At 40.7% G+C, this 72,089-nt stretch overlaps 1 protein-coding gene across 1 annotated transcript; it reads right to left on the bottom strand.

Annotated features, from left to right (window-relative positions):
• Positions 1 to 18,948: 18,948 nt before the first annotated feature.
• Positions 18,949 to 47,939, bottom strand: TBX18 (T-box 18). The gene is made up of 8 exons (XM_027551460.1): positions 47,204 to 47,939; positions 45,854 to 46,058; positions 43,537 to 43,638; positions 40,258 to 40,429; positions 34,042 to 34,209; positions 29,311 to 29,375; positions 22,783 to 22,877; positions 18,949 to 21,187 (listed from the first exon to the last, which is right to left on the bottom strand). Exons 1-8 carry the CDS (start codon positions 47,508 to 47,510, stop codon positions 20,463 to 20,465), a joined length of 1,839 nt encoding a protein of 612 aa, XP_027407261.1. The 5' UTR covers positions 47,511 to 47,939; the 3' UTR covers positions 18,949 to 20,462.
• Positions 47,940 to 72,089: the final 24,150 nt, after the last annotated feature.

The following is a 72,089-nucleotide window of genomic DNA, read 5'->3' as shown; positions in this document are numbered from 1 at the left end:
TGCCTTGAGTATATACTAGCCGTGTACCTTTGGTAAATTATTTATTTGGCTGAGTCTTAGTTTCTTCATCTGTAAAATCAGGGTAATAAAATTACCTGTCTCCTAGCACAGTTACATAGATTATATAATATAAATTAGGTGAAGGGCTTAATAGAGTATCTGAAACATAGAAAGTACACAAGTAAGAGCAGCTATGACTGTTACCACTAGCTGCCCCTTAATCACCGAGGACTGTGGGAAAGGAATCACCTCTATAAGAAAGAAGGAAGAGAAAAGAAACCTCCCAGCTCTCTGCCTTTCTTCCCTTCAGAGGACTGATGCTGAAGCTGAAGCTCCAATATTTTGGCCACCTGATGGGAAGAGCCGACTCACTGGATAAGACCCTGATGCTGGGAAAGATTAGGGCAAGAAAAGGGGGTGACAGAGGATGAGATGGTTGGATGGCATCACCAATTCAATAAACATGAGTTTGAGCAAACTCTGGGAGATGGTGAAGGACAGGGAAGTCTAGGGTGCTGCAGTTCATGGGGTCACAAAGAGTCAGATACAACTTAGCAACCGAATAACAACAAAGCTTCTGAAAAAGCCTTCTCCTCATTCTTGATAGAAAAGAAGTGGGCTAAGGAAAAACCACAGGCTGTTTGCCCAGGAAAAGACTTACCTTTAATAGAATCAACATGAAAACCAAATTTCAAAGAACTTAGGAGGAAAATATTGTGTTTTTTTTAGGGGTCAATAATAGTTCTTCGTGCCTGAAACAAAAAAGGAAAAAAAAAAAAAAAACCCAAGCCAAATATGCCAACAGATCAGGAAAAATTAAAGAATGACTTTAATAGATTATCTTCACAAGCTATTACATTTGTTCCATTTTCAAAAACTGACACTCATCAGGGTAGAACCGTTCAAGTTCACGTTTCAAGGACTTACAGAATCATCCCAGTGTGGAAGCCCATAAATGAGTCACTTGGAGAAGAGCACATTTTTCTCTTCTTCTTCCAAATTCAGTAACAGCAGAAATCAAATCTCTAGAAGCCACAGTGATAATCTGCCTTATCCAGCCTATTTTCACTTCAGGAGGAAAGACGGTATGGGGACCCAGAAGATTTTTCTTGAAGTTTATGATGGGCTATCTAAACAAACATGAAGTCCACCTTCTTTTTTGATAACTGCCTTTATGAGTTTCGTGCCTAAGGATAAATAGGCTTGTTTCTGTTATTTTACTGATCAAGTTTTACATGGCTACTACAGTGGATATGAGGAAAGAAAGAATGTTGATGATTACTAGGTACATATTATGTGTCAGTTCCATTTTGTGACTTCAAGGATCTTACCTTCATATTGTTAATCTAAGGCTAACAAATTCATATTAATGGCTACCACTTTTTAAGCACTTGCAGTGATCCTGTGTTATGAGTTTCTCTTTCCAGTCTTTGTTGTTCAGTCACTAAGTTGTGTCCGACTCTTTGCAACCTTCACTGTCTCCCAGAGTTTGCTCAAGTTCATGTCCATTGAGTCGGTGATGCCATCCAGCCATCACATCCTCTGTCACTCCCTTTTGCCCTCAATCTTTCCCAGCATTAGGGTCTTTTCCAATGAGTTGGCTCTTTGCATCAGGTAGTCAAAGTATTAGAACTTCAGCATCAGTCCTTCCAATGAATATTCAGGATTGATTTCCTTTAGTAGTGACTGGCTTGACCTCCTTGCAGTCCAAGGGACTCTAAAGAGTCTTCTCCAGAACCACAGTTCAATCTTTACCTCCTAAAGAGAAGTCCCACTGAAGCCCTCCTGGGGATCACAATGCTCATACTTCTCATGTTTCCAATAACTCAGGTATAAGATTGCATATGTTCAAGTATTTAATAGCATGAAATTAACTTCCCAAATCACAGAGATCTGGCTCTCACTGAAGCTTGAGGATTATGCTGTCCAATATGGTAGCCACTAAATCCTTGTGGCCACTGAACACTTGAAATGTGGCTTATGAAACTACAGAACTAGATTTTACTCAATCTTAATTAATTTAAGCTTAAATTTTAAAACAGAAGCAATGTAAAATATCTTTCCATTAAACAAAACTTTAATTTTGGAAAGGTTACACTGAAAAATTAGCATCTAAATTGAGATGTGCTATTAGTGTAAAATAGATACTGGTATTTAAAGACTGACTAAAAAAATAATGGAAAATTTCCCATTAACCATTGTTATATTAATTACATTTTAAATGATAATGTTCAGGATTCATTGGATTAAATAGAATACTTAAGAAAATTAATTTCACCTGTTGATTTTTAGTGTGGTCATTAGGAAATGTAAATATACATATGTGGCTCATTTTATACTTCTGTTGGGCAGTGATGTTCTAGAAAAGAATTATAAAGAGAAAAGAAAGCATAGGTTCTACACTGAAATGCAGGGGGAGATGGATAGAGGAGGGAAAAATGAGAAACTATTAATTTAGCCTGTCTAACTATATGAAAAGGCTTCCCTGGCGGTTCAGACTGTAAATAATCTGCCTGCAATGCAGGAGACCCGAGTTTGATCCCTGGGTGAGGAAGATCCCCCAGAGACAGAAATGGCAACCTACTCCAGTATTCTTACCTGGAGAATTCCATGGACAGAGAAGCTTGGTGGCAGACAGTCCACAGGGTTGCAGAGTCGGACAAGACTGAACGACTAACACTTTCACTTTTCACACAACTATATGAAAGGAAAGTAATTTTATTTGAGACAAAACCGCTGGCTCATAATTCCCTTTAGGGTTAATTTTCCAGTCTGTGTTCCTAACCAAAATGCTGCACTAGCCACTTCTGGGTGCTGAGATTGTTGTGTGTGATGCCAACCGCTCAATGACTGGACAGGACACGTCCCTTTCCCCTTATCAAAGTGCTTCAAATGATACAATAAACACACAGCTTATAGCAATGGCGTTAAGTGTTCCCCTACATGGTATCTGTCTAGAGCTTGACTAGATGGAAGGATTACAGGAAAAGTTTGTGTCATAATGATTCTTTAAAGTAAAACCGTGGATCAAAGTTCACCACTGCCAAATACACAACTTGAGAACAAACTCAAGTGCTGCTATTAATCATGGTTTCTAGGGATTTGATGACACAGACTAAACTGCTGTAAAGAACACTGCTGTGCATCATGTTCTTGCAACTGTCATCAACACTTTTGCCAAGTGTTCATAGAGCAGGAAGGAAAGCTGTTCGGCCTTCGTTGTAGGTGCCTCTCTCACCGAGATTAGTCAAAAATCTGCAACAGGTTTAAGTTCATGACAACACCTCAAAGGTATCTGCAAAGCCTCTGTTTTCTTGTTGTTTAGTCACTAAGTTGCGTCTGCTTTCTTTGAAGGTGAGAAAAGTCTTGGAGAGATTGAGAGACAAAATGGAGGTGGAACATACGGGGTCAAGTAAAATGAGATCAGATTGACATTTAATTTCACTTCCATTGAACTTTCAGTCAGATATAAAATTTTCCATAAAGATTCTATGAAATAATTTTAAGTAATTTATAGTAAATCATGGGCTTCCCTGGTGGCTCAAATGGTAAAGAATCTGCCTGCAATGGGGGGGACCTGGGTTCAGTCCCTGGGTTGGGAGGGAAGATCCCTTAGAGGAAGGCATGGCAACCCCCTCCAGTATTCTTGCCTGGAGAATCCCCATGGACAGAGGAGCCTGGCGGTCTACCATCCATGGGGTCGCAAAGAGTCAGACATGACTGAGCAACTAAGCCCAGTGCTGCATAGTAAATCATATCACAAATATCCGAGGGTGTGGAGCTTTTTCTACATTTTTAACACCTTCCAAACAGAAATGCTTCTGAGACTTGATGGCATCTTATGGTCTCTGTGGCCAGGCAGCAGCTATGATGAAATCATTGTTGCCTGTATGCTGTGTGCCTTTTTTTGGTCTTATTTTAATCACTTTCTTTGAGTTCTTTGCACTGTTGGTACAAGAGTTGAGTTTAACTGCAAAATATAATGTCTCTAAGAGGATTACATCAGGATACAGTATTGAAAACAAAGGCTATTGCATTCATAAAAAGGCATGAGAGAGAGAGGAAGATGGGGCATAAATTGACATTAGTGAAGTTATCATTGGCAAGATGATGTCAATGCTACCTTTTCTTACAAAGTAACAGCCAAGTGCTCTAGTTCATTGGAGACATGTGCAAAAAGGTATCCTATTGCCTGCCAAACAATGCAATGGAAGGCAGAAGAAATAGGAAAGAAACAAGAAACTGGTGTGACTGATCAGGTGTTACACAGGATGATGGATAAGGCCTTGTATCAAGTTTAACTAGCATCATGTTTTCTTCTTAGTGGCTCAAAAAAAATGACAACACAGCTTATATTCCATAAAATTCAATGCATAAGTAAATATACAGAGAGTCTTAAAGAACTGTGCCCTCAGCCTAACTTTGGACCTCACTGATACACTCCTAAGAGACTTCTTTGTGTCTGGTAAACAATAAGTTGTTTCCTGTTCTCCCTTCTAACACAGGCAATGCTTGGTTAAAATTTATGTATTTACTTTTTAAAATGATTATTTAAAAACATGAATCACTTGAATTTTTCTTTAGTTAGTGAGCAACATTCAGCTATAAAAATGATAAAATTTCCCTGTGCCCTCCTGCTTGTGAATAAAATAAAATACATCTTCCCTACTTCTTTGCTAAAGATCTAATAGGAATGACCATAGAGATTTGCAAAATAATATTGATAGGCTGTTTTGATTGCTAGGAGGATAGAATGCTTCCTAGTTAGATGGAAGATGAGAATCAAACACATGCCATTTTCATTTGTGTATCAGGCACATTTGTGTTTCAGGTTTGTGTTTTCAATAGTGTACTCTGGCAGCTGCACAAGAAATATTCCCTTTTCTTCCTTAGTAAAGCAATTTCACAAACACACTTGACTCATGGAAATTAGGAACTTGGGAAACCAGTGCCACTCATGTTAAATGGTACAAGGGTATGCAGTTGTTTTAAACTTAAAATCAAGATCAAATATTCCTTTCTTCAATCATATCCTTCTTAGTCTATAATCTCATAGCACCATGGATGCTCTTTTCATGGAGAACATTTATGCCATAGAGCTTTTATATTTATTTGAGTCATTATTTGATTATGTCTCTTTCCTCTGTTAGATCGTACACTCTTATGTGTGAAAGGCAGCTCTGTGTCTTATTCTGATACTTAGACAGTATTCCAATGTCTAGAATGAGACCTGAGTCATAAATAATGCTCAATAAATATTTGTTAAGGATTGAAAGAATGAATACCCAAATGATTGTGAGATTTATTTTCTACTAGCTATGATGATGATTTTTAGTCTTTCTCACTAGAATTAGCACAGTGCCATAAATGTACTAACATTATGCTTTACACTTTTATTTTAGTAAAATATACATAACAAAATATACCATTTAACCATTTTAAAGAGTACAGTTCTGTAGTTGACATCATTGTGCAACTAACACCACCATGTATCTCCAGCACAATTTTGTTTTCCCAAACTGAAATTCTGTATCATTAAACACTTATTGGCTTTTCCTATCTCCCCCAGCTCCTGACAACCACCACTCAACTTTGTGTCTCTTTGAATTTGACTACCCTAGATATCTCATATAAGTGGAATCATGCAAGAATTGTCTTTTTGTGTCTGGCCTGCTTGGCATAATGGTTTCAAGGCTCATCCATGTTGTAGCATGGACCAGAATTTCATTCCTTCTAAGTCTTAAAAGTATTGCATTGTATACATAGGCCACACTTTATCTGCTTATTTGTCGACGGACATTTTGGATCACTTCTACCTTCTGGCTACTGTGAATAATGCTGCTGTGAATGTGGCTGCACAAATATTTGTTCAAGTCCCGGCTTTCAGTTCTTTTGGATATATGTCCAGAAGTGAGAAGCTGGGTTATATGGGAGTTCTATTAATCTTTTAAGAAGACACCATACCTTCTTCCACAGAGGCTGAACCATTGCAGCCTGCAATGCATAAGGATTCTAATATCCATTCTATAGTTTTATGAAGTGATAGCTCACTGTGATTTTCATTTGCATTTCCCATCACTTCATGGGAAATAGATGGGGAAACAGTGGAAACAGTGTCAGACTTTATTTTTTTGGTCTCCAAAATCACTGAAGATGGTGATTGCAGTCATGAAATTAAAAGACACTTACTCCTTGGAAGAAAAGTTATGACCAACATAGATAGCATATTCAAAAGGAGAGACATTACTTTGCCAACAAAGGTCCATCTAGTCAAGGCTATGGTTTTTCCAGTGGTCATGTATGGATGTGAGAGTTGGACTGTGAAGAAAGCTGAGCAATGAAGAATTGATGCTTTTGAACTGTGGTGTTGGAGAAGACTCTTGAGAGTCCCTCGGACTGCAAGGAGATCCAACCAGTCCATTCTGAAGGAGATCAGCCCTGGGATTTCTTTGGAAGGAATGAAGCTAAAGCTGAAACTCCAGTACTTTGGCCACCTCATGTGAAGAGTTGACTCATTGGAAAAGACTCTGATGCTGGGAGGGATCGGGGGCAGGAGGAGAAGGGGACGACAGAGGATGAGATGGCTGGATGGCATCACTGACTCGATGGACGTGAGTCTGAATGAACTCCAGGAGTTGGTGATGGACAGGGAGGCCTGGCGTGCTGTGATTCATGGGGTCGCAAAGAGTCAGACACGACTGAGGGACTGAACTGAACTGAACTGAATGCTTTGTGATGTTGAGCATCTTTTCATGTGGCTGTTGGACATTTGTATATGTGCTTTCAAGTCCCTTGCCCATTCTCTGGGCTTCCCTGGTGGCTCAGACTGTAAAGAATCTTCCAGCAATGCAGGAGACCCAGGCTGCTCATTCTTTAAGCAGGTTACCTTTTAAATTTGTTTTAATAGCCATTTCACACCATTATATATGACAGATAGTTATCTTCATGGATTTGCTTACTTTGTGCATTATATATTAAGCTAATTAATAAATAATATTAATGCCTTATCAGATATATGATATTTTCAAATATCAAATATTTGCAAGTATTTTCTCCTATTCCATAGGTTGTCTTTTCACTCTGTTGATAGACCACACAAATGTTTCAGTTTTGATGAAGTCCAATGTATCTATCTTTTGCCGCCTTGCATTATGTTTTGTAACACAGTTCAGTTCAGTTCAGTTGCTCAGTCATGTCCGACTCTTTGAGACCCCATGAATCATAGCACGCCAGGCTTCCCTGTCCATCACCAACTCCCGGAGTTCATTCAGACTCACATCCATCAAGTCGGTGATACCATCCAGCCATCTCATCCTCTGTCGTCCCCTTCTCCTCCTGCCCCCAGTCCCTCCCAGCATCAGGGTCTTTTCCAATGAGTCAACTCTTCACATGAGGTGGCCAAAGTACTGGAGTTTCAGCTTTAGCTTCATTCCTTCCAAAGAAATCCCAGGGCTGATCTCCTTCAGAATGGACTGGTTGGATCTCCTTGCAGTCCGAGGGACTCTCAAGAGTCTTCTCCAACACCACAGTTCAAAAGCATCAATTCTTCATTGCTCAGCTTTCTTCACAGTCCAACTCTTACATCCATACATGACCACTGGAAAAACCATAGCCTTGACTAGATGGACCTTTGTTGGCAAAGTAATGTCTCTCCTTTTGAATATGCTATCTATGTTGGTCATAACTTTTCTTCCAAGGAGTAAGCATCTTTTAATTCCATGGCTGCAGTCACCATCTTCAGTGATTTTGGAGCCCCAAAAAGCAAAGTCTGACACTGTTTGCACTGTTTCCCCATCTATTTCCCATGAAGTGATGAGACCAGATGCCATGATCTTCATTTTCTGAATGTTGAACTTTAAGCCAATTTTTTCACTCTCCTCTTTCACTTTCATCAAGAGGCTTTTTAGTTCCTCTTCACTTTCTGCCATAAGGGTGGTATCATCTGCATATCTGAGGAAATATCAGATCTTTGAAATATCTTTTCATTGGAAAAGACTCTGATGCTGGGAGGGATTAGAGGCAGGAGGAGAAGGGGACGACAGAGGATGAGATGGCTGGGTGGCATCACTGACTCAATGGACGTGTGTCTGAGTGAACTCCGGGAGTTGCTGATGGACAGGGAGGTCTGGCGTGCTGTGATTCATGGGGTCGCAAAGAGTTGGACATGACTGAGCAATTGAACTGAACTGAACTGAACTGAAATATATTTCTAGACTTCCCTGGTGGCTCAGTAAAGAATCTGCCTGCCAATGCAGGAAATGGGAGTTCGATCCTGGGGTCGGGAAGATCCCCTGGAGAAGGAAATGGCAAGCCACTCCAGTATTCTTGACTGGAGAATCCCATGGACAGAGGAACCTGGTGGGCTACAGTCCATGGGGTCGCAAAAGAGTCAGATTTGACTAAGCAACTGAACAACTACAACATCACATATTTCCAGGGGGATCATAAGAGGGAAAGCTGACCATTTCATTTTTCCTCTTCTCAATCCCTAATAGTAAACCCTGTTAAGTTAACTTTCGAGGCCATTAGACTGAGGTGGCTCTGAGGCCACCTATGTAAGCAACCCCTAATTTCAGCCTGCAGATGCTTCAAGTTTCCAAAATCAAAATCCTAAGGACAGCCCAACACAAACAGCCAACTAGGCTGGACCGTAAGCTACAGTCAAGCAGTAATTCCCTCCCTTTACTTTGGACTTTATAATAGACTAACCCTAAGCTCCTGTCTGTGGAGCTCTCCTAACCACTTAAAATTTAGCACTGCCATGTTAGAACCAATTTTTTGCTCAAATAAACTCTGAAAACATTTAACATGCCTCAGTTTATCTTTTAACAACTTTTAATATAACTAAGATTTTCCCACTGGCTTGGAGCTAGCTCTGAATGCCTCAGCTACCCACACAAGTTAGGGGCTGTTCCCAAGAAAGCAGGTAACAAGAGGAAGGGAAGCTGTACTGATAATTCTGGGAATTATTACTGCCAACCAATTGCTTTTCCTGGAAAGAGCTTCATGTTTTAGTCACACAGAATCAGCAAGGAGCACTTTCCTTCCCTTTTCTCTCTTCCCTTCTCTACCAGTTAGGATTTCCCCTCAACCATTATGACTGCCCCAATCACCTTCCTTCAGCACTATCAGACACTATGTAGGCATCAGGAAACAGGCTTTACCCCAGTTTGTCACCCAATGGCCCAGTGTTTGTGGGAAAGTCCTTAATTTTCATGAAACTCAATTTCCTCACCTATAAAGTGAGGATTAAAGCATCTCACACGAGTGTTGTAAGGACTAAATGGGATAATGTATGTGACTATGCAGTATGTTCTATAAAATGCTGTGCAAACACTAGTCATTTTTTAAATAGCTCACTTGAGGAACAGTCTGCATTAATTTTCTTCCATCTTCCCCTAGAATGAATAGTCTTCTTAATTCATTTAATGGAGCTAAGGCAAGAGAAGGAGGCATATTCTCTAGTAGTTACCTGGACTTTACCATGGTTTGACAAAGCAATACAATGACAACCTTTCATCCTGTTATTCGTCAGTGGGTACTGCAGGGAGAGGGTAGGAGCAGAGCAAGGAGAAGGGGCCTGAGGTATTTTAAGTCACCTCAGCCAGGAAGGAACCCACTAACACCAGAAAAAGTCCTTTTCGCTTCAGAATTAATAACCATTTCCCCCCAAAACAAGCCTTGTCAAAAGGAATTATAATGTGTAAAGACCCCTGAAAGAACTTCCTTGGTTTCTCCCTGATAGAAGAGAAATGACCTGAGGCGTGACTCATTGCTGGATGACTGTGTGACCAGCCCAGCTGTGTGGAGGACAGAGGAGAGCTGCACAGGTGCTCAGTAACGCACATGGACCCATTCATGTCATGGATGGGTTGCCAGGCAGAGTCTTGTAGCTTAGTCCGTTTTCAGTGACAGTAGAGTCACCACCTGCTGGTAATAACCCTCCGAAGCATCATCCACATAGTGGCTGAACCGTGTATTGAGGAAGTTTTATTCTCACTGTTGTCCATTCCACACTTCTCTTTCTGCTTCACAGAGCTTTCTGGAGCTTCAGTGTCCAGCGTGGTAGCCTCTAGCCAGGTGGTTTTATTTTTTACTTAAATTTGAAATAATTAATATTCAATGAAATAAAAAAGCCAGCTCCTAAATCACGCTAGCCTTATTTTGCAGTGCTCATTAGCCGTGTGTGGCTACGGTAATGGTTGGTGCAGATAGAGAATATTATCACTCTTGCACAAAGCTCTATTGGACTACTGGAGAATTCTGCCCCAGAATATTCATTCCCTACTCCCGCAAGCCTTCCTTGAACTTTATCAAATAGCATCTCATCTTCACAGCTTTACTTGACCCCTTCCTTGTCCCCTTCTAACCTCAGTCACATCCTCCAATGTTCCCACAGCTCTTGGTACTGCCTCTATTGTAACATTTACTACACTGTGTCGGGACTGTGTTTTTGCAACTTCCTCTCTGTTGGGACTCTGAGCACCCCTCAAAGAACATTTCCTTGTTCATCTCGACTCCAGCAACAGCAACTGGCATGCGGCAAGTGTTCAACACTAAATACAGGGATGAATAAGTGACTGAAGTGCATGTAAATAAGCAAACACGTGTATTAGGAGCTCAGGGTGTCCTTCACAGCCTTCTCTTTGGGGCTCTGACAGGTACATCACACACACATGCAGAAAACAGAAAAAACAGAAATGAAATACAGTCTTATCAATCTGAGCAGATATCTGGTACCCCCGCCAAAGTACAGCTACGGTTAAATTTACTTTGTGAAGGCGGAGGATGCTCACTTCTTTATGGATGCTCACTTGTTGTATGTCCATTTCACCCCCAATCTCTTAGGTGGATCTTATCACTAGAATCTGAAGAAAAGCCAAGCCAAATATTCTCCTACATATCAGAGAAAAGGGAACAGGCAGGTAGCAAGAAGAGGCTCCTTCTATGCCCCAATATGCAGTGCCTCACTCATCTAAGCTGCTCATCCTGAAGACAGCACCAGATGCTAGGTCAACAGCCATTGTTATGAGTTTCCTCATAGCAAAACAGATTTTCTCCAAGGAGTCTTGGGTCTCCACCAATGGAGAACATATTTTTTTCCTGACAGAGCACTCTTAAACCATGTGAGCTAGAAAGATCTCTAGGTCCTCTTCTGTAATTTTATTTTTTCATGTTGCAAAACAAGCACTTTTTCTAGATGAAATGATATTGCAATATCAACTCACTGGCACAAATGTATAATAATAACCTAGAAGTGACTATGTTAGTAACCTCATGTGTTATCTATGTTAGGAAGGAAGGAAAGAAGAAAGGGAGGAAGGAAGAAAGGAAGGGAAGGAAGGTGGAAGGGAAGAAGAAAGAAAGTCTTTCTTTTCCTGTCCTTCTATGAGAAGCTACTGATCTCTGTGTCTCTGCTAATAACAGCAAATTGGCAGCTCACCAAACAAAACCTCCAAACCTACCAAGTTTTAGATTCCTTTGCAAGTCTATAAAATTAATTTAAATTTTCATTAATTTATTCATATACTTATTCATGTATCCATTTCTTCATTAATCACTTTTTAAAACAAATTTCACCACACGCTGTACAAAAATAAATGAGACACAGCACCCTCCCTTGTGGACCTCCCATTGTGGCTGGGCTGGTCAACCTATAAGAAAGCATATATTGAGGTACTTTCTTTTAAGACAAGTACACATAGCGTACTGCGGTGACATTCTGAGGTGGGGGGGTTATTTCTGCTGGGGAAAGGAAGACAGAAAGAATGGGAATTAGAAAGGATTCACTGAGGAAAGAGAAAGCAATTCCTTGAAAAATGAGAATGTAGGCTTTAAGGACATTCGGGGCTGAGGGAAAAACATGAAGAAAGACAAGGAAGCTTGAAAGTGTTTAATGTCATCGATGGAGGCTATCCCTGAGTTTTTTGAATATCTTGTTTGAAGCTTGTAGACAGGTCAACATGGTTATTCCGAAGGCCCCTTGCTATTCCACATATTACTCTCCTACTTTACCCCTCAGGATCTTCTAGCTCTACTTTTTATATTTCTGTCTCCCCACCATGCCCTCCCAAGGTAAAATTGAGAGGACAGCAGACATTTAAACATATACAATTTCTATTTCCTCTCTTCTCTACACACCAAGTTCATCAAATTCAGAAAAATAAAGTAAGCGGAAGCTTCAAGGCACCCACCATGATATTCATTCATTCCTTAGTCCCTAAGGCAAAGGACTACTAGAACTTTGTGACACTCCTTTATAGAAATGACTTTTGAAATTGTCTTTATCATTGCTGAGTGAGAGCTTCTATTTTGTTGGGGAAAAAAAAAAAAAACAGTTCAAGTCATTTTCCCTTGAAATTCAATTAGGCAAATTAATAAGAAGAAATCTGCAAATTTCTGCAAAGCCATTTCACCAAACACCTTTAAGAAAAATGTGCAGGAGTTTTCCAAAACCCGAAACTAGTAAGTTTTCCCCTTCCAGTTATTAATAGAGAAATATCTTATTACAGTTCTGTAAACAGAGCCAAATTGAAGAAATTGCATTTAAATGATGTTAGGGTTTCCAAAGAAAACCACAAAACAAACTCAGAATTAAGGCGATAATGCATCCCTGTTGTACCTTGGCACAGGAGCAGGCATTTTGCAGTGACCATCTGGGATATGTAATATCATAATAAGGGCGAGGGCACCAACACACAGAGAAGCCAAGAGGCAACACTTTTTTCCTGCCAACTGTGATATGTTGCAGTATGAAGGCTTTTCCCTAGGAAACCAGCATTTCAACTTTTACAGGGCATTGAAGACACCCAACATTTTTTAACTGCAGTACCCCAAATGTCTAAAATAATGCCAATGTAGATGCTCAGTAAATACTTACTGATTGAATAAATATTGAAAGTGCCAACCTTTTTCTAGGGTAATAAAAGTGTCATGATGTTTTGGGATCCTTTCACTGTCCTTTTTTTTTTTTTTAAGCCACTGAAGGGTGTATAATTATTTTCATGTGCGCTGTCACTGAGTCGTGTCCGATTCTTTGTGACCACATGGATTATAGCCTGCCAAGCTCCTCTGTTCATGGAATTTTCCAGGCAAGAATATTGGAGTGGTTTGCCATTTCCTCTTCCAGGGGATCTTCCCAACCCAGGGATCAAACTTGTGTCTCCTGCATCTCCTGCACAGGCAGGCATTTTCTTTACCACTGAACAACCTGGGAAACCCATGTAATTATTTATCCAATGACAATATTTCAGGTGAGTTGGGAGGAGGGATAATTTATCAGACATATAAATTATATATATAATTTAGCAGATATATACACTCAAAAAGAACTTTAAAATGCACTTCTGTTACTACTACTTTTACTAAGAATGTGAAAAGGCAGATTTTTTAAAATTCATCCAGTGTCTTAGGCCTCATACCAAAGGTACAAGCAATGAAAGAAAAAAATAAGTAAATTAAATCTCTTCAAAATTAAAAACTTTTGTGAAGCAGAGGACATCAACTCAATAAACTCAAAACACAGCTCACCAAATGGAAGAAAATATTCGCAAACAATATATCTGATGAGATTTATATCTAGAATATATAAAGAAATCTTATACCTCAATAATTAAAAGACAACCCAATTAAAGATGGGTGAAGGATCTGAACAGACATTTCTCTAAAGATCTAAAAACGACCAATAAAGCACAGGAAAACACGCTCAATATCATCAGTCATCAGGGAATGAAAATCCAAACCACAATGAGATATCACTCACACCCACTAGGATGGCTATATACAAAAAGACTGATAATAACAACTGTTAGTGAGGATATGGAAAAATCAACCCTCACATGGTGCTGATAAGAATGTATAATGGTGCAACCACTTGGGAGACAGTCTGGAAGTTCCACAAAATATTACAACAGGATCCACAAAATATTATGACAGGATTCATTCTTAGGCATATACTCAACAGAAATGAAAACATATTCACACAAAAACATGTACACCAGTTTTTATCAGCATTATTCATAACAGCAAAGAATGAAAATAATCCAAATGTCCATCAATGAATGGATTAATAAAATGTAGTGTATACCTTCTGGAGAAGAAAATGGCAACCCACTCAAGTACTCTTGCCTGGAAAATTCCATGGACGGAGGAGCATGGTGGGCTACAGTCGCAAAGAGTCGGACACGACTGAGCAACTTCACTCACTTAGTGTACACCTACAATGTAATACTATTCAGCAAGAAAAAGGAATTGTGTACTGATACATGCCACAACTTGAATGAACCTTGAAAGCATTATGTTAAATGCAAGATGCCAGTCACAAAGGACCACATATCCTATTGTTCCACTGACAATGAGAAGTGGGCAAATCTATAGACTGAAAGTAGATTAGTGGTTGCCTAGGAGTTTGGGGTAAAAAAAGAGTAGAGGGAAAAGTGAGTGACATTTGATTGGTATGGAGCTTTTTGCAGGGTGATGAGAGTGTTCTAAAATTGTAGTGAGGGTGGCACAGTTATACCCAAAACTACTGAACTGTTCAGTTTATTTAGCCTGCATCAGTGCAGCTTGCAGGGATCTTAGTTCCCCAACCAGGGATCAAACTCGTGCCCCCTGTAGTGCAAGCTCAAGACTCCTAACCACTGGATTGCCAGAGAATTCCCTGAATTGTTCACTTTAAACAGGTGAATTGTATGGTTTGTGAATTATATCTCAATAAAGCTGTTATTGAGAAAAATATCTTTGCTGTATTATTAAGTTATTCTAGTGACTTAATATAATTTTTAAATTATGAAAACATACATTACCACATGTAAAATAGATAGCCAGTGAAAATTTGCTGTATGATTCAGGAAACTCAAACCAAGGTTCACTAATAATCTAGAGGGGTGGGATGGGGAGGCGGGTGGCAGGGATGTTGAAGTGCAAGAGTACATGGGTAAACCTACGACTGATTCGTGTTGACGTTTGATAGAAACCAATACAACCTGTAAAGCAATTATCCTTCAATTAAAAATAAATTAAAAAAATAAAAAATACTGTAATTTAAAAAATATTTAAAAACATAATTTTAAAGTTAATATAATTTTTCTAATGAACAAAGAGTAGGTATGTTGATCCCACCTTGTGTAAACTCAGTGAATTGCAGAGTAATCAGCTGTTTTGTATCTAATTCAGCATGAATAAAACCTTTCAAAATGACAAATTAAGATTTTTGCCAATGAAAATTTAATTTTTTAAATTTATCTTCACTTTCATTTAAATGAAAGTTTAATTTCATTAAATTTAAATGAACTTTGAATGACTTGGAATTCAAATTGGAATCATCTCTAAATGTTTTACTAGATGCAAATAGATGGGGAAACAGTGACAGACCTTATTTTGGGGGGCTCCAAAATCACTGCAGATGGTGAATGCAGCCATGAAATTAAAAGACACTTGCTCCTTAGAAGAAAAGTTATGACCAACCTAGACAGCATATTAAATAGCAGAGACATTACTTTGCCAACAAAGGTCCATCTAGTCAAAGCTATGGTTTTTCCAGTAGTCATGTGTGGATGTGAGAGTTGGACTATGAAGAAAGGTGAGTGCCGAAGAACTGATGCTTTTGAACTGTGTGTTGGAGAAGACTCTTGAGAATCCCATGAACTGCAAGCAGATCCAACCAGTCCATCCTAAAGGAAATCAGTCCTGAATATTCATTGGAAGGACTGATGCTGAAGCTGAAGCTCCAATACTTTGGTCACTTGATGCAAATAACTGACTCATTTGAAAAGACCCTGATGCTGGGAAAGATTGAAGGCAGGAGGAGAAGGGGACGACAGAGGATGAGATGGTTGGATGGCATCACCGACTCAATGGACATGAGTTTGAGTAAACTCCGGGAGTTGGTGATGGACAGGGAGGCCTGGCATGCTGCAGTCCATGGGGTCACAAAGAGTCGGACATGACTGAGCAACTGAACTGAACTGAACTGATAATTATTTAACTTATTTCCAAACTGAAACAATTTTATACCATGCAATTAAGAGCATCATGAAAAGGAAATTTTATTAACTTCCTTTTCTGTTCAGTATAAAATAGCAAATGCATTATTAAGTGCTGCTGCTAAGTTGCTTCAGTTGTGTCTGACTCTGTGCAACCTCATAAATGGTAGTCCACCAGGCTCCCCTGTCCCTGGAACTCTCCAGGCAAGAACACTGGAGTGGGTTGCCATTACCTTCTCCAATGCAGGAAAGTGAAAAGTGAAAGTGAAGTCGCTCAGTCGTGTCCTACCCTTAGCGACCCCATGGACTGCAGCCTATGAGGCTCCTCCATCCATGGGATTTTCCAGGCAAGAGTACTGGAGTGGGGTGCCATCACCTTCTCCATTATTATGTGCAGCTTCCTTCAAATAATAATGTATAAAAGTATGTCTTACATATTATAACTAAATAAAGCACAATTCCATTTTTAAAAGTTATAAGTAATCCAACAAATTTTTAAAAATTCTGGTAGTGTAATGTTCTTTATAAAGATATATACCTAAATATTTTTATAAAAAGATATCTTTTGGAAATATATGTATATCCAAATACATGTACATATCTCTGAAAATTCAGTTTTATAAAAGTATTTTTCTTTTATTAAGCTGAATATTATTTATACACCAAGGTTGTCTATGAATTTGAAACTGAAAGGGCTAGTTAAACTTCTCATCACAGACACTCCTTTAACACATAAAAAACTGAGATCTAAAGCAGTTACATTTTGTCTAAAACCATGATTGGGAAATCCATGGTTTGAAATCAGGTTCCCTCATTCTCAAGGAAGTGATGATCTGCTTCAAACTTCCAAAAAAAAGAGAATTCATGATTTGAAAATCTATCAGCATGTAGATGGATATTAAGGTTTATCAACCTCTGTTGGATGTTTCTATACTTGAAATGTATATATATATATATATGTATATATATATATACATACACACACACATATATATATGCATATATATTTGTTCATTTCCCCCGACAATGTTTTTAAGCTTTGAGCTCCCAGAAGGCTGTAATCATGTATGTCTACTTTACTCTTCATATAGTCAACTTCACCTGCAACTTCTCTGAGCACCTATTTTAAGGAATGATGATTAATGAGATTAAAACACAATGTGGTAATGATTTAATAAAATGATTTAATTTCCAGTGGAAGAAACTCTCCATGTAGATGAGTCAATAAACTCACCATGAGGACACCTGGCAGAGTTACACTTTGAAATAGAGGATTCTTTACAAACCTGTCTAATAGAAGAGAGCATCAGCATAGCATCCACCAACTCTACCATGACTCCTGAATAAAACTTATGAAATTATTTTTAATGGCTTTACACCAGACTTGGTTAGTGATCACTCTTCTTGCACCTTCTCCTTCACATCTAAATCTTCTCAGAACTGCCCTACTCCAAAATTTACTCTCTTCTCTTAATCAAACCTTCAGTTATCTCCAAAACTTCTGTGTTATCTATTTCATACTAAGCTGTGAGTTGCTAATAGGTTTATGTCTAGGGAGTGAGGTCTCAAGAGGAATTCACATGTTAAAAGTTGGGTGCATTCTGTTCAAAATTCCACTAGGGTAAAGTGTGTGAGCCACTGCCATATCCGCAGTACTATGCCCCAACCTCCTCTGGAGGCCACCAAAGTCTCCTGACCCCCCTACATTCCAGAAACCAGGGGTCAGCAACTGGGTGCCCTGCTAGAGAAAAGCTGTTGACCTCTGGGACGGAGCTTGTGTGGAAGCAAGTGTTAATTTTCAAAATGTGACTGGTTGTGATAGCAACAACCTCACCTCATCACAATGTCCCTTGGAATGTTTTCTGGGCAAGGGGTCTAAAAGTGATCTGTCATCACTGGTCAGTGGTACAAGTAGCTTATTCCATCCTTGCCCTTCCCCCTTGGACCCAAAACAAAACATCCCAGTCTGCCTTCCTCTTCTTCTCACATTTGAATTTTCATGTGTTCACCATTTGTCAGGGCTTCACCTTCAATGACATGGTCAAGGCACCAAGAAATTATATTTAACACATGAAAAATGAATACCAGGCCCATGTCCTCATGCCTTGTAATTGTAAGCTACAAAATTTGTGTTTGGAGTCTGCATGTGTATGCCTATTCTTGGAACAACGTTTATAGACACTTTAAATGATTCCTCTTCAAAGCCATAAAAGGGTTTAGTAACACACTTTAATATATACTTTCTTAAGCATTTTTTAATAAAATACAGATATATAATTATAATTATCAATGCATGTATGTCATTTAATATAACGATAAAAGGCTAGTCTTTGAAGTGACATGATGATTAATATTTACAGTAAAACCTAAAGGAAATAGCACTTGTACAATATTGCTGATCAAAAGGAAAAGATTAAAAATTCTCCTCATATTGTGGTGTCATCTCAAATCACAAAGAGCAGAAAGGAAAATTCTCATCTTATTAATATATATATAGGAATAGATCATTACTTTCCATGTTTTCTCAAGTTGGAAAACTCTCTTGTTCTCCTGAAATTATGCCAGACTCTGAGGCTGGGATATGTTCATAATAAGGACTTTTCCCAAATCTTTATCTATTAATACCATACACAAACATGTTACATAGATCTACTTACTGGAAATATGTCATGTACCTTCACACTAATTTTAAATTTAAAGATCAATACTCACTTGATGAACTGTTAGAGCATCCATGAAGAAATTTATCAGTATGTATAAACAGAGTCACATTGTGTGAAAATACTGTTCAAATAGTAATCCCCCTAAATATATAACATCCATGCTGTTTTAAGGTAAAGAAGCAAATCAGGAACTACATTCTTTCCCCATCAAACTAAGGATAGGACAATGCCATTCTGTTTAGCACTGAAAGGAAACTCCACTGCTTTCGCTTGACAAATATATGAAACGTAATGAGTCAATGTCCAGACACATAATTTTATTCTCAACAAATACATGGTAATGCTCATCTTGCATTCTTAATTTTTCCTATTAATCTCATTTTGTGCTATCAAAGTTACTACTTGTTTTGAAACCATGTGCACATTATTTGGGGGAATTTTTTAAAAATAATCTTTTTCTTTTTTTTTTTTCAGTTTCAAGGCTAAAAATGATGTTGAGGTTAAAAGTTTTACAGCTCCTTTATCATAATTGGTATCTTCCTCCTTAGTCTTCCAAGAAGGACTTTATAGTAATGGGTTTTGGCCTTTGCACTGCAACCCCTAAAAGACAGATTGCTGGAGATAACCCCCTGAAATTCCTTACAGCGCTATTTAACACCATGAAGGCCTAGAATCTATCTGTTTTGAAAAAGACTCAGACAAAGGGACAAGGTTCAGGGAGGGGAGAGGTTTCGATTTGCAGGAATTTTCGAGACATAAATAAGTAGTGTAAATGCCTTTTCTTTTTACTTCTAGATCATGGGTCAGGAATCTCAAAGCAAGATGGAAAAAGAAACCTGAATGAAAAAAAAAACACACTACAAAAACCTAAGGGAAAGCAGAAAATATTATTCCTCTTGATTTAAAAAGTTAAGACATTTTTCATTGGAATTAAAGTATTTGAGGTGGATTTATTTTCTTTTTGCCATTTCAGTCATAGCATATATTCCTTTTCTGGTGAAAACTGGAATTTAAAATATTTATTGGTCTACTTGATACTAAATAAAATGAACCAGGAAAGTCCAAAACACTGGAAATTTATTCTCTGCATATGAATAAATACCTCTTATATGTCCGATGGAAAGTGAAAAAATTACAAGCCTCTCTATCTTCTTTAGGGAAATAATTATTATGGATTATGAATTTTTACAGGACCAAAGTCACCTAATAGACGTGATAAATAAGAGCAAGCAGGAACACAAAAGCTAATCCTTCATGATTACAAATACCTCAGAACTATTACTGAGACTTCAACTGGCTTTTGCATCTTAGGTTCTCACACTGTGCCCAAGAATAACAAATTGCAAGACTCTGTGTGCTGGTTACTGCTGGTTATCAACACTCAAGTAGGAAACTGTGTAGAGCATTTTCCTGATAAATTAAGTTATAGGTCTTAGTCTGGTTAGTATCATTGCCAAGTTTTAAGTTTGCTGTTTGTTTTTTTTTTTTTAAGTATAAGAACTTTGGTTAAACATACTACATGATGCCAATACTCTGTGCAACTGGGGAGAAAAATAGAGGGAGGATGTGGTTTTGTAGGCTGCAAACTCCACATGCCACATACAGTATACATATATACCATAGCTAATCACAATCTCACCATGAGGAAGTCAAAAACCTCAGTGAGCTTTCATTTTCTATTATATATACATTTTACAAGCTACTTGATAAGTTTCTTTTCATATTGCTTTCCAAAGTGAAAGAAAAAATAGTAAAAGAAAACAAAGAAAGAAAATACATTAGCTGGATTCGAATGCAGTTTAACTTAAAGGCTTCATCAGACCATATGTGCAGATACTTGAGATGATGAGAGAGTTAAGCTTCCTAGGGTCCTAGAGTCAAAGAAACTCTGCTGACCCCCACTGCTAAGCAGGTGCACGCCTTCCACGGGGGGCAACATCTGCCGATCCGTCATGGTCCCACTTGGTGAGGACCCCAAGAAACTTCCTTGGGAAGAAACAATTTTCTCAGGACTGGCAGCCAGTTTAGGGGATGTGGAGAAGTTATACCCATACAAGGCACAGGGGCTGTGTAATCTGAACGTGTTGTAGGAACCCTGGTGGGTCTGGTTAGCAGCAAAGGCGTTGCTGGGGGGTGAAGGCATGATGTACTGGAGCTGGGGAGACATCCCTGAAATCTGCATGGACAAGCTGGTCTGTGGGCAGCTGAAGGTGTCCCCATCTGTGCCGCCCATGGACATGTTCACCGAGGCACTGCTGCTGACGCCCACGTAGGAGGGAGTCCTGGGAGGGGCGAACGTCTCCCCTGTCTGGTTGGTGAGCCTGTTGTAGGTCTCAGCCAAGGATGTGCTGTATCGGTTGAGGGTGAGGCCAGAGCGGGCGCAGGCGGAATAGTCAGCTGGGGCCAGACCACACAGCTGGCTGGTGTTGGGTCCCAGATGGAAGGCAGGAGATGAGCAAGGGGAGCCGGACAAAAGATGAGGGTGGGTGGCTGCAACACCATTCCCAGAACCTTGGAGTAAGGTAGAGGAACCTGTATTTCCTACAAAAGAAGTTGAAATGTAAAGAGCCTCTTTTCCTTTCAATTTTGTACACGTGAGCTAGACGCAACTTGTTACATAGAGCAGGTAAAAAGACAAAAAGGAGATGGTCTCCGCTCTCAGGAATTGTAATGTAATTGAATTTAGACTGAATGACTTTAAACACAGATACTCTCAAAATTTTCAAGAAAAATTATCTCCCCAAGGGATGGTCTTTTTTTATTTGTTTGCTTTTTATTGTTTTTGTTTGTTTTTTTTGCAAAAGGTATTAGGACTCTACCACATCAATTTTTCACATTTTCTCCCTCAATTAGTTTTCTCAGAGTTTTCTCATTATTTTGTAATAAACATTACAAATATTAACTTTCCCAGCAACTTAAGAAAATATAAATTTCATCTTACTCTGTAATTTTTTCCAGAAGTATAACCATCACCTCATTTCTACCCACTTTTTACTCTTTTTTTCAGCAGAGTTTGCTCTGGATCAATATATTTTCTTGCAAGAAAAAAGAAGGAATTCAAAGGAAAGATCGAAACTGGCCAGACCCATCCTGTCTCAAACGAACTGGCAACCTCCCACTGAAAGCTTCTGTGGATCAGTGACTACCACGCATGCAGGGCTACTACAATAAGGCAACAGTCTCAAACTTCAAAAATCTCATTTCCAAACAGAAAGCGGTTTGGTGAATCACATGCTAACCCAAGAGCAGAGGTCCAACAGATAAACAGTCCTGTGAAATAGAGAGGGTGTTTAACCCTGCCTCCAATCAATAACAGTGGTGGCAGCTGATCGCCCCCCACTCCCCAGATTTGCTGGCAGATTGATGTCTGCAACTTGATGGAACTTAGGGAGAGAAGAGAATTCCAATGGGCTGGACAGGTTGTAAAACCTTCATTGCTCTAGAGACAGTGTTTTATATAGCTTCTCAAAATAATCTAAAAGCGCAATCCACCCAATGATAATTATCTAAAATCCTAGCATGCTAAATTCTCATGGGGATGCCAGGCAGGGTCAGGCATTAAGTGCAGGACTGAGTGCAGGATTGGGCTGTGAGTCCTAGCTACCCAGTAGAGAAGGAAGCATCATCCTGTTCCATGCAGCCTCTTTGAGGAAACACCAGCCCTGGGCTTGTTTGAAATGCTCAACAGTGATCTCAGGGAAGGCTGCCTCAGTGTACCTGAACTTCTCATCATAAATCAGCAGGAGAAACAAGCCTAGAGGCAATTCAGTTGAAGGAAGTGAAGAAAGAAGGGAGCAAAAAAGATGATCTGGGACCAGTATCTGTAATTTCTTGTGAAGTACACCAGGTACCAGGGCCAACTAGTCTACTTCTAATTTTAAGAAAAAAAAAATAATTAAAGGTGAAATAAAGGTCATGAAATACATAAACGGCCTAAAACATCCAAAACTTAACTTATGACCACACTAGCCATTTTCCATACCTACACCAGACACAAAAGGGAGGGATCTTGTAATAGAAGGATGTTGGTAATGAGGTAGCCATTAGACAATAGTAATGACTGCGGCATTTTTCAGTGCCTGAGCATCTAGGTAGGAACTGACCATATCTATGACCCAGGAGACTTCATGATTTACCTTGCTTGGGAATTCCAGGGATATCTTCAAAGGTGAGGGTCCGTAGTGAAGGTCTCCAGAATGCATATGACTCCACAAGAGCTTCCAAACCCATTCTAAATGGAAGGGTCAGGACAGGGGACGAACACAAGAAGCCAAGTTAGGAGCAGTTGGAGTTTTCACTCGTAATAAGCTGCTCAGGAAACACCACTGGAGTTGACAGTGCCTCCCAAATTGGCAGGTTAAAAGCTTGGCACACACACACACCAAAAAAATGGTCTGGAGATGAGCTACTATTCTGTCACCAAGAGCACAGAGGATAGAAACCACCAGCAGGTCCTGTTAATATTCTCTGAAAAATGAGCTGATCTCAGGGGATACAAAAGCTGGCCCCTGCGCTAGGAAGACGACGTGAAGACCATCCATCCTGGCCGCCCTGAGTCCAAGGCTCTGTGTGATCTGGAAGCACCCTCTTTCCCTGACACATTACTACCCCTCTGATGAGGAGGGCTCTGCCCCAAAAGTGTGCTCCTGCAAAGAGGCATTTCTACCCATCGTTCAGTGCCTTGACTGCCAGCCAAGAAGAGCAGTCATCCAAGGAAAATTCACTTCTCTCTCTGAGGCATGATCACCACACCCAGGACAGCCAGGGAGAGCTCAGGGCAGCAGCCCTGAATTCTCAACCCAGCCTCCAGGAGGACCACAACAAGGTTATCTCATAGGGGGCTAAGGTACACAGACCTAGTATTAGCATCAGACATTATGGTAAAGCCTCTACATACACTTAATAAATGGACACAAAGAGATAGGATAACTTCATAATGGACTATCCACATAATATCTATAAATTTTAAAACATGGCTGACTACTCTAAATACACACAAAAATGTATGTGTCTCCTACCGTAAGTGATTCAGAGTCTTCCTTATTGTGTATCAGATAATTAAGTCCTCCAGGTCCTAGAAATGAGTTCCTTCACTCAACTAGCACCTTCTCAAAGCCTTTCCACTTTTCCCTCAACCATTTGAGCCCTAATCAATCTGTTAATTCAGGTAACATTACGCTTTCCATGAAACGCACAGCTTTGCTGAAGAAAATGCCTGATTCCTGAGTGTCACACTATACAAGGCCACCTTTTTGAGATTGTCAGATACAGTTTTAGTGAATGCAGATAATCTGTGTTTAATGCAAATTTAAAGACAGTGAGTATGATTAACAGCTTAGACTCCATGTGATAGCTGCTGTAGATTCCCTGCATCTCCAAGTCATAACCTATGAACTAGGACTAGAGAAACACCCCCTTCAGAGTCACACCTCCTATACAACATGGTGAAAACTCCTGGGAGACCCAGAGTAAGCGACCTGTGCATACAGATAAAACCATCTTCCCTTACTTGCCCTGGGCTGCACTGAGCATGAAGAACAGAGTCCTCTGAGTCCTCTCCTAGCCCTAAAGTTTACCACTAAGCAATTTACAAACCAGACATTGTATCCGTGGCTGACTACAAACCAGGTCTAAGAACACTCTACTCAACAATATTTTATGTAAAGTATTGAAGGTATAAGTTTGGCAGCCGTATCAGTCTCAAAGCCCCACATAATCTGCAGGTTGCATTTAATACTAGACTCATGAATGCTGTACATGCATGCATGCTAAGTTGCTTCAGTTGTGTCCAACTCTTTTTGACTCTATGGACTGTAGCCCACCAGGTTCCTCTGTCCATAGGATTCCCCAGGCAAGAATAGTGCCGTGGGTTGCCATGCCATCCTCCAGGGGATCTTCCCAACCAGGAATTGAACTCACATCTCTTACATCTCTTGCATTGTCAGGCAGATTCTTTACCACCAGCACCACCTGGGAAGCCCCTCATGAATGCTGGGTGCTGTTTATTCCATTACTTTATTTTAGCCTGTACTAATACTCAATTTTTTTATGACTTTCTAGAAACAAGCTTTTTTAAGTTATAGAATTTAGGACACAGTTTTGTCCTAAACTGTTTCATTAAACACAGATGAATTTTTGTAATTACAGTTTTAAATATTCAGGATACGTAAGTAGTCCTGGAGGGGCCTCAGGGGGAATTTACTAAGGGCAATTAATGAATATTTACAGGACTTAGAAATTTATTAACTGTGGAGATGAGCATCAGTGCATTATTTGCTTTAGTGGTGTAAACTTGACTATGTTTCAAATACAAACCCATACTCCAAATTCTTAGGGAGAAGTTACTAATCCTCACAAATAGGTAACCCTAAGCCTTAAAGAGATGCTCTGAAGGTTACAGATCTACAAGTGGTCTGATTTGGACCTATTGATATTTTTCTTGAGGCTGCTGTTTCACACTGCAAGTTCCAGAAAGGATTTCAGATATTTTGCAGGAAACAGTTATAAAATATTTATTAGCTGAATCTGGACTTTAAAAAAAAAAAAAGTCTTCATTTTCCCCAGTAATGGAGACTTTTCCCGTCTAGTTAAAGAAAAGATAAAAGGCACCTCCTGCAGGAGTGTAGCCAAGGCGATAATTTATACAAGATGCCTTTGAACAATTTCCACATTTTATCACCACCCTAATTTATGCTATCAAATAGCCGAGTTTATTTAGTAAAATGGTTATGTTTTTTCCTAAAGTATTTAAAGAGAAGAAATTTTTGTACCTTCCTGAGTAAAAGATTTTATAGGGTCAACCCTAAGGCCTAACTGAAGAATGAAACTATTCTCAGCACATAAATTCTCCTTCACGTAACAAATGTCCTGCAGGAGCGCTTTTAAGGGCTGAAGCTACTGATTTCTATAAAATAGGCTGTAGGACCATAAATAGCCAGGAAGGTATAATTTTTAATTAAAGCAAATTGTTTTATAAAGTTTAAAAAATCACAAGTCCAAGTTTATTTCTCGTCCTGCATAATTTGTTTATTTCATGTATAGGGAAAAAATAAAAACAGAATGTATATTAAAAAGTAGTAACAGTACATCAAAATCAGGGGTATTAAAGAAATATTTTGCACTTTTTCTCATGGGATTTTTCCTCTATTAACATATGAAAACATATTACCCCTTCCCCAAGTCCTCAGCACTAATGCATCCTCCTGATCTTATAGATAACTTGGGCTCTTTTTTTTTTTTTTCTTAAGGAAAATAACACGTAAGTTAGAAATCTTCAAAGCTTACCACATTCTCTCTTTTCCATAAAAGTGTCTTTCACATTTATCAGTGGAAAACGTTAAAGTATTTAATATTGACTCATAGATATTTAATATTGAGTCATAGATATTTAGCATTCAAAAATAAGCACTGAAGAGTTTGTCTGTCATAAGCAGAATTCACTTTAATGAGAAAAAAAGTGAAACTATTCATTTCACCAACAGGGAAGCTATATATAAGCTCAGTAGTTTTTTTCCTATATTAAGGTATTATTTAAACAGTTGGAGTAAAATAAAAATTTCAAAGTTTAACAACCTTTTAAAAAGTGTTAAGATAAAATTCATTATTTTTTGCATATCTATTAAAAACTTTAAAAGGTGTAGAATCAGGAAATAAACAGTAGCCAGCACCATGACTTATACCCCTTCAACAGTGAAAGGAAAGAAAAATTTCTATTGAACCTAGCACTTTGACCTCATGATACCAAACAAGAGACTTAGTGGTTTATTTTGACCAGTGCCTCTGATTTTTTTTTTAACTGATCCAAAAAAAAAACACCTTTTAATTGTGCCAACTTACCTAAAATTCTTTTTGAAGCCTTGCAATATTGGTTGGCTAAAAAGTTCGTTTGGGTTTCTCCATTACATCTTATGGAAAATTATTCTGAACAAACTTTTTGGCCAACCTAATATGTATCTATCATCTCACTTCCATTTACAGGCTTATGCAGTATAAACACTACCCAAGATACATCTTTAAAAATGTTTAAGGTTATCACTTCAAAAAAGAACTGACAGTAGTGTACAAAATGATAAACATAACTAACACTGCTCTATGTTATATAAGAAAGTTAAGTTCTCGTCATGAGGAAAAAACTATTTTTCTTTAATTTATGCCTATATGAGATGATGTATGCTCACTAAACTTATTATGATAATTGTTTCATGATGTATGTGAGTTAAATCATTATGTGGTACACCTTAAACTTTAGCAGTGCTGTATGTCAATGACATCTCAATAAATGTGGAAAGAAAAAAAAAAAAAGACAGTGTTCAAGCCATGTGACCTCACAATGTCAACAGCAGTGAGGTCTTTGCTAGAGTCATCCTACAGGAGAGCCTGGAATTAGTCCTGGCAGTATAGTCACATGGCTTCCCAGGTGGCTCAGTCAGTAAAGAATCTGCCTGCAACACGGGAGGCCTGGGTTGGATCTCTGGGTTGGGAAGATCCCCTGGAGGAGGGCATGGCAACCTACTCCAGTATTCCTGCCTGGAGAATCTAAATGGACAGAGGAGCCTGGCAGGCTACAGTCCATGGGGTCGCAAGAGTTGGACACGACTGAATGACTAAGCAGAGCACAGTATAGTCTCAAGTCTCAGTGCTGCCTTTCTGGAGTTTCAGTGAGTTTCAATAAATTCATTCTCTGCTTAAAAAAAAAAAAAAGAAGGTTCTTAAATAGATAAATATTCTGCTATCAGAAAAGTCACAAGAAGATTTCATCAAAGTATTTGTCAAGGTCGAAAAAGGAATCATCCCAGGGGCTCCCAGTCACCTCACCAATAAGCACCTCGGTTACTGATTTCAGAAGATTTCAGAAGAGCTTTCAGAAACTCCTCTGAAAAGCAATGTTAACTAGGAGCTAATGCAATGATGTAACAAAAGCCAAGCAAAGTTTTTCTCCACATGGAAAGAGACATCTAAAACAATAGAATAATCTCAGTACAGCAGACGTATGGTAGGAACATCCGGAAATCTTCCTACAGAGTAAAGGATTTCAGATGGAAGCTGCATTATTAGTCAGTCTTATTGATCTGCCTGCGCTAAACTAGAGGGTATTCTACTCTCATACATTTAAGTCCTGGAAATGGCAACCCACTCCAGTGTTCTTGCCTGGAGAATCCCAGGGATGGGAGAGCCTGGTGGGCTGCTGTCTATGGGGTCGCACAGAGTTGGACACAACTGAAGCAACTTAGGAGCAGCAGCAGCAGCATTCAGTCAATTCAGTCACTCAGTCGTGTCCGACTCTTTATGACCCCATGGAACTGCAGCACACCAGGCTTCCCTGTCCATCACCAACTCCCAGAGCCTACTCAAACTCATGTCCATCAGGTCGGTGATGCCCAGTCCTCATAGTACATGGTGTCTAAAAGAACCACTGCATTACCAAAGGGGGAGGGATAAATTAGTGATTAGCAGATACAAACTACTATATATAAAGTAGATAAACCACAGTGTCCTACTGTATAGCACAGGGAACTATATTCAATATCTTATAATAAACCACAATGGAAAATAATCTGAAAAAGAAAAAAATAAATAAAAGAGCCATTGCACATGAAGATGAAATCAAGTCTTTCTGCAGGCACATAAGTTTATTCTGAGAAAAGGTCTCTGTCTATACTTACCTTGCTCAGCCAATCATCTGAAAGAACTAAAAGTCTGGACTCCTATGTGATTGTTTTCTCTCTACAATTTTAAGTGTAATTGTTCCTAAAATAAAATAATCGAGGGTTTCGACCTCATATAGCCACAGCCTATCAATACAAAGTTTTTAAGAAGTATTAGAATAATGTCTGGAATAAGTGATAAAAATGTCTCAAATACTTTTTAAAAACAAAATGCTTTTCAAAACATTTAAGTCAAAGTCTTACCCAGAGAGGGCATCTGGAGAACGTTAGTCTATTATTACTATCAACAGTTATAAAATATTTTAGAAAATGTCACACCAACTCTATTGGAATAGAATCATATCAATAAATTCAAAAACTCTTGGCACACAGACTAAGGAGATCTGCTTTTTGATAAAGAGTAATAGAGTGGAATTCATTACTGTAGCTCTCCCACTTAGTACAAACACCATAAAACACGACACAGAAAAAATAAACAAGTGTGTGGCTGTCAGTAGAGCCAAGATAAATTTGGAAACTAAAGAACATCAGCTGTCTTGGCAGTGGGGAGTAGTTTCAAATTCTAGTTGAAAATCTGAGTGAACAAGAGTCTCTGTCATATTTCGAAGACAGATCAATACATAGTTGTGACATTGTTGAGCAAATTCTAAACCAAGAGCAGATGCAGACAGTATTTTGACTTGGGATATTAAAGATCCTGGCTCTGGAGGCACAGGTTTCTACAAAGTCCCTCCAGAGGCAGCATGCACTGTACACCCTGAGAACTTCCGTTTTCACCCCAGCATTTCACATCAACATTCAGCTTAGAAATGAGTAAGCCACAATGATGCACCCAAACTAAGTTATATTCATGCCTCAGTGATATTAACAAATTTAAACTTTATAAAAAACGATTTCAAAATCACATAAGTAAATTTAACTGTTTACTTTGTAGTGGAAAATTCACCATAAAAATCAAATGTATTTATCACAGCCAGAATGTTTTTAACTAAGACTCACCTATTACGCCCGGAGTCTCGGAAGCCTTTGGCAAAGGGATTCCTATCTATCTTCAGGCGAGTAATCTGCAGAGTAGGGAAAAAAAAAATCACATCAAATCTTAAGATAAAAGCCAAGGAAGGTTATAAAAAATGGTAGTGATGGAAGAACTATAAGAAACTCCAGAATCAACTGTCAGAGGATTCTACTGTGTTCTTCTCCCCTGTTTCTCGGGTATTTTATTATCTTAGCAGCAAAGCTACAAGAATATTTCAGAAGTCATCTAGACATTCATTTGCTATGAAAAGAACATTCCCCTACTTCTATCCAAGCACTGTAATAAAGTTTGCTTTGCTATTAATATCCCTGGAGAAGGGGATTCTGAATCGTCTGTTGATAATTGCCCTTCGTTTGACAATCTCTTTAAAACTCTTCCCTTTCTTAACTCGGTGAAATGTGTCTGCTTCTTTTGCAGTAGTGCTGATGGAGAACAGCTAATATCCAACTTCTATTTAACAGCCACGTATACACTTAAATGTTGTTAATGTTCTTCAGAAATGGGCAATATATACTCCTTGAACCTTCCTGCCTTCCGTTTTTCTTTGTCTCTCCTCAAATCATCTTTACAGCTCTCATCTCCTCTTTCATCTGTGGAGTCGTGACCTGGTCAGAGGACTACAGTGAATGTCTAACCAAAGGTAACCGTGACTTGAAGGTTTTAATAAGATTCAATCTTATACACATAGGAGAAATAAATAATAGCTTCATTTTAACTACAGCTGTAATTTGTTGACCTATAACTAGATTTTTATTCAGGAAGATCCCAAGATATGAGGGAAAATTTTTTATAAGTGGTCTAATCATCTCCATTATAAACAATTTTTTTAGTTATACCATCTTGAAATTGACACTAATAAACAACATCCCATCTGTTTCTGACCATATCTCCATCTTGCCCAGAGAAGTTTATAGCCTATTTTCTAAGAAGCACATCATGCTTTGTCTTCTGTGTTTCTTGGTTTAGTAGAATCTACTAAGTTCTAATTGTGCCATTTTGGTCAAGGACAAATGAACACTGCTGAATGACACTAAGGCAAAGAAAGGCATCTCTGGAGAGTCACCTGAAATCCCCCTATATCATGTTGTGTGTGCTTTCAGCCATCTGCCAGTCAGCTTTGCAACACCTAAGGGAGGTGTATTCCACATGCTACTACTTAGTTTGTGGATGCTGCTGCTCAGTTGCTTCCTTCGTGTCCGACTCTGTGCAGCCCCATGGACAGCAGCTCACCAGGCTCCTCCGTCCACAAGATTCTCTAGGCAAGAATACTGGAGTGGGTTGCCATTTCCTTCTCCAAGTTTGTGGATGAAACTACATTATAACAAGATAATGTAAGGGTCTGCTAAGTAATTCACTATGTCTATCACTCTGCCATTGAAAGAATTCTTTATAATTCATTATAGCTCAATTATCTGTTCATTTAAATAATGCTTAAAGAACACCGAATAACTTAAACATTCATTTAAAACAGTGTTTTAACACAGTGGGAAAGGGGAGGGTGGAATAAATTGGGGGAGGAATATTGACATATATAAACTACCATGAGTAAAATAGATAGCTAATGGGAAGCTGCTGTATAGCACAGGAAGTTCACCTTGGGGTTCTGTGATGACCTAGAGGGGTGGGATGTTGGGGTGGGGTGGGAAGGAGGTTCAAGACAGAGGGAATATACACATATACATATGAGTTATTCATATTGTTGTACAGCAGAAACTAATACAACATTGTAAAGCAATTACACTCCAATAAAAAAATTAAAAATAAAAAAAATAAAGTACAGGGGAAGAAGTTTAAAAAAATATTTCTGAGCTATAAGTAAATGGAAAGACAAAGCAAAAAATAGTATTTTAAAAAAGAGTTTACAGCTATTACAAAGAATGCATTTGAATCAGTTCTAATGAGGTGGATGAAACTGGAGCCTATCATACAGAGTGAAGTAAGTCAGAAAGAAAAACACCAATACAGTATATTAATGCATATTATGGAATTTAGAAAAATGGTAACAATGACCCTATATGCAAGACAGCAAAAGAGACAGATGTAAAGAACAAACTTTTGGACTCTGTGGGAGAAGGCGAGGGTGGGATGATTTGAGAGAATAGCATTGAAACATGTATATTATCATATGTTAAATAGATCGCCAGTCCAGGTTCGATGCATGAGACAGGGTGCTCAGGGCTGGTGCACTGGGATGACCCTGAGGGATGGGATGGGGAGGGAGGTGGGAGGGGGGTTCAGGATGGGGAACACATGTACACCCATGGCTGATTCAGGTATGGCAAAAACCACCACAATGTTGTAAAGTAATTAGCCTCCAATTAAAATAAATAAATAAATTTTTAAATAAAAAAAATAAAAAGGAGCTCAGATTTATATCATGGTGCTTGTTTAAATACATTGCAATCACCAGCATCATTACACTGACATCACACCTATTACGCGCATACCATGTATGCTGTAATACGAGTTTTGCACAAATTATTTCATTTAATTCTCATAGCAACTTAGATGTAGTTATTATCCCAATTTTATGTTTTCTTTTATACTGGCTTAAGTTTTTTATGATTATAAGGTTACTTGGCCATAGGACTGGACTGGAACCCCAAGTTTCAGAGCTTATGCTGGTAACCACCAGGCATGGAAGCCTATCAATTTCCCATAAGTTCTTCAAAACACAGTTGAGAAGTTAACCAAAAAAAAGAACAACTGCATTTTTCATGATCAATTTCCTTTCTTCCAACTTTTCCACCCTCTTAACTGATTATCAGCATTTGTGAATTGGTGTGAGTCACCAATATGTATCAAAAACCCACTGTATCTTGTTTATTGTATAACAGAGGCTTGGAGAAAATACATGTTTAAAATAACATTTAATACACAGTTAATTGGATGCGTAATTCAGAGAGAGACAGACAGAGAAGAAAGATTAACAGGGTTGTTTAAAAGGTACCAAAGGTACAAAATGCCTCTTTTCTCCTTACACATTGTATTTTCCTGAAAAAAAAAATCATTTTCTATGACTGATATATTTTAAGAATATATTCCTGGGACTTGCTGGTGGTCCAGTTGTTAATACTTTGCCTTCTAATGAGGGGGCTTCTGGTTCCATCCCTGGTTGAAGAGATAAGATCCCACATGCCTCACAGCCAAAAACACAAAACATAAAACAGAAGAAATATTGTAACAAAGCCAATAAAGACTAAAAGGGAGCGTGCATGTGTCACTTCAGTTGTGTCCGATTCTGTGTGACTCTATGAACTCTAGACTGCCATGGACTCCTTGTCTACAGGATTCTCCAGGCAAGAATACTGGAGTGGATTGCCATGCCCTCCTCCAGGTAATCTTCATGACCCAGGGATTGAACCCACATCTCTTACATTTCCTGTATTGGCAGGTGGGTTCTTTATCACTAGGGCCACCTGAGAAGCCCTAAGGGGCTATATCTTAAAAAAAACTTAATTATCTCCAGCCCTTTTAAAGGTTAATTTCATGTTCCTTCCTAAAAGCCTACATAAAAAGTGTGACAGTGTGAGTGTGAGAGGACAAGACAGCTTGGGTGGTGTCACCCATGGATGAGAGCAGAGGAGCTTCTCAGCCCTAAGGGAGAACTCATAGGGCAGGGTTCAAATCTCCTAAGAAGATTTAAGACAAAAGAAAACAAAACAGAGACCTTAAAGCCTTAGATTGTTGACTGAGATGTATATAAATGTCAAGAGAAGTGAAAATCTAAAATAATGCTGCTGACCTTTGAAAATTAAAAAAAAAATCTACCACAGACCACATTGCTCCACTACATTGCTATTTCTTATGAAAACTGGCCAGAAAATTGCATGGGTCAAATAATTGCCTCCACTCAATTTTCCACCTGCTTGATACAGCCTTAAATAATGACATATATTAATGCTAACTTATAGAGAAAAGAAATATTTCACTTCTCAAATTATTTCTAATTTAATGGAAGGATTACTCCACAATTGCTCATCTCTCAGACAGTAAGGGTATGTATAACCCTCTATTACAATTGAAGAAATAGCACTTTTGTACATATAAGAAGGATAAATGATTCTGAAATACTTCCCCGAACACATGGATGGCAGCTTTAAAAGAAAGTGAGCTGACAAATCTCATGTCCTGTGATACAACTCACTTTCATATTCTACGGGTCTATTTCCTAGTCAGTACACATGCTTTCTAATTTTAATTATAACATCAGGATTCAATGTCTCAAAATGGAAAGTAAACTTACACTGCCAGTCATGAGAGACATTCTGGTCTGAAGAAATCTTCACTTGTAAAGAGTAGCTTTACAAGGGCATCTTGGATAAATATTACTACATATGCATGCATGCTAAGTCACTTCAGCCATGTCTGACTCTTTGCAATCCTATGGACCGTAGCCCACCAGGCTTCTCTGTCCATGGGAGTCTCCAGGCAAGAATACTGGAGTGGGTTGCAATACCCTCCTCCAGGGGATTTTCCTGACCCAGCAATCAAACCCCTTTTGTTATGTCTCCTGTGTTGACAGGTCGGGGTATATGTGTATATATATATACACACACACACATTCTGGATGTCATACATGGCAAGCACTTCATGACCATTCTTAACTTTTAGATAGAGTGAAAAAGAGAGCTAGCTTTTAATCTGCACATGAAATTAAAAGTCTAGAAAGATTCCAATTCTGAAAACAATACCTGCTGGTTCTGATAGGCAGTGACAGTGGTGAAAACAGTTTCTGGAAAGGAAAATGCCTTCACTCCCTCTCCAGATGGAACAGGCTTGATAGGAGAAAGATCATCCCCACAGTCTTTACGGATGATGTGGACTCGCGGTTGGTATTTGTGCATAGAATGAAGTATAATCTATATCAAGGAAAGAGAAGACAAATTTGTCAGCAACTTCTACCCAACCTCAACCTCTGACTAAATACTGAATGTGTAAAACAAATCCCAGTTAGAAATAAAGATACCCAAGGCTGTGAAAGTCCCAATTTAATACAGTGTACGAAAACTGGAGTGAGACAATTAGGAAGCTATTTGGAAAGTGTGCATACAAAAAGAAAAAAAGGCAAGTAATTATTTTGGTTGAAGCCCTGTGTGCAACCATATGAATGTAGCATCACATTTTCTGTTTCTGAAAACACAAGAATAAATTCATCAGCATTTTTATTTATAATGAACCTAATGGAACACAGAGTCCAAAACAATAAAACTAAAAATGAGACTGAAATGATTGTTTTAATTCCACCACACCCATCCCCTAAAAGTAAGTATTTGCACACCAAGATTTTCTTCAGAGAACATTTTTCCTCTGTTGGTAACTACAACATATCTACTCAAGGGCAAAGGGATTTTAAGGATACCCCAGGGTCTGCCTTATGTGTGGTTCACAAAGTCTCTGGTTTGCCTGGAAAGCCCAGCATTCGTGCTTCCATCACAACAAGGCTTCCAAAACCCAGATGTCCGGGGATGAAAAAGCTCTCAGACTCAGCTCGGGGAATCTGATGATATGGTTCAACTGCCTTCTGCCCAATGATTCCACTTCTGAGAATTTATCCTAAGGAAATATTCCAAATCCCAAAAAGTGTTTCATGTACAAAGATGTGCAATGCACCATTTACAACAGTGGAAAAACTATAAACCACATGAATAGATTGGTTAGGTAAATGAAAATCCACACAATGGTTACAACATTATTCAGCCATTACTAACGCTTTTAGAACATTTTTAACGACATAATGAAACACTTCTTTTTAAACCCTAAATTAGAATAAAGGATCCAAGTTGTTTTTAAACTTACCATAACTACATAAAAATAGACAGTAAAAGGACCCATACAAAGATATGAACAGTGGTCATCTCTAGATGATGGAATTGTGGATGAATGTTTTCTTCTTCATTTGTTTTACACTTTCAAGGTAGAGGAGGTAGGTAAAGAAATAGCTTCATCCAATGAGATTTTCTATGTGCTGCTGGAAATCCAAGTTCAGTTATTCACTAATGAGTTTAATTAACAAATCTATATCTTTCCTGAGCTATACAACTTGAATTCAAGCTTTGAAGTGTTAGAAGTTTAGAGAAATGCTTAAACAAAAGTCTGAGGGAAAAAAACACAACCACAGTGATTGGTTTACCTGCCTCATGCTTTTCAGGATGTGCACAGTTTAATAAACCAAATTCAGAATCACTGGTCAACCTAAACATCTCTCTACTTATAGAGTGTGTTTGCTGCCCCAAAGGAATGTGTTTATCTTCCATTATTAACCAACAGTTGTGAGGTTTTTCTAACCTAAACTTTTCTTTCTATCAGTGGAGGAAATGCCTAGAGAGTAAATCTAATGATGATACTCACCACACATGCCTGATGGAGGGATAGCATGAGTCTGAATAAAGGACAAGAGGAGACAATAGCCCTCATTGTCATCTGGGGGGACACAACACAATTCAGCAACCTCGGGAAAAGTTTTTTTTCCAGATATATAAAAGGACAGAATTTCAACTTATTCATGACTCACAAAGTCAATTAAAGGGTTACAACTGGAAATCTTTAGATAAGTAAAATTAGCAAATAAAGTAAAAAAATAAAACGTGCTGTATTTAGTAAGGATAAGTTCTGTTTTGCAAAACACTGCCTGTTGGGGTGTGTGTATATACACTAAGTTAAACATAAAATGTATGTCTGGCTGTAATCAGATTAAAAGTCTGAAAAGGCAAGATTTAATTCTAATGATTCATAAATTCCAGAGCTGGAGAAAAACTGGAAAAAGTCACTTTACATTAAACAAAAATAAAAGGCATGGTCAGTTTCAAAAGATGAGAGTTAACTGACTTGAAGTGAAGGAAATAAAAAGTTATTTAGGTTTCTGTTTACTAGTCAATGAAAAGTAAATTCTTGTTTTATGAAATCTTTTTTCTCTCAAGCAGATTTCTCCATACAGCTCTCTATATTTTAATAGTATTATTTGTTTAAGCTGCTGCTGCTACTACTAAGTTGCTTCAGTCGTGTCCGACTCTGTGCGACCCCAGAGACAGCAGCCCACCAGGCTCCCCCGTCCTTGGGATTCTCCAGGCAAGAACACTGGAGTGGGTTGCCATTTCCTTCTCCAATGCATGAAAGTGAAAAGTGAAAGGGAAGTCGCTCAGTCGTGTCTGACTCTTAGGGACCCCATGGACTACAGCCTACCAGGCTCCTCCATCCATGGGATTTTCCAGGCAAGAGTGCTGGAGTGGGGTGCCATTGCCTTCTCCGATTATTTGTTTATATCCTTATGCAATCTCCAAAATGATTTAAGGTGGGATATACTGGGAGTAGGGTACAGAAATAGCTGAGGCATGCCTATGTTTGTACATTAAAGGGCAACTGCCAACAGTAATCTGAATATTATTCAAAAAATAATTTATTCTCAATATTACCTATAGGAATTTAGTATATCCCTACAAATTTTTAGGGAATGCTAAACAAGCCTTAGTTCCTATATATAAAATAGCATTATTTGTTTTTTAACGAACTATCAAAGTTATGATGACAAATGGTCATGAATAATTTGCTTTTTATTAGAACTAAAGTAGAACTAAGAGAACCACTGCCCTTATGAACAAAAAGACCACAATGATAATATCCATTACTGAAACTCAAATAATTATAATCTGATCTGCATGTTCTATATTCTCTGTTCTGTTTAGATGGAGGATATTTTTTCTTTTGGATGCTATCTATTAGCACAGATAGTAACATAAATCTCTGTCCATACAAACAGGGTGCTTTCCCATGTGTAGGTTAATACACATTTTCCCCATGTTAAAGACATTAGGTTTGACATTGGTGGGATAACTAATATTTTAAAATTTAGCCATTACTAGTCTTCCAATTTCCTTCTCGTATATTCTTCACAATTCTGACTCTCTTTCAATTTCTTTATTTCTTATGAAGCAGAATAAATTACTTTTTTAAAAAGACACTAGGTTTGAGTCAAAAGAAGCGTTATTACTTAGTTCTGATGCTGCCTATCATATAAGGGCAGAGGGATGAGAGTCCCTGTGAGGTCCCTGCATCAAGAAAGCGACTGAGTTAGTCCCCTCACAATAGTACTGTTGTCTTCTCAGACCCTGAATCACATCAACAGTAGAATATGACTTCCTAATCTCTAATCTAACCTTATTTAGGGTGATAAAACTGAGCAAAAAAAAACCCTAATAGACACCTTCTTTGCAGAGCCTTCCCAATCTCTCTTGGCTGGAACAAAATGGCTGCCGTACTGCGCTGCTCTGACAGCACCATAATCTGTGTGCTGCTGCTGCTGCTGCTGCTGCTGCTGCTAAATCGCTTCAGTTGTGTCCGACTCTGTGCGACCCCATAGAAGGCAGCCCACCAGGCTCCCCCATCCCTGGGATTCTCCAGGCAAGAACACTGCAGTGGGTTGCCATTTCCTTCTCCAATGCATGAAAGTGAAAAGTGAAAGTGAAGTCGCTCAGTCGTGTCCGACCCTCAGCGACCACATGGGTTGCAGCCTAGCAGGCTCCTCTGTCCATGGGATTTTCCAGGCAAGAGTACTGGAGTGGGGTGCCATTGCCTTCTCTGAATCTGTGTGCTAGTCTTCTCTTTTGTCTAGGTTAGATCACTGAAGCCAGAGACTATGGCTTTTCATCTCTTACTACATTTTACAAAGTCGTCAAAACTTTTGTTTTTAAATAAATAACAGACAAGAGTACTCTCCGTCCTACCTTCTCCTCTAGTATCAAGCAATACGTGATTTCTACTAATAGCAAAGGCAATTTTCTTGCTTCCAAAATGTATAGGTACATATTTTTCTCTCTCCATTCCCCCTACACACTACTTTTTTTTTTATTAAAGTATTACATCCTGCCACAACTTTAAAAGAAAAAAATTTTTTGGAAGATGACACACTTCTATAGATATTGCTTGTTTTCTGAGTTTTTATTTTTCTGAATAGTGAAATATTATAATTATTCAGGTATAAACAACTGGGGTTCAATTGGCAATCTATTATTTTGTGTTTTAAGCAAATGCTGTGTGATTTAAATCAGTAGACATCTGAGCAAAGCATATTATCCTCTGTAATACAGGTGGGTCTCATCCAATTAGTTGAAAAACTTAAGAAAAAAAAATTGAGGTCCACTGAGGAAAAGGAAAGTCTGCTTCCAGACTGCCTCCAGACTCAAGTTGTAATATCAGGTCTTCCCTGGGTCTTTGCCAATCCACCCTGCAAATTTTGGACCTACCAGCCCTACATCTGTGTTAGTCAGTTCCCTAAAATAAATGTCTCTCTCGTGTGTATGTGTGTGTGTGTGTGTGTGTGTGTATAATATAATCTGTTGGTTCTGTTTTTCTAGAGAATGCTGTTTTAAATAGAATCTAGTGAAATTACGAAGATAAAATCATATAGATAGATAAATTACTACCTCTAATACTGTAGATATATTAGGTATAAAGCCAGTAATTTGATCAGAATTAGAATTATAAAATCACCATATTTATTTAAATTATTTAAAGTCATTTGTATCTTATCTATGACAGTGTATAGTTTTTGGATCCATTATCTCTTCAAAAGATATGTACTCAAAAATATATATATATATACACTCAAACTATAGAACTCCAAAAAATAGAGTATATTTAAGCTTTTGAAAATCATCAACATTTAGTGCCATTTATTTTTCAATTTTTTATTCTAAAAAAAAGTAAAGACTCTTCAATGGACACACTGGCAAAATTTCACACTTAGCTCCCTCATTGAGACAGAAGAAACTAATGTCCTTTCACTGAAGTCAAGTGAAAAAGAACTGTTACAACCTGACTATGTACATAAAGAAAAAAACAGAAAGTAATGTACTTTCAGGACATGAAGTTGTATCATTCAGAAGTGAAATGTACTAGGCTTCAAATTACAAAAAGCACTGGCAGTTTCAGAGAGATGAGTCTTACAAATCTAGATACTGCATCTGTACCACAATGAAATGTGTACTTGAATGTCTTCGTTAAGGTCAATTGCTTAAGATATTGTCTAGCAACTTACAAATCACATCCTGTCATCACTGTATTACCATCTTACAACAGTTTGCATTTTTTGTTTTAAAAGACTGGCCCGTAAATAAGCTATCTTCATGTCACCCCTTTGAGAAATGAATGAATTGGTATTCCTTTTATGTATGATACACTCTTCAAAAGGCACATCAATCCTGCTTCAGTCAAAACTCTCTCAAATAACAGAAATCTAACAGAAATGCTAGCACTGAGTGGAAATCAGCACATATTCAGTTTCTTATTTATTAAAACATCAATAATAAGGTAGATATCTCACCTACAAACAACACTGTGTGAAAATCATTAAAGTGTTAAAAATGACTATATTATTGAAACTACTGACTTTAGCATATATTTCATATTTCAGTTTTAAGATGAAAGGAATTATTATTACAACATATTTTGACACATTAGATGTCATTACAAAACAATTGGAAGCTTGCAGATGGAACACACAGATAACATAAGCCTGGGCCATTGTTGACAAGCGATGAACCTCAGCTGGGAAAAGAAGAGGCTATAGGCAGGACACCATAAATCATTATCACTGTTCACCCAACTTCTAGAATTCATATTCAAAGTGTAGTAATTATCACTTTATGAAATTTCAAACAAATGTGCTGGCTAAAATTATCTTCTGACACAAGTGCAGTATCCAGTTTTACCTATTAAAAGCTTCATAGAATACTCTGGCCACAGGCATAGCCTCTGATGAAAATGTAACCTTGATGTTGCACAGCTGTGCACACTCTAGTCAACCAGGAGAGGAATGTCACGATCTTAGAAAAGTTCATTTCCTTCAGGCAGACACAGTATAGATAATGGTCATGCCATCCAACGGAGGCAAATTAGGGAGGCCCTCTACTCACGTGGCCTTGGTCGTCCAGCTCGTTGTTGGTGAGCTTCAGCTTGTCGAAACTGATCACTTGTCTCATCCAAGTCTCCCCTGAGGCAGGTGAGTCTGGATGAATGTACACGCGGGGTGGCACAGGGGAGTCAGCATTGCCTGCCACCATCCATTTAGAGCTGTGATAAACATACCTAGAAGGCAAGGACAAGGCTCTGTTTGTGGATTGTTGCTTTCTTGGAATTTCCAACTCTGTAGCCTCAGACAAAACGGGCACCCTTTTAAGTCTAAAATTCAAGGATTTGCTCTTTAGATTCAATGTGTATAAAATAAGAATTCAAACACTTTTAAAAAACTCTCTGAAGCAGTGGTAGCCTGCTGACCACTCAAGGTGATATGTTAAGGATTTAGTGAAAAATATGCACATTATTTCCACCATAAATGCAAGAATTTCGATTTGGATAAATCACACTTATTCATGTTAGACATTCTGTCTGTATTCTGATGTTCTCCATTTTTCTTCTGGATATGCAATTGACATGAAGAAACTATTAAGTTGTCAAGGTCTGCTTTAAGGAAATCCCCAAAATACTTGAGAGTTATATCTTCAACGGTCTAACTTTCTTTATCACTCCCCATTTTAGGCTTATGTTCAAACTGATAAGAGACATGGTAGAAAGTCAAGGGGAAATTGTCAGAATGTACAGCAAATTTATTTTCATAGGGAAAAAAGTCCCATCTATTATTTAGAATTATTTTTTTCTAACTCCATTACACTAGAAACTGAAAATTCAGTTTAATTTTGTTAAAATTCAGTTTAATTTAAAAGTTTGTATAATCATAAAACATAGGCTTTTATCTCTTCTAATTCTCTTTTTTTACTATTGTCAGAAAATCTTTAAATTTTTATACCACTAATTAAAATATACATCAAACTTTTAAAATTACGATTTATCTAAATAATATTACCTTTCTAATTAAGAGGCAAAACATCCTATTCTACTTGTTTATGTCTGTCAACTACACGGACTCTATAAAAATAACACACTTATATAACAATGTTTCAAGTAGTATATAAGATAATAATGTTTAATCTTATATTCAGACTATCACTTATGGTTAGTTTAAAATAGACTAACTCAAAAACTAGAAACTAGTATATCAATGATTAATTTAGAAAAGGATAGAAAATGAAAATATATATTTGGATGCTTGTCTTCCTTTTGTTTTAAAATATGGCATACAATTTAAAGCAACAATTTATGAATAGTCTCAAAGAATTCTACGAGTATAGTATGAAATTTTCTTTTTAAAATAGCATGAAGTATTTTCATAATATCCCTGATGAGGCCCACTGTTTCAACTATGTTCACACATTTCATTCTCTTTTGAATTCAATATGCCTTCTATTCTCTAATTCCTTTTCTTGGGAAAAAATACATTATCACAAAATTAAGAATAACAATAAAAACAATTTCCCTTAATTGATACAGTGTAATTTCAATAAATAAGCTCTGTGCATGGGCTTTTGTGAATATGAATTTTACATTCTAATAAGTCACAATCACTTTTCATTTGACCAAATACCATTCTTTGATAGCAGAGAAAGAGCCAAAATATTTATTTCTACTATTGCTGAAAAAGTTGGAAAATAAATCTTAGAAATGCAAGAAAAAGCAGCACAACGGATACAGAGCTATTGCCAAAATAAATAGAACAATATGCTCTGTCAAAATTTTGAAAAGTATGCATATTGAACAGTTCAAAAATCTATACCCACTAAGAGAATAAATGCTACATGTTACATATTCTTTGTGAAACATTCTAAATACAAATGCTCAAAACAAATTTTTCTTGAGAAGCAATTTAACTGAAAGCAAATTTATGTTTTAGAATTTGATCTTTTAAAATCTGGCATCTTAGTACTAATACTTGAAATTTTTCTTGTTTTATATGTGACGAATAAGCATCAATTAAATAAAATAAGCCATCCAAAATATATGAGAGAGATTTGGAAGAAGAAATAGAAGACAAACTTAGAAGAGAAAGGAAAGATGTCTAAACTCACTAGAATTACACTGTTTTCCTCTGCACAAACCCAAATTAGAATATGGATTTTAAACCAAGTATACTTAAAGATAAACTTCAAGGCACTTCTAGCTTCTATTATGGAGTAGACAATTTTAACAAAACTCCCTAATGAATTATTTAATTAAAATAAATGATACAACTTATACACAAAATGCAAATCATAAAACTGTCCTTTTTACTACCCATATTTTTAGCATTCCATATGTGCCTCTACTAATTAAATCTGTATACTTTTGACACCATAAACCTGTTTCCAAAAAGTGACTCCCTAAATCTTAAAAAGTAATAAAAACCAAATCTGATTTCATTTAAAAACTTACTAAATGTTCTAGGTGTTTATTTAAAAGACAGAAACAAAAGAGACCAAAATTTAAAGCAGGGTCTTCCAACTTGCCACTCAGAATTTCCTTTTTTTAAATGTTAGCATTTTCAACTCCCCAGGAAAATAAAAATAATTGTCATTGAAGACTGTTGATTTGTTTACTCACAGAAGGAAAAGCAAAGTTTGGCTTGGTACTGAAGAAAGTATCTTTTCCAGCTTTACTGGAATCCAGCTTTACTTGATATCTAGATAAATATATTCTCTCAAAACCCAAATATTATAATAATTTTAAAAAATTCTCTGTTAACTACCAGCCACAAAAAACAATAAGATAACAAATTTATTACCAGCTTAAAGATGTCTTGATATCATAATGAATTATGATTTTGTTTTCCTAAATTATAAAAAATCTTCAATAATTTTCTCATATTAAAGAGAAAAAAGCCTGTAAACAGTTATGATTTTGTACATAACAAAATAAAGGGAATTTATTTAAAGGTCACAAAATAATCAGGAAGAAATTGAAACAGTTTAACTATTATGTACACGTACAAATTTTACTTCATATTTCCTCTCAAAATCCTAATCAAAATGTGATCAACATAAAAGACATACTTAGCTTACCAATGCTAAACTGGCCACTTATTAAAATTCCTCAACACTTAAAGACATTTCTGTATCTATTAAAAACAAAACAAAAAATAAATGTTCACATTTACTGCAAGAGAAGGCACCATCTAGACTACTGCAAGTGACTGGGGTTGGACTGTGGATCCAATCATTCTACAGGCTTCTGGAAACAAATATCATAGTCAGTACAGATGAAATCCACTTAGCCTGTGAAATCCTGGGGCTTTCTTATTCTCTGTACCCATCTGATCACTGTACCTGTATCTTTTGTTGTCCACTGGCACAATATCCATGGCAATATAATACTGCTGGTGAGGATCTAATCCTGAGATCTTCACTCTCATTGCTGGAAACATGCGCCTATGTATAAGAGAGGGGAGGAAAGATGGTTTGGGTTTTGTTTTGGGTTATGATTATGCTTGAAGAATGAATAAGCAAAGAAAGCTCTTGAATCTGTATTTTTCATGTGGACAAATTTATAGCATTCACTTTGGCAAATGTAATCCAAAGAATCTGAACACAGGATGTATAAAACTGAATCATTTAAATGTAATTTGTTATACCTGTATTTGCATTCTATGTTTACTGAAATGTCAGTATATCTAAAAGCCAAATACACACACACACACACACACACACACAAACACACACACACACACATATATATTCTGAAGAAATAATGGTACAGAAAGCACTTTATTTTTTAAACAAAAATCAGTAAGCAGGCTGACTTTAACAAAACAAATAATAAATGGTTCCAAATAGTAGAAATAGAAAATTTGATTTTCTCAAAGTGATAAAATATACTATAATGTGAAATTTTAAAAGGGTTATAAAAAAGCACAAGGAGCCAATGTGCCATGCCATAACCAAACAATATGTTCTTTATTGAGACAGGACTTCCTGTCTGCCGCATGGTAAAGGTGAAGTGCAAAAGTTGCTCTAAATTTGAAAGGTATAGTAAAACTTCTTTATTGAAAGCAGAAACTAAACACAATGTATATTTACCAAATCATTCCTTCCCCCACCATGCCCTGAAAATACTTTAACCACACTTACTCACAACTTTGCTAATTAAAACAAATGAAACCCACATTTCTTTTAGCTTCCCAGAGATGCTTATCAAAGGAGATACTAAAGTAAATGCATCTATCTTTTTAAAAAGCACAGTAGCAAGGAATACAACAGCAAATTATTGTGTATATATATATGTGTGTGTGTGTGTGTGTATGAGCAGTTCCCTCTTCAAGAAAAAAACAAAAAACTTTCATCTACTGATTTATGTCTAGGACCCTTCCAGGTAATCTAATTTTTGCTAATTTAACCTTATAACACAAATTTTAGTACTGTTATTTACCAAAAATGTTTTCATAACAATAATGCCATTAAAGACCACTTCCAGAGAAAAGAAAGTCCATTATTCCTAACTAGGCATGAGAACAGTTTAATACACTGGCTGTTTAAGTGTTTTTCTCAGTGCACCTGTAAGATAAAGAGTAAAGGTGTTTAACTACAACCTTTATAAGACAACTGTTGCTTTGTGTTGTTGAAGACTGAATTTGGATCATTAATAAAAGCTCTGTGAAAATGTAGAAGGTAGCATATGGATTCAATAAAATATGTTTTTGTAATTTCTAACTAGTTTGGATACTTTTATACTATCCAGGTTTTTGCCATGTGTACTCCCTGAAAGAGTTGTGTGTGTGTTAAAAGTTTCTTTTGAAGAAGATAGTAGTCATAGATTTCACTGCACTAAATGAACTGAAAACTTAAAAACGGAAATATTGCTGTGCGCCTTCGAATTAACATGATCTGTGCAACAAATCCATTTATTTTACTAACTGATGGATGTGGAAATTTCACACTTTCAAAAAATAGATAAAACTTACAAATTTTGTTTTGGTATTCCTCAGCAAATTTAGGCTAATTTGTTGGATTTCACTAAGGGGAAAAAACTATAGTAACTGTGAATCTATAAAAAGAATGGTTTTTAAAAATCAGAGCAATTGTTTTTGCAGGGATTAAACATGGTTTACAGATGATTCTAGTAATTTTCATCCTAATCTAATATCAAGAGAGCATAACACAGCACATACTCATACTGCCAGCGAATCTGTGGATAAAGAAGCAATTGGAAGTTTCGAATCTATAAAAGCAAACGACAGTTTGGCTAAAGAGTAAACTGCGTTTTTTAAAAAAGGGGTAGTGTGGTGGTGGATAATCTGTTCCACAGTTTCAGAAACATAACGAAAGTCTAACTAAATACATGAACAGATGCTAAATCGGATCACGAATCTTTAACACCCCTGCCCACGGAATATCAGTAGTCACCGTCACCGCCTCGGCGGCCACAGTGATTTCTCCGCAGCATCCAACGAGAGGACTCCCCGCGCCGACTGCACTCCAGGTTAGGTAGGCAAAGTCGGTCTCAAAAGTGAACCACTACCGAGGGCCTAGTCTTATCTGTACAAACTGCTAACCAGAGACCCCATCGTGCTGCAGATCCTTTTCCCTCACCCACCAAGGCGTGGAGTGAGGCCAGGGCCCGGGCCGTTCGCGCCAGCTTGCCCTTTACCTGCCCGCCTTGGTGATGATCATCTCCGTGCCGATCTCGTGAAAGCGCTTCCAGAGCTCAGCTCCTTGCAGATCCACCCGCGGGGCCTGCGGCGAGGGCAGCGGGGTCCCGGGCCGGGCAAGGGTGGGCGCCGGAGACCCCTTCGGGGAGCCTCCTGGGGATGCCAGCGGGGAAGCGCCCTGCAGGAAGCCATCCTCACAGCCGCCTGGGCAGCAAAGGGTAGAGAGGGGTACCGGTGAGGGCTGGAGATAGGAAGCCTAGTGGAGAGATAAATCCCCCGCGGGCGGCTGGGGAGACAAAAGGGCAGCGGGAGAAACGGAAGTTTTCCTGCCATCCGGCCCTTGTAACAGGCCCACGGGTGGGTAAATACCTGCTCCGCCCGCCGAAGGGACGGGCACTCGACGCTCAAGTAGGGCCCTCTTGGCCCCCAAGTCTCAAGTCCTGAAGAGGCGTGCGGCCCAAGTCCACCCCACCCTCTCTGCTTCCGCCCGGTCAAGGCCCCAAAATAAGTTTTGTGCCGCAGCCGGAGTCTGGGATCCGTGCCGGATACACCCGAGCCATGGAGAGCACAGAGCAAAAGCGCCTGGCGCTCGGGTTCCAGGTCTCATATGCTTGGGCCTCGCTTCCCAATCGGCGTCTTTGCTTAGGGCCCGGCCGGAGGTATCCTCTAGAAATCTCTCCAGACACCGCTCTCGCCAAACTCCCCGGCCGTCCAGAGCGTCCTAGCAAAGCAGCACAGGGAATAGAAGAGCGCGAAAAACAAGCCCAAGATCGCCGTCGGCCTTGGTAGCGGGAACCAAGGGTTGGGGGGAGGCAAGGGAACCGCTCAGCTAGCCCTTGGGAAACCACGTTTGCAAATACACCGCCCTCTTCCTGGTTTGCCCAAATGGTTTAGGCATTTGTTTCGGTTTCGGGGGGGTACGCCGTCGCTCACCCTACTCTCTAGCTTTGAAAAGTTAGGAAATAAAAAGAGCACCCAGGGGCTAGAAGCCCAAGGGAGGCAGATGCGGAAAGCACAGATCTGCACCGCTGAGCGCCACAAATTGCAGCTGCTACGGGTGAGCTTCGCCTAGTGGGCGGCGGCCGCCTGAGAAGCCAGACTGGAAGCGGCATTTTAACCGTCTGGACGGTGACCCGAGTTGCGCGGAGGAGCGGCCAGGGCAGCGGGAGCTTTGAGCCCTGACACCCACCGCTAGTGTTCCTGTGGCTGAGTTGCCCTGGGTGCGTAGGGACACCGCGCGCTCGCACGCCCACAACTCGCATAAGTTCAGGTTCTCCGCGGCGGTACGGGCCCGCGGGACCGGGAGGGGACGTGCAGGGAAGAAGTTTAGGCGGGAGGGGCCGACTCACCCGCGGTTCCGCGGGAGCCGCAGCTCCGCTCCAGGTCTGCGCAACTCCGGGTGGGCCCGGAAGCCGCCCCAGCCGGCGGCTGGAGCGCAGAGCCTTCATCTCCCTCGGAGGAGCCCTTTTCGCCGGCGCCGCCGCCGCGGCTGCAGCCTCCGTCATCTAAGGCCCCGGCCGCCTCCTCCGCGCCCAGCTTTCGCCTCTTCTTCTGAAGCTGTTGCTGCTTCTCGGCGCCGATCAGTGCCTCCACCGAAAAGGCGTGCGCCTTAAGGCTTAGCATGCTGCACGGCGAGCCCCTCCGTTTCTCGGCCATCCCCGCCGCCCGGCGCCCTCCCCTCGCTCATATACACGCGCGCGGGCACACGCACACACTCGTTCTCCTTCCCCCACCAAAATCTGAACGACTCTCGGGGCCTCCCGCAGGCCCAGATCAGCTCCCTTCCCCGCTGCGGGCAAAGACAAATTTGGCGTTTCCTCTCTCGCGACTGTGTTGGGATCCGAGGAACCAGCGACGCGCCCGCCAAGTTTCCTTCCCTCGGTCTCTCGCGCGCGCTCTCTCACTGATGGACTCCTTCGCTCCCACCCCCTCCACCTCCTCCTGCTGCTCCAAGATCTGCCTCGACTGATGCGCCAGCGAGAACTAACATGGGTAAAAAACACTCTGCGGACACAAATTAGGGATTGTAATTGAAATTTGTTGCCTTGATCTGTCAGCACTTCCAGGCAGGAGAGCGGTGGGAAGAACTTGCTCATTAGTGTCAATAAAGGGGCGGGGGCGGAGTCCGGGGTCCTGTCAATCACTGAGACGTCCAGCCAATCAGAAGGCGCCGACTCCGCTCAGCCCGCGCCCACTTCCTTACAAGGTTGCAAAAAAACCTAGAGTGGAAAGCGCCGCCATCTGGCTTGGAAGCGCCAACCCGGGCGCTGAACTGGGTCAGTCTCCTTGCCTCCCACAGCCCAGTCCAGCCCAGGAGTCTCCAGCTTTCCCCACCGGGACCTGGAAAGGCTGAGGTTCCTGGCTTTGAACCGAAGTGATCACCACATTAGAATACCAAGAATCTTTCAGTAAACCTAAAGTTCCAGTCCCTTTCCCGTATCGCTTAATATTGCCACAACTAAGAACATTTTGAATGGAGAGAATTCACAGCCGCCAGGCCCATCTTTTCTGCTCTACACATTCCTGCCTTTACTAACACCCATTCTGCACCGGGAGTGGCATAGACGTATTTATTTCTTTTACTCTGTGAATTTTTCTTGGGGAGGGCGGGAGAATTCAAGGTATGTTTAAATCCTTTATATTTAGGAAAGCAAAATTCTATCCTATTTTAGTTCAGTTCTTTCTATGAACTAGTCAGAAAAAGCACGCTGTTTCCGGAGCCTCCCATTTCTTTCATACCGTGATAGTTAATTTAAACCTAGGATTTTAATTTTTTAACGATAGGACGTAGCTTTAAGACGCCTAAACAGTTTGCAAAGTGAAATATGTTTTAAGATGCAATAAGATTTCCATTGCAGTTTTAAAAGTGTCTCTGTGACTTAACGTAGCTTCATATTTTCCCTGTTTTTTACAATTTGCTACTTCTTTTCTCAGGCTTTTATTAGAATCAACATGTTTCTTTAAAACAAATTTTAAAATGCTTTTTAATTGAATAACACTAAGCGTATCTGCACAGTTTGTTTTGTACTTTCTACTCGATTTTTGCCCTGGATTAACTGACCTGAACTGAACAAAAATAATGGAGGTGGTGTAAGTAGAGCGAGTCTCTTGTAGAATAAAATTCATGATGCATATTACTCTTAAATTTTTGATGTAAAATACAGGACAAAGGGTTGTGTTGTTTTTCTCTCTCTTTCTCTCGCACTGTTTAACCTCCACGCTATCCGCTGCCCCATTATCTCTTACTTCTCTCGTAGTTTCCAGTACAGCTATTCAAGCAGTCGCTTCTCAGTTTTTTTTTTTTTTTTTTATCCAGGGGGAACTCGCGGTTCCTCCAAGGCAACCAGGAGAGCAGAAAGCAGAGCAAGCTGTGTTCAGAGGCGTCCCCGCACTCGCTGCCCTCCGGCGGGCCCAGCAATCTCTGTGTCAAAAACGACTCCCTAGCAACCTGCGGAGAAGGCCTTTTTTAAAAGATTGAGAACCCTACTCAACCTGGCGGAGGTGTTTTGCATTTGCAAAAGAAGGCTGTGCGCACAGTGTGGAGCGGGTCGGTCTTCGGAGGACCTCCAAACGCCGCGGCGCCCTGGGCGGGTAGTATAACTTTAAAAGTAAGCGCAAATCCGGTTTCTGAAGCCTGCCCTAAGACGGGCGCGAGCCTGGGAGAGCGAGGAGGCCGCCCGGAGGGCTCGGGCAAGCGGTGGGGAGGGGGATGCGGTGGTGGGAGGGCCGCAGACGTGGCAGGAGGCTGCGCACCGAGCTCCGCGCGGCCGGGGCATCTGGAGCCAACATTCGCAGCCTGCGGGGACCGAGCGCCCTGCGCCCGGCCCCGGCCCTCGGCGACCCCTAGAAGAAGCGACGCGATGCTCCTCCAAGCCGCCCTTGCGGCCTTGGGGATGTGGAAGCGCTGAGGCCCAGAGTTGGAGTCCCCAGGGCCCTCAGGCCTACTCCGGCCCCACTAGAGGGGAAGGAGCAACCCCAGGTCGCCTGGGACGGTCACGGTTTTCCAGACGAGAAGCCTGCTTTGTAGACGGGTTCTTGTCCGTTTACATGCCTCGCAGCTCAAACATTCAGAGAGAACTGCACGGGCCTACAGGGCACTCTGAGGTTCACACAGCACCAAGGCCTCCTATCCTCCTACACCATTTTCTCCTTTATCCCCGGCGGCGATGGACGCAGCCTTCCCGACGCGCGGGCACCTAGGACTTGTGTCCACTTAGACAAGCCGGAAAGCCGGGCCTCACACACACCCACTACGTCAGATGGAACGTGACCCATAGAAATAATCCAGGTGTGCCCTGGGCGCCCGGGACAGAACCTAGGCTCATGTCTCCCTAGTCCAAGTCCCGGCTGGGCTTTGGGAACCACAGCCATGGAGCCACACCACCGCTCTCCACTTTGGGCTCGCGCTGAATCCTGCTCAGACTCCTGGACCCAAGGACCCAGCGGGACCAGTTGCCCCCAACCGCCGGGAAGCAGAAGGTCGCAGACCTCAGTGCACCCCCGACTTTCGCTCCAGAGAGGGTGCGCCGAGCTTCTCATGGGGTCGGGAGGGAAGGAGGGCTGGCTTGGCATGCTTTCGGAGTCTCGGCCTTCGAAGTGCTGGCGAAGCTAGCACCTTATTGCTGCGTTTTCTCAAAAGCACGGCATGCGCGTGCCAGAACCAAGCCAGGCCTTGCACTTTGCGAGTCAAGAGAGCAAAAGAAGCAGGGACAGGGAGCGAATTGGCGGGAGAAAAACTTAACCCCGTGCGCGCGTGCACGTGTCTGTATTTGCATTTTTGCATGGGTGCGCGTGTGTGCACCTGCGCGCGTGCAAACATGGGTGGGGGGCGTGTGACCGGGGAGCGTGTGCCTCTCCTCACTTGAGAGAGAAAATGTCTGTTCCCAGTATGAGCTACGTTAAGGAAACGATTAAAACGGAATTAAACTGTCAAGCTTCTGACAAGAATAGCAGTGCTCTATTTCAAGTAAAAGCCATCCAGGCAAGAACGTTGTCAGTGGGCTTGTCTCCAGAACTTGGGGCGGCGGGCACGGAGAGGAAAGAACAGAACAGCCCTGTGAACTGTACCTAGTGGAATCCGTGTCCAGCCAGATAGCAAAACTAACGCAGGAAGGACGGTGGGCGTTGAAAAGCAAGTTGATTCCTCTTCTTTATTTTTCTCGGTGCATTTTAAAATTGGACAGTTCTGAGAGATTTTTTTAAAAATGCTTACGTTCCCACTGTGCTTTCTCAGCCTAGAGCCTATTTACACTATAGTGTAATATACATAGATTCCACCTGCCAATGCAGGAAACATGGGTTCCATCCCTGGGTGGGGAAGATCCCCTGGAGAAAGAAATGACAATCCAGTCCAGTATTCTTGCCTGGGAAATCCCATGGACAGAGGAGCCTGGTGGGGCTACAGTCCATCGGGTTGCAAAGAGCCAGACACGACCTAGCAACTGAGCACACACACATACATGTTTGGAGACAGCTTGCTATTTACGTTTACTTAACATAACTACTTGTATTATATTTATAAACAGCATATTTTTAAATTCTAAAGTTAAAAATTCTAGCGAGGATTTTCTTCTCTAAATAGACTTTTTTTAAAAAAATCTTTTACACTTGACGATGGCCATGAGTTTCTAACCCTTGTGATAATTTTCCCCACACAAGACCTGACACAGGAGGTGAGCCCTGGCACACAAGAGAGTTTGTTCTTGGCTTTTGAATGGGAGTTGCATCAGATGGTCCCCGAACTTCCGAACAGGCAGGATCCTGACTTTCTTCTCACGCGTTAAAAAAAAAAAAAAAAAAAAGTTTTTTATTAGCTAGAGGATTAACATAGTGAGAAAAACAGAAATAGACTCGAGAGAGGGGGTGACAAGGGCACCAAGGGAGTACTTATTTGGCTGCCTTAATTTGCAAGTGAATCTGGGAAGAAGCCGCATCCTAATTGGGGGCGTGGATTTCAGAGTCCCCCCCCCCCCCCCCCCGCCCCAGTCATTCAGCAGCACCTTACTCGAGGGCGGGGCTCCCTTTCTCCGCCACTTCCTTTCTTCTCTGCTCTGCTCTTCTTTTCGCCTCTCTCTCTGATCTGGGTTAACAAAAATAAGAAAATGTAACCTGTGTAAGTTTACAAGGACTAAGAGAGTACATTCGATCTCCGCTCTCGCGGGCCTCCTCCCTGCCGAGTCTCCAACTGCAAACCCAGGCCCCGTAGAGAAAGAGATCCAGAACCGCAATTCCTCGAGGCTTCTGTTGCGGATTTGCACACACAGACAGCACATCCTACACGCTGGCAATTGATTATCATTCTCTTCTTCTAACAAGCAGTCTCTCAAGTATTCTCGTCAGTTGAGAACGAGTCTCGCTACCAAAGAAGTGCCGCAGCCGACGGAAGCGCTCTTCAGGGCTCCCAGGCGCCCAAACTCGATTTAGAGCCTGAAGAGACGCCTTCTAGTGTTGGTTTTGCAGTCAATGCTCATTTCTCAGTGAGGTTCAGGGGAGATGCGCAGTTTGGGGAAAGCAAAAGGAGTGTAAGCTTGTCATCATTATTCCTCCCTCCCATGTCCAAGTTCTCCAGTTTAAGGAAGGAAAGGAAAGGAGAAAGAGGTCCTCTAACCCACCAAGTTGAGGGACGGTGAGGACGGAAAGAACCTGTAATGAATCCGGAAGGAAACTCACTCTGCTGGGGGGAATAAGCTTCCCCACTCATGTCCAATTTCCAGCAGTTATCGGCTGTGTTTCCAGACGATGCTGGAATTATTTGCATGAAAAACCACCCCCTTCACTTCCTCATTCATTGACCCACACTCTAATGACCCTACTACAGTAAAGGGTTAGTAACAGAAAAATGCAATAAGCAAAATTTGCCTCTGTCACTAATCAGGTGTTAGCTGATTTGGAGGTGGTTAATGAAATTAACACCTAGATGTAAATGAATACCCAAAGGTGGGTAGTTGGACATTGCTGATACCAATATTGCAACAGGTCAATTTGGACATAAACCAAATTGGGACAAAGAATGGGGAAATTAAACAATATTCCCTAAATAATTGATGGGCATTTTAATAGTTTATACTTCATAAAATCATGTTTAAATTGATATTTTAAATATGTAGCTTCATATTCTTAGAACTAAATATTTAATGCTATTTTCCCCATGAATGAGGATTATCTTGAGTCTGCTGATTTAATAAAATGAATTGAAAAGAAAACTGAGTCCCTGTTTAGTTTCCATGTAAGAATCAGTAGGTAAGGTTTTTAGCTTTTTATACAAATTATTACACCATCTAATTGGCTATAAATTGGACCCTGTTCTCCTATTTCACATCTGTAGATACCTACAGTTATTAAACAGTAAATATTTAGTGTGCATTTATATAATCTGCTGAAAATATGAACAATAAAGAATGTGGCTAGAATATATTCATAGTTTTGTACTGACAGATGAAACATTTCAGTTTCAGCTGAATGAAGGGGATTTTGACAGATTAAGTCTAGCACTGGAAATTCACAAAAAGAAGTGAGCTACTGAAATGTAGTATTAGCATTAATAATGAACTCTGAATTTAAACACACAGTCAAAAAAACCTGAAAACAAGCTTGGCTTTTCTACATTACTTTTGGGTTTGTTTTCATTTTTAATCATGTAAACTCTTCCATCCTTTAACAAGTATAAGATGAACAGCTAAGATAAAGGAAAAATGAAAGAGCTTATGATTTCCCTCTTTTGATATAAAAATATTACAATGTGTCTCAAAATAATCTTACTGGAAAACACTTCCAATGTGGGTTTTCAAAAGAACCAAATGAGAATCTTCAAGCAAAAGGCTAAAGAACAGTAAAAACAAGAGGAACTCTACCAAAGCATTTAGACATTTTGGAAATGCTGCATGTGGAAAAATTCTCAGCATTCACAATACTGCATTTCCAAATTCAGTCTCAAGAAGAAAGAAGAAGAGGGAAAAAAAGTAACTCAGGCCATGCACAATAGGTGATGTAAATTTTGAATAACTAACATTTCTAGAAAGACTTGTGCTTTTTTATGTTAACCTTTAGTCTTTGGTTCGGCTTCCTTCTCAAATTACATAAAATGTACTTTAAGAAGCACTCACTACCTGCTACAGATGTCCAGGAAAAACTGAATTATGGAAGTCGGAAACATATGGCAGTTGCCTATTGCAAAAGGAAGGTACATATGAAAGTTATAAATTTCTTTCTTTAAGTCAGCATTGTAAACGCATTTTATAGGGTTCACACTATGTATTACATCTGTAGATTTAATTTTTTTTTAAATATACGTTTTAAGGAGATATTTGTGGTTTGAGATTCTAAGAGAAAGAACTCATCTTGATGTGTTAGAAATAAAGAAAAAACAACAATAAAGTAAATGTGTGGAGAGGCAAATTTTTCTTTTATTTTTCCTACTCGTTACACTGAAAAGGACATCACACCATGTATTGGCAAAGGAATACTCACAACACAGGAGTTGCCTGTCAGCAGAGCACGCTGCGCTTACCGAGTTCCCAATGTGAAGAAGCAGAGATGTCAACTTGAGCAAAACCAGTTTGGGGTTGATATAAAAACCACTAGGTTAAGAACTGGATCATGCAAATGTCAAAAACACACCAAATAAATTTGTTTTTGAGAGAAATTTCCAACTACTTGCCGATCTTTTCCCCCATAAAAAATTAAATTTTATTTCATTTAATCCCTTTGAAACCACGTTTTGATTGCAACCACAATTTAATATTATATTTTCAGAAGAGATACCAAGGACTATCAACTATAGAAGTATCTTAAACTTTCATAGTTACTTGAAAATAATCCCGCCAAGTTTCTACCTGAAGCCCCCTTTGTTATCTTGAAATTTAATTTTAATTTGTGGATTTTAAGAGTCACAGCTCTCCTGTTCCAGTTTATTTGGAGAAATGTTAGACGCAAGTTATGTGAATAGTCTTGGTTAAAAGAAGTTTAAACAAATATATAAATGTTTAATACCCTATGACAGGGGAAGGTGTCTACATTTAAGGTCGCTGTGGCTTCATGTCAAGAAAACGGTCTTCAGATTTCCCTTGTAGAAGTTTGGGAAATGCAGGAGGCTGATCTCCGCTTTGTTGTGCAGGAATGAAATCTACTTGCTGGAGTTCGGGCTGTGTGAAATAATACAAAAATAATAGCAGATGCTCCCCACCCTGGCAGAATTTTTATTTGGTTGCGTTTTGAGTTCCTCTAATTGATCAATTGTTGAGTGGTCGCTTGGGGGTGGGTTTCTCTTCCAGTTCCTGTCTTCCTGAAAGCCACTCCCCGCCAAGATTTAGACCACTCGGTCTTGGTGCCGCGGTAAGAAATTGAGCTTTCATTATTGGGGGCTTCCAGACAGGTGTTGGGGGCGGGGGAGGAATGCCGGAGGAGCCGAAAAGATTATCAGATTCTTTTCTACCTATTCACAAGAAATTTGGGGACAGGAAAGTGCCAGGAAATTTCTGACCTCTTTCTCCAAGTTTTAGGCGGTTCCCAGAATTCCTACCCCGTCCTACCCAGATCATTGTCCTTAACATTTACAATTGGAACTCTTCAAGGGGACCCCCCCCCCCCCCGCCAATAGCATATATTATTTAATAACAAAAACAGCAGTAGCAGTTAAAAAAAGAAAGAAATCGGTCCAGTTTCCAGGGCACCCTAGAATCTCCAAGGCGGATCCGACTGGTAAAACATTTACTAATTCACATTCTCGACGAGGTTCCACGCCTAAAATTAAAATCCAATCTGGGTTTCTGCAGCTCGTTTTGCTTTGGTCAATATCTGCGTTCTCTTTCATTTTGTTTCTGTTCCCTTCTGGGTTTGGTGCTTTTTTTTCCCCCTCCATTGCCGAAGACAATTTGATTTACAGTTTGACTGAGAGTTGCATTTCTGTTTAGAAGGTGAAACGTCCAAGTCAGTTAGCCAAATTATTCCCCGACGGCTCCAATATTGCGCCAGAGTCCCAGAGTCAGTTATTTTTATGTCTGACTGTATTTCAAATGTGCAGGGTGATAAATAAAACCCGCCTCAAGCTGCAAACTATCTCAGTGTGATGAGGAACAATTGACAAAAATTAACCCAGCCAAAGCGTTGGGGTTCTCGCGAGCGGCTGGAGCATAAATCAGCATCGCGGCGGCTTCGGAGAGCAGCGCGCTCGAAGCCGCGCGCCCGCGGCAGCCACGATGTTCCAGCAGCCGCTGGGCTCGCCTGGTTGGAGTGAGTGAGGCTCGGCTCCGGGGATCTGAGCGGGAATAGGATTCTACTCCGAGTTCAGAGTCATCCGCGGAAGCGGCATGTAGGGTAGAAAGGCATGGCCACGCCTAAACGACTCCCTAATTTATCACTGAGAGTTGTCCAGTGGGTTGTCTGTGAATGAAGTCAGGAAGACTAGGGAGGCAAACTGAGGGGTGGGGGACTGAGCAAGGAATAACAATTCCTCGATTCTCTCTGAATGCCAGAGAGGAGTTTCTCTGATTGCTCAAGTCACTTGAAAGCGAGATTCGTCTCAGCCATTAAGTAAATCTATTTTACGGAAAATCAAAGGAGCCTGGAAAACTCTCTGCCTCGGCGCTGGAACTGCTTGGAGCCCGTGGCCCGCCAGTCTTTTCACTCCCCAGTGCACAAGAGTCCTCGGCCTCTTCTTTGGGGCCAAGTGGCCGGCCACGACACCCAGGAGATGTGGGTCAGGCAGAGGGGAAGGTGTCCCGGTCGGTCGCCGCCGGCCCTCGCCACCTGTTGCAGAGACCAAGTCTATGATTCCGCGACCCCAGGCGGACTCGCGTTCAGCGGCCACAGGGAGTCAAGGCTGCGGAGCCGAGGGTTTCTTTCTTTCGCTAAGAGCAAAGAACAGCCCTCTTGGTGCTAAGTGCACAGTAAGTGCGAAGAATAAATACATCATCTCCCGGGCCGGCTCCCTCGGAAAGATCTCTCAGCCCCCTGCCGTTCGGAGCCAGCCGAGAGTTATTGATTAGTGTGGGCGGCCGCGACGCGCTTGCGCCTCCGCTCGTAGGCTGAAAGGGCTTGCTGCCCCGAACGCCGAGGGCCCCTTGCCTAGTGCGGCGCTGGCTCCTCCGAGGGAAACTAACCCTCAGAAACACTCACAACCACACCGCCGCCGATTTCCCGGGCTTCAGCCCAACCGGCGAGAGCTGCTAGAGCGGCGCCGCAGAGCCCAGACCTGGCGTGAGCGGCGTGTGCGCATGTGTGCGTGCGTGTGCGTGCGGAGACGGCGCGGGCCGTTAGGCCGGGTTGCTGCGGGAGACTGCGAGGGTTTGGAGCGGGGAATGGGGGGTGTGTTTGTCCCTTGTAGCTGCCAGTGAAGCCTCTCCTTTTAAAAATGGCTTAAAGAGCGAAGTGAGGTAAACCTAAGCCCTCCCCCCCCCCCCCACGCCCCGCGGAGAGCTCTGGTTCGGGGGCAGCGCGTGGGAGTTGGGCGCCCACTGCGTCCGCTGCTGAGGTCTGGTGGCTGCGTCCTGGGGAGCCTGGGCCTCTTTGTGGCTCCTGGGCTCCGCGGCTCAGGCCTTTTCTTCGCCCTCGCCTCGGCGGTTCCGGGCCCCTGACCTCGCCAGCCGCGCCGCCCACCGCTTCCTTCCCCAAGGGCGTAAACGCTAATTCACTCGGGCCTCGGCCAACTCCCTGGCCCGCGGCCCGCCCGGCTCCGAAGTTTGGGGCGGGGGCAGGCGGACTGAGCTCCTCTCCTGAAATGATTCCACACGCATTTGTTTCGGGACCCCGGCCTTGTCCCGGCCTTAACCTCCTCAGCTTTACAACGGGGATAATAGTCTTTGCCGGCTCGCCCACCATGTGGTGGCGGGATAATATATATTCTGGCTGGGAGAGACTTGTCAACTATCCCGCCGGGTGGCAGTTCACAGCCCTCCCAGATTGGAGGGTGGTGGAGTGAGGGGGTTACAGGTCCCGGCCTGCGACCTCCCAGTAGAAGGGGCTAGTGGTCGTTTAGTGTCCTGGCCACGCTTCAGGCCAGGACACGTGATGCCCTTGGGGACCGCTGGGCCGCACTGTCCCTGAGCCCTGCCTAGAGCAGAGCAGCCTTGCTGGAACCGTATACTAGGCTCTTGGTCGACCTCACCATCTCGCCATGGGCAGCTGCCGCAGCGGGAGACTCCTGGCTGGAACAGAAACTGAGCGTCACCCAAAACCCAGGTTGAAAGGGGACCCCTCTAGGTTGTCCTGAACTGTCCTGGGTCTCATTGGAAAATCAAGCCCAGAGAAGAGATTAGCCTCTGATGGTCAAACCTCCTGGGAGAGTCTCAACTGAAGACATCCCCAAACTTTTTACAAAGCTATAAAACTATTTAGAAGAAAAAGCAGCTACATGGATGGAGGGAGACAGTTGAGAAAAACAAGGTAAATATAAAGAGGAACTTAAAAGGAGTATTAATGTGTATTTTCTTTGCACCTGAATTTAGGTTAACCCCATAGTTTTAATGCTTTAAACCAAAGAACCCTCCTACAAAAGACTTAGATATGTCCAACTAGGCCCTGGGCCTGCTAGCATAGTTCCCAGGCCAGTTGCAGTGACCTGTTACCATTATCAGTACCCAAGATACAGATGGTGGAGGAATGAGCTTCTCGTTGTCATTTACGTTTAAAACTGCAGGGCACTCCACTGATGAACTTTCTTGACTTCTCTCATTAGTGAGGTATTCTTGGGTTTTGTTGTTGTTGTTGTTCTGTTGTTTAAAAAGGCACATTTCACTAATTTAAAAGTAGGTTAGATTGTTTCAAACTGTCACGTCTTGAATCACATAACACACCAATAAATGAATACAAAATAACCTGTATATGGGGTAGTAAGCTAAGATGACTATGGGCTCTCCGATGCATAGTTATTTCTAACAAGACTTCATTTGAAAAAATGAAAAACATTTTGGGGCAGTTACAGTTACATTAGAACATGTTGTGGAAATAAGCTTGCAGTTAGAGAAAAAATTATTAGAAACAGCTGTGATGTTAATGTTTCAAAACCCAGAGTATTCAATATGCTCAGTATCTACTTTTCATCATCTTTTTTTCTTGTGCATCCACATAACGCACTACTCTGTGTGTAATACAAGACACTTGTTTAATAAAGCAAATGATTGTCTGTGTCAGGGAGATTTGGTCCTATTTCCCTCTCCCAGTCCATGTGCAGAGCAGATCAAAGACCTGATTACCTCTGTCTTTCCAAAGGCTCCAGATGGTGTCTTTTTTTTTTTTTTTTTTGCTTCAGATACTTTAGCAATAGAATTCAAAGGACTAAAGAATCTGTGTGATGCTACAGATGAAAGCTGCACCCAGGTAAATTATTTTTTTAAATTAATGTCATGCATACCTTAACCTTATTCCACTAAAGTTTTGAGGTTTCTCATGAGAATAAATTGAGGTTTCTCATGTGAATAAATAGATAAATGATGAGTAAAGGTTAGAACCAAGTGAAATAGAAATCAAAATCCAGGATCAAGATGAAAATACTGATATGCATGTGGCTTACTGCACAGTTACTAAACAGGAACTTTGGGTTTGTCTCTGAGCTTCCTGGAAGCAAGAGTAAAGAGCAAAACAAGATGCTTATAATGCACAAGGAGAAATCTAATCAGTTTTTTTAAATATACTAAGTAACTGTTCCCATCACTTTAGTGATGATGTTAGTAGCAGCAGCTGTTTCATTTGGGAGATCAACTGCCTTTCCCCTTCCTGGCCCCCAAGTTCCAACACACTCAGGTACTCTTCTTGGGTTGTTTTTACTTTGTTAAAATTAGGCTGAAGCTGCTTCTCTACACAGAGGCAGTTCAGTGTCTGGAAAGAACTTTGAAATCAGAGGGATCTGAGTACATTACTGGCTTTTGCACTTAGGGTTCTGCCCTTGGCAAAGCCTCTCTGAGACCCAGTTTTCTTTATAAAGTGGAGACAAACTAGCCCATAGGCCAGAAGGAGAGGGTATTCTAGTTATTCAGTCGCTCAGTCCTGTCCGACTCTGAGACCCCATGGACTGCAGCATGCCAGGTTTCCCTGTCCTTCACCATCTCCCAGAGCTTGCTCAAACTCATGCCATCAAGTCAGTGATGCCATCCAACCATCTTGTCCTCTACCGTCCCCTTCACCTCCTGCCTTCAATCTTTCCCAGCATCAAGGTCTTTTCTAATGAGTCAGCTCTTTGCATCAGGTGGCCAAAGTATTGGAGCTTCAGCATCAGTCTTTCCAATGAATATTCAGGATTGATTTCCTTTAGGATTGACTGGTTGGATCTTCTTGCTTTCCCAGGGTCTCTCAAGAGTCTTCTCCAACACCACAGTTCAAAAGCATCGATTCTTTGGCACACAGTCTTCTTTATGATCCAGCTCTCACATCTGTACATGACTACTGGAAAAACCATAGCTTTGACTAGATAGACCTTTGTCGGCAAAGTGAAGTCTCTGCTTTTAAATACACTGTCTAGGTTTATCATAGCTTTTCTTCCAAGGTGCAAGCGTCTTTTAATTTCATGGCTGCAGTCACCATCTGCACTGATTTTGGAGCCCAAGAAAATAAAGTCTGTCTCTGTTTCTATTGTTTCCCCATCTATTTGCCATGAAGTGATGGAACTGGATGCCATCATCTTTTGAATGTTGAATTTTAAGCCAGCTTCATCACTCTCCTCTCATTGGGAGGTTTTTTAGTTCCTCTTCACTTTCTGCCATAAGGTGCCATCTGCGTATCTGAGGTTATTTGATATTTCTTCCGACAATCTTGATTCCAGCTTGTGCTTCACCCAGCCTGGCATTTCTCATGGTGTACTTTGCATATAAGTTACGTAAGCAGGGTGACAGTATACAGCCCTGATGTATGCCTTTCCCAGTTTTTAGCCTGACACTAAGAAACTTTGTGTGAGGCTGTAACTGCTGTCTTTATTGCCCTTAATAATAACACAATCATTAGTTTCCTTTCTCCTTTTCCACAGCCACAAAGCATTCAATGGCACTTCTCCATTTGGGCCTCAGAGCAAATAAGAATGCCAAGCTTTAAGACTGGAAGACCTGCAAGTACAGGCATATAAGCAAGGTCTCTGAGCTCCTTTACTCTCCCTGCTTACCTGTAGTAGTTATTTTTCTGGAGAGAGAAGGAGGTACTGGTAAGACAGACCTTGTCTTAATCCAGCAAGTATAAGAAGTGTCAGTCTTGAGGCTTCAGGGCCACAAGTGGATGCTGTGCAGTAGCCCCACTCCTAGGTACCAGGGGAAGTGGCAACTGTCTGGGTCACCTTGGTAATGAGGTGAGTCATGGCATGAATGAATTCCAAGAGAAAGTAGTTAGATCTCTTGAGTATTTTTTTGACGGGGACAGGAGCTACAGTTTTGCCGTCACTATAGAAAGTAATCTTAGAAGTATTGAGGATTTGGGGCAGGAACTAAATACAAGATAACCCTCCCCTTGCCCCCTACCTCCCTCACTCTGCCTCTTACTGTGTAGAACTTCTAAACTGAGTACTTGTGAAGAATCCAGTAGTGGTTCTAGGTTTTGCAGAGACAGGTTCTCTGTTGCGGGTCCACCACCTAAGACTATCCAGGCAGTTGTCCCCAAGAGGTCCTCTCTTTTTATCCCTCTTCCTTCTTCGTCCTCTTTCACCTGCTCAATACCCACTAAACTCTCACATTTCTCCTGCTAAAGCTTGAAGGTTGGTACTGGGTCAAATATCAATCTAGCGTATCCAAGTCTTTGTATTTTCCAACATTAGTTATATCTTAGAAAAGAAAAGTACTGGAGTGGGTTGCCATTTCCTTCTCCAGGGGATCTTCCCCACCTAGGGATTGAACCCGGGTATCCCACGTTCCAGGCAGACGCTTTAACCTCTGAGCCACCAGGGAAGCCCAGAAGAGAATAGCGATGTGTATATACTTATGTGACTTGTTCTACATGATTGTAAGCATCCGAAGGCCATAAACATCTTGGTGTTTATGCATTGATTGACTGCATTTAGAATGGCAGGTAATTTGTTTCAGGTTGGCATGGCCCCATGATTAAGATGCCAAGAAGTGCACTTGTCCTTATTGTTTGTGAAGTACAGGCCAAGTGATTTAGAATAAATATCCAGCTCCTTTTCTTGGAAAATGCACAGAATATGGCAGAAGGGAAGCAAGCTTTATGATGTTTTCTTGTGATGGGATTTTTCCCACCTAATAATGCAGTTATTGGGTACAGAGTATGGCATGCAGCCCACAACAGGGTCCACCTGGCCGTGGGAAGGAGTTTAGAGAGGCCAGACTATTCATGTGGCATGGTTTTTGTGGCCATGTTTGCCAACTGCCTGAAACTCTCTCAGGGGAAGGGAAAGAAGGAGTGAGAATACAACTGTACTCTATTAAAGTATGTGAATCTGAGTTCTTCTGCTGGTGTTAATGGATTCTAGAATTAAGGCTGCAGGCAGAACCAGTGGAGTATTTTCTAGGAGAATACTGGAGGAGAAGGTTACAGTACATTCTCACAAGAAGACATTTTCTTGCTTCCCCTATCAGTTGGATCATGGGACCTGCAACCCAGCCCCTGTCTCAGTCCTCTCTGCTCACCTGTCACTAGAGCTTCCTCTGAGCAGCCCTTCGTGGTATGGTCCACCCAGAGCTTCAGCTTGGCCAACTGGTGCAGCACTCCTGCACTTCCTCCCTGGAAAACTGGTTCTTCTGGAGCTTCTGCTGCTATTGTTTGCTGCCATTAAGTTGCTATACTTACCTGTTGCTTTGGTTACTGATACTATCTCCATGGTTACCCCAACTTCCCATTGCTGGACCTGCATACATGTTTAGGTCTTACATGTTGGAGGCCCTGCCAAAGTGCTTCTTGTCTGCATGGGGTTGGGCTACAGTAGTCCAGACTACTTCTTTTCCTCCTGCTGTGAATTCTCTTGCATTTTTCTTGCCTGGCTTCACCCACACACAGAGTAAGAATGAGCTAATGCACTTTAGCTATTCCTTCTAAAGGTCCTTTCTTTGACTGGCAGGCCCAAAGGTGTGGAATGTTACTTCCTGTGCACCTCTCCTTGTTGCTGCAGAAAGTCCTCATGTACCCACATATGAAGGTTGGTTGCTGTTCACCTTCAGGCCAGTTAGATTTGGATACATATTTATCCCGATCCATTTATGGTGCATTTATCATATAAGTCTCAAGCTTATTTGTTTTCGTAAATTTCAATATAGTATAAGTTACGTATTAGTCATGGAAAGTAATGCTAACTGATGTATCAAGCAATTCTTGAGAACTCCCCAGGTGGCGATAGTGGTAAAGAACCTGCCTGCCAATACGGGAGATGTAAGAGACGTGAGTTCAATCCCTGGGTTGGGAAGATCCCCTGGAGGAGGGCATGGCACCTCACTTATCATGATGCCAATACTCATGGCACCAGTATTCTTTCCTGGAGAATCCCTTGGACAGAGGAGTCTGGCAGGCTACAGTCCATGGGGTTGCAAAGAGTTGGACGTGACTGAAGCCACTTGCACAACACAGCAGTAGATTTTTCTCTGTCCTAAGTTTTGAAGGGAAACCCCACTCTTTTCTGTACAAGTGATCCCAGACTAGTATGCCCCAGACTCAAAGGACAGAGAAAATAAGAGTGCACTGTTTAATCAGGTATAAAAACTAAGATAAGTACTATAGGCCAATGTTTGGTTTTTGTTCTTACGAAGCTGGTTCAAGGACAAAGGTCTCTTTGAGGTCAGGGAGAATTACATTCCATGGAATTGAAACAAGGTGTCTGGAGGAAGATGAGGATATGAAGAGCCAAAGGATCTCCACTTATTGTGAAAACAGCTGTATCAGTGTTAAAAGCCCTAAATCCATCTATTACAGATCTCCATAGTGTTTTTATTGCCAGAGTAGTTTCCAGTGACTTGGAACTTGGGAAGGTTTAGCCAACAAGTTATAGAGATATTCCAAATCCAGGAATTAATCATGTCTTTTCTGGTCTTTTACCTTTAGTCCTAATACTTTCTATCAGCACTCTCCCTTCCTTCTCTGTCTTGGTTAACATTTTATTTGTCCCTCTAATGATTTAACAGATGTCAAACTTTGTTAAGGGTTTGACAAGGGTTGATGTTGCTCAAACGTCCTTGCCCAGGTCTGGTTCATTTATGAGGGGATAACAGACCACTGATGTCATTTTCATGTGCTTTGATGGAAGTTTTAGTGTCCCAACTCCCCTGCGGATGGAGTTTTACACTTCTAAAGTGGTTGCAGCCTTCTTGTTAAGTTCTTTTCCCAACATATTCTTGCATTTTACTTTTTCACTGAACAGTATATTGTAATACCATTTAGAATAGTTGATTCAACACCAGTACACTCACATTTTCCAGATGAGAAATAGAGTTAAGAGAAGAAAACGTGAAATCTCCTCTTTTTAAGAGAGATGATGGTCATTGCACGTTGATCCATAGTTCTAGTCTTCAAAGAGACTAGAAAAACCTTTGTGCTGTCTGTTCTTAGAATAGTTGCATTTATTGTTTAAAATAGCCTGACTTATTATTCTCATTCCTGAACTTTTGTGTGAGAGAAGGTCTTAGAAGTCCTGCCAGAACCATAGAAGCTGTTTGATTGGTTAATGCTCACTGGCCAGATTCAAAGCACCCAAGGAAGGCTCTGGCCAAAAGAAACTAAATGGGGATCCCTTGAGTGCCAGGAGACACATATGTCATGAACAATACTGACCATGGAGAAGAACTGGCCTTCACCTTCAAAAGTTTACAGCTAAATGAACCATATGAAAACACCAAAAATAAGTTATTAATAGGGCTAGGAAAGCATAGTCAGAGGCAAACTAATGATAGCACCTAAATACTGTAAAGACTGAAAATACTTCACTGATATTCTTTTATGCAGAAATATTTAAAAATGCCCGAATAGGAATCAGGGCCAGGTGAAGAAGTAAGAGTTGAGAGATTGTTTCTGGTGCAGATCCTTTAACTTGCTGCCTATATGACTTTGAGGGAAGTTTTCTAACTTTGATGAGCCTGTTTCCTCAGCTCCCCCGCCCCCCCAAAAAAACACACAAAAATACAGAGTAATGTGGACCCTGGCAAACGCATTAACTGATTATGTGAATCAGATGAGACAGTATATTTGAAAGCACTTTAAGGTAAAATACTGCATACAGGTAGCTTACCACCCCACAATCCACGCACAAACTGTTGTGGCTCTTTGAAGCAGAAGGAAAGAATCCACAGGAAACAACTCTTTGGGGTGGAGGTGGTATGGAGGTAATTGATTTGGTGTGCTTTGACACAAAAAGTACATGTAAAATCAGTGATGTTAGTAGAGGCAATTCTTTCTCCCAAAGTTTACTTTCAGCTGCTGAAGTCATTTGCTATGTGAATGGAAACATAATTCAAGTGTCGTAGGATGTGGCACTTGGTGATGGCTGCAGATCAATTCTTTGACAACTTGCCAAATTACTAATTGCAGAAAACTGTCAGGTATATATCTTTTACCAGGTGGAGAAGATTCGTAAAGAGCCTTTTCACCAGCAGAAGCAGAGGCATGGCCAGGACAGACACCTGCAGAAATATAAAAGGCTATAAAGTGTGTTTAAAGGATAACTCCTCCATCCACATCTTAAATGCTAAGTCCCGGAGAAGTGCTTTAGTATCTGAAATGTAAATCATGTGGGAAACTGATAACTGAGCTACCCTACCCAAACATTTGTGAAAACTACTGCTGTGCACAATCGCCAGAACTAATCTTTTTAAAAATTCAACAATAACTCAGTGAATTGGTCATTCAACAACTTCATCAGACCAGTAAACGGTGACCACTGATTCAAGTGAGTGTGGGTTGAATCTAAAGTGCTTTCCCCGTCTCTCTCTCTCTCTGTTGAAGAAGCGTGAGCACTGCTGTAGTGGCACTTAGGCAGTGGAGATTTTCAGAACTGGATGAGAGAAAGATTCATAGTTTATTCAGTTTGAAGCAGGATCGAGAATAGTGTTGAGGGGACTGTAGGAGTGGAGGCCAATGCTGGGGTGAAGCAGTCCTTGGAACCCAGGTATATGGGGTCCATCCCAGGAAAACTGGTGTTCAGACACAGCGAAGCCAATCACATTGCAGAAGCACTCACAGTAGGTTTAGAGCTGTGTTTAGACAATGACTCTGAAGCCCTTCAAGTGGTGAGATATGGGTTGGTGACATCAGTGTTAGCACCTGAGTGCAGCAAAGGACCAAGGCAGCCAGTGCTGAGCCAGAAATCAGGAACCCCAAGTTCTGACCCCAGATGTAGACCAGTGTTTTAAACTCTCTGAAGTTTTTTTAAAATGTGAACCCATCTTCAGTTAACACATGGTCTTGGTGTACATGACATACACTCGGGTCATGCCACATGTGACTTAACAAGTGAATTAAATGGCATCCGAACTGGTTTGCACTCTATTCAGTGAACAAGTACACTGCTTGTCATGGGCTTGCCTGTCACAGAAATATCAAAAGTGCTGTAAGTTTTTGTTTTTCGGTTTTTTATCTTTGTGAACAGATAATGGTTTATGGACTTACAGTGTGGTGCATGGTCTCAAAGTTGTCTTCTACTTTGATGCTTTATATATGCAGATGTAGGAGGGGAACTCATTCTTTCAAATATAGTGATACTTCCTTTATGGGTCATTATTGGAGAATGAGAACATGAAACTTTATGTAGGTGACTGCTTCAGAAGATAGAAAAAAATTTAAAGGGATATCGTCCTACCTTGTAGATGCAGGCACACTGAAAGTAAGAAGTGGTAGAGCTGACAAGGAAAACAATCTTATAAGCACAGTCCTCTTAAGCAGGTAATTGTGGTCTCCTGGATGATGTCACATATCATTATAGTTCTGTGATACTTGTTAATCAGAAGAAGAGTAAATCATATTTTAAACTCTCTGTTTAAAGGTTAGGGAAATAAGCTGTGTTTTGTTAAATATTTTAATATAAATACCAGTATTTTTAAATTATATCACTAAAAATTGGGTTCAGCAAATAAGTAAAACACAATTTAAAACTGTGGGATCTAACTTCCTTGTCTCATATCCATTGGATAATGCAGCTGGATCTGATGTGGCACACTGAGTCCACGGGGAGAGGGCCGAGGCTCCATCTGTCCTGCTGCTGTGCTTTACAAGGCTTGCACTCCCAAAGTAGCCATGCATGTCAAAGTTGGAGGCTCAGCAATTATGTCCACATTCCAGGGCTTTCCCTTTCAGCCTTCCTATAAGTTGCCATGCCACCTCTGCTTATATGTTACCATCCAGAATTTAACAAATGACCACACCTTGCTACAAGGAAGCTGAGAAATGTAGTTTCTATTCCAAGAGCCAAGAGTCCAACCAGAAATTGTGAGTTCTAATAATACGGAAGAAGAAGAAATAGAGACTGCAACAAAATCAGCATCCGTTTAATCAGTACTTTAAACTTCTGCTTCCAGATAGCTTTAACGTGAAAACCAAAATATTAAAATTGGGTTAGATCAATTCTACCTCTATTTATTAAGGACCTACTAATATACCAAGCACTGAGCTGGATGCCAGGCATCCACAGATGAACTAATATAGTCCTTTATCTCAAGTTGTTTAAAATCCAGTGGGGCATTGTAAGTGCCAACAAAATATACTAGGAGTGTTAAAGAGGGAGCTATTAATTTTGTCTGATTTGAGAACAAGATTGTTAAGAGAGTCAGGAAATGTTCACAGAAAAGATAACATTGAAGCAGAGTCCTGATGTGAGATGCTGCCAGAGCAAGAGGTGTTGATAAAGTCACCCCACACAGGGACATAGCTCGGAGAACCATGGCAGAGTGACAGTGGATGGCATATTGGTGAAATAGCCCAGGGAGATGGAGGCATGTAGCTGGAGAGGGAAGTTGAAGTCACATTTAGAAGGATTTTAAATGTTTTATATAAGAGTTTGGTTTTTGTGGGCAATTGGGAGCTACTGAACTGTGCTGTTTTTTATTTGTGTGTTTTCAAGCAGGACAAAGATAAAATTTCAAAGTCTCTCAGTTCAGTTCAGTCGCTCAGTCGTGTCCGACTCTTTGCAACCCCATGAATCACAGCACGCCAGGCCTCCCTGTCCATCACCAACTCCCGGAGTTCACTCAAACTCATGTTCATCGAGTCGGTGATGCCATTGAGGCATCTCATCCTCTGTCGTCCCCTTCTCCTCCTGCTCCCAATCCCTCCGAGCATCAGGGTCTTTTCCAATGAGTCAACTCTTTGCATGAGGTGGCCAAAGTTTTGGAGTTTCAGCTTCAGCATCAGTCCTTCCAATGAACACCCAGGACTGATCTCCTTTAGGATGGACTGGTTGGATCTCCTTGCAGTCCAAGGGACTCTCAAGAGTCTTCTCCAACACCACAGTTCAAGAGCATGAATTCTTCGGCACTCAGCTTTCTTCACAGTCCAACACTCACATCCATACATGACCACAGGAAAAACCATAGCCTTGACTAGATGGACCTTTGTTGGCAAAGTAATATCTCTGCTTTTCAGTATACTATCTAGGTTGGTCATAACTTTCCTTCCAAGGCGTAAGCATCTTTTAATTTCATGGCTGCAATCACCATCTGCAGTGATGTGACTGGTGATAGAAGCAAGGTCCGAGGCTGTAAAGAGCAATATTGCATAGGAACCTGGGGCGTCCAAGATCAGGGGTGGTGGCCGAGAGGAGCTACCCCATGCCCCAGGTCAGGGGAGGTGGCCGAGAGGAGCAACACCATATCCAAGGAGTGGTGGCTGTGCGGGCACAGGAGGGCCGAGAGGAGCTACTCCACCTTCAAGGTCAGGAGGGGCGGCTGTGAGGAGATACCCCTCGTCCAAGGAAAGGAGCAGAGGCTGCACTTTCTGGAGCAGCCGTGAAGAGATACCCCATGTCCAAGGTAAGAGAATCCCAAGTAAGACTGTAGGTGTTGCAACAGGGCATCAGAGGGTAGACACACTGAAACCATAATCATAGGAAACTAGCCAGTCTGATCACACAGACCACAGCCTTGTCTACCTCAGTGAAACTAAGCCATTCCGTGTGGGGCCACCTAAGATGGGAGGGTCATGGTGGAGAGGTCTGACAGAATGTGGTCCACTGGAGAAGGGAATGGCAAACCACTTGAGTATTCTTGCCTTGAAAACCCCATGAACAGTATGAAAAGGAAAATGATAGGATACTGAAAGAAGAACTCCCCGGGTCGGTAGGTGCCAAATGTGCTACTGGAGATCAGTGGAGAAATAACTTCAGAAAGAATGAAGGGATGGAGCCAAAGCAAAAACAATACCCAGTTGTGGATGTGACTGCTGATAGAAGCAAGGTCCAATGCTGTGAAGAGCAATATTGCATAGGAATTTGGAATGTCAGGTCCATGAATCAAGGCAATTTGGAAGTGGTCAAACAGGAGATGGCAAGAGTGAACGTTGACATTCTAGGAATAAGCAAACTAAAATGGACTGGAATGGGTGAATTTAACTCAGATGACCATTATATCTACTACTGTGGGCAGGAATCCCTTAGAAGAAATGGAGTAGCCATCATAGTCAACAAAAGAGTTCGAAATGCAATACTTGGATGCAATCTCAAAAAACAACAGAATGATCTCTGTTCATTTCCAAGGCAAACCATTCAATATCACGGTAATCCAACCAATATGCTATGCTCCAACCAATAACGCTGAAGAAGCTGAAGTTGAACGGTTCTATGAAGACCTACAAGACCTTTTAGAACTAACACCCACAAAAGATGTGCTTTTCATTATAGGGACTGGAATGAAAAAGTAAAAGTCAAGAAACCCCTGGAGTAACAGGCAAATTTGGCCTTGGAGTACGGAATGAAGCAGGGCAAAGGCTAACAGAGTTTTGCCAAGAGAATGCACTGGTCATAACAAACACTCTCTTCCAACAGCACAAGAGAAGGCTATACACATGGACATCACCAGATGGTCAATACTGAAATCAGTTTGATTATATTCTTTGCAGCCAAAGATGGAGAAGCTCTATACAGTCAGCCAAAACAAGACCGGGAGCTTACTATGGCTAAGATCATGAACTCCTTATTGCCAAATTCAGACTTAAGTTGAAGAAAGTAGGGAAAACCACTAGACCATTCAGGTATGACCTAAATCAAATCCCTTATGATTATACAGTGGAAGTGAGAAATAGATTTAAGGGACTAGATCTGATAGATAGAGTGCCTGATGAACTATGGACAGAGGTTCGTGACATTGTACAGGAGACAGGGATGAAGACCATCCCCATGGAAAAGAAATGCAAAAAAGCAAAATGGCTGTCGGAGGAGGCCTTACAAATAGCTGTGAAAAGAATAGAAGCGAAAAGCAAAGGAGAAAAGGAAAGATACAAGCATCTGAATGCAGAGTTCCAAAGAACAGCAAGAAGAGATAAGAAAGCCTTCCTCAGCGATCAGTGCAAAGAAATAGAGGAAAACAACAGAATGGGAAAGACTAGAGATCTCTTCAAGAAAATTAGAGATACCAAGGGAACATTTCATGCAAAGATGGGCTCAATAAAGGACAGAAATGGTATGGCCCTAACAGAAGCAGAAGATATTAAGAAGAGGTGGCAAGAATACACAGAAGAACTGTACAAGAAAGATCTTCATGACCCAGATAATCACGATGGTGTGATCATTGACCTAGAGCCAGACATCCTGGAATGTGGAGTCAAGTGGGCCTTAGAAAGCATCACTACAAACAAAGCTAGTGGAGGTGATGGAATTCCAATTGAGCTATTTCAAATCCTGAAAGATGATGCTGTGAAAGTGCTGCACTCAATATGCCAGCAAAATTGGAAAACTCAGCAGTGGCCACAGGACTGGAAAAGGTCAGTTTTTATTCCAATCCCAAAGAAAGGCAGTGCCAAAGAATGCTCAAACTACTGCACAATTGCACTCATCTCACACACTAGTAAAGTAATGCTCAAAATTCTATGTTTACTATAGTATGGTCAGAGCTGGACCCAAAACATCGGCCATAGGGAGGGAGATGCTTGTGAGACACATTTTTAAAGAAGTAGGAAGACTTGGTTGGAGAAGGTTGGTGTATATGTAGAGTGAAGGAAAGGGAGTTACAGTTTCAGTGTGACTAACACTGAAATGTGTATTTTTTTTTTAAACTCCTGTCAGACTCAAAAGGAAAATTAAATTTAGGGACAAAGGTGATGTTCATAAATCAGATTGTGCTGAGATAAGACCCATAGAACATCAAGGTTTAATATCCTATGGGCATTTACAAATTTTAATTATCTGCTCCTGAGGGCCAACATCCGCTGGATCATGGAAAAAGCAAGAGAGTTCCAGAAAAAACATCTATTTCTGCTTTATTGACTATGCCAAAGCCTTTGACTGTGTGGATCACAGTAAACAGTGGAAAATTCTGAAAGAGATGGGCATACCAGACCACCTGACCTGCCTCTTGAGAAAACTGTATGCAGGTCAGGAAGCAACAGTTAGAACTGGACATGAAACAACAGACTAATTCCAAATAGGAAAAGGAGTATGTCAAGGCTGTATGTTGCCACCCTGCTTATTTAACTTATATGCAGAGTACATCATGAGAAATGCTGGGCTGGATGAAACACAAGCTGGAATCAAGATTGCCGGGAGAAATATCAATAACCTCAAATATGCAGATGACACCACCCTTATGGCAGAAAGTGAAGAAGAACTAAAGAGCCTCTTGAAAGAGGAAAGTGAAAAAGTTGGCTTAAAGCTCAACATTCAGAAAACGAAGATCAGTCCTATCACTTCATGGCAAGTAGATGGGGAAACAGTGGAAACAGTGGCTGACTTTATTTTGGGGGGCTCCAAAATCACTGCAGATGGTGACTGCAGCCATGAAATTCAAAGACGCTTACTCCTTGGAAGGAAAGTTATGTCCAACCTAGATAGCATATTCAAAAGCAGAGACATTACTTTGCCAACAAAGGTTCGTTTAGTCAAGGCTATGGTTTTTCCTGTGGTCATGTATGGATGTGAGAGTTGGACTGTGAAGAAGGCTGAGTGCTGAATAATTGATGCTTTTGAACTGTGGTGTTGGAGAAGACTCTTGAGAGTCCCTTGAACTGCAAGGAGATCCAACCAGTCCATTCTGAAGGAGATCAGCCCTGGGATTTCTTTGGAAGAAATGATGCTAAAGCTGAAACTCCAGTACTTTGGCCACCTCATGCGAAGAGTTGACTCATGGGAAAAGACTGATGCTGGGAGGGATTGGGGGCAGGAGGAGAAGGGGACAACAGAGGATGAGATGG

The sequence above is a fragment of the Bos indicus x Bos taurus genome, chromosome 9 (assembly GCF_003369695.1).
Source record: "Bos indicus x Bos taurus breed Angus x Brahman F1 hybrid chromosome 9, Bos_hybrid_MaternalHap_v2.0, whole genome shotgun sequence".
In the NCBI taxonomy this organism is placed as follows: domain Eukaryota; kingdom Metazoa; phylum Chordata; class Mammalia; order Artiodactyla; family Bovidae; genus Bos; species Bos indicus x Bos taurus.
This window is presented reverse-complemented; position numbering and strand designations above follow the sequence as displayed.

Bases quoted from the DNA above. Each gene is read 5' to 3' on its own strand.
- TBX18 (XM_027551460.1), bottom strand. From the start codon at position 47,510: ATGGCCGAGAAACGGAGGGGCTCGCCGTGCAGCATGCTAAGCCTTAAG. The intron at 43,639-45,853 runs GTAAAGGGCAAG...TCTTATACATAG, and splicing joins ATCATCACCAAGGCGGGCAG to GCGCATGTTTCCAGCAATGA. The intron at 21,188-22,782 runs GTAAATCATGAA...CTTCTTTTGTAG, and splicing joins CCCTGGAATTCCCAAGCAAG to GAAATACAGGTTCCTCTACC.